At 44.3% G+C, this 62,711-nt stretch overlaps 1 protein-coding gene across 1 annotated transcript; it reads left to right on the top strand.

Moving 5' to 3' along the window:
- Positions 1 to 2,034: 2,034 nt before the first annotated feature.
- Positions 2,035 to 54,192, top strand: CYYR1 (cysteine/tyrosine-rich 1; the record flags this gene model as incomplete). The annotated part of the gene is made up of 3 exons (XM_010188628.1): positions 2,035 to 2,140; positions 51,362 to 51,519; positions 54,059 to 54,192. Coding segments are annotated over 3 exons (398 nt in total), but the record flags the coding sequence as incomplete, so codon positions are not given.
- Positions 54,193 to 62,711: the final 8,519 nt, after the last annotated feature.

Here is a 62,711-nt window from a genome sequence, read left to right as displayed (position 1 = left end):
GGGGAGCCGCGAAGCCGCAGGCAGCGGGTACGACCGGGGCTGGGAGAGCTGCGAGGGCCGGAGCCCAGCGGGAGCCCCCGCTCTGCCCCCTGCCGCCGCGGGGAGCGGGCCTCGGCGATGTAAAGCAACCACAGGGGCTTTTCCTTGTTGCTGGTGATTGAATGTGCAGCCGCTTCTCGGAGTGTCTTGGCAGACCCTTCGGGCAGGGTGGGAAGTGTGTGAGTCCCTCTCGGGCTGCCGCGCTTTTCGGGAGAGGGCCGGCGGAGGGCCCTGGGCAGGGCGAGTGCACCCCTGGGTGTGCCGGGTTTGGTGAGCAAGAGACCGTGGGGCTGCCCCACTCACTTGTGGTGAAAAAACTGCGCTGGGTGGTTGCCTTAGGGACACAGATGGAGACTGGTGTCAGAAATGGGTGACAGATCAGAAGCCTGAAGCTGCTGCTGTGGGGAGTCCTGCAAGGGTAATGGGGTAAAGCCTTGCCGTGGGGAGTCCTGTGCTTGGGCACAGTGATCGTCTCCTGTTGCTGCTCCTTCACAGCAAGGCCCATGCCAGTTGTGGGCCTCCGCTTTCCTGGAGATTGCCATACCCCTGGCTGCGCTATGCACTTGTTGAGGGGCTGGTCTTCTACTGCTGGGTCGCTTGTTCTGCTTTTTTGTGCATGTGTGTTTGCTTATTATGAGAGTAATTGCGCAGGTTTAGGACGCAGCCGCATGAGCTGACCCACGTGCTATGTCGCACAGCCCTCTCTGGCCCTCACCCTCACTTGGTGCTTGTTCAGCAGAGACCAAGCGTGAGCAGGTTCAGAGAGCTCAGCTGATGAAGTCTCATGAGCATGATTAAGGTTTGGGGGATGGACCATCAATGGCAGCATCAGCCATTAGTGAATGGTCAGAGCCTTGGTGCGAGGTGGGAGCAGGAACAGGAGTGTGGCAGCAGCTGAAATGAGGTAGGGTTGTCCCAGATCCTGGCACGCCAAAAGTTGGGCTAGCACAGATGAGAGGCAGTAATGCGAACAGGAGATTGGGAAGCCCTTAGCGCAATCTGCTGCCCGGGGAATGGGAGCCACAGCAGATGGGGAATGCAGAAGGATAGTTTGTCATCTTTGCTTTCAAGTCTCCACTGTGGCAGCGTGCATTTGTGTGACCGAAGAGGTGTCCAAGTGTGATGGTGTGTGGTGCAGGGAGTCCCTTTGGGTTCATCCAAGGCTGCAGCTGAGGTCCTGGCGGTGGGGAAGGAGAGACCAGGATGAGACTCAGGAGGAGTGGGACTTGAGAGGATGCTTTGGCAGTACCCAGAGAGGAAGTCCATAGCTTTAAAATAGCTTCTCATGGCAATAAAATTATGCATGTTCTTCCATGTTTATTAACTGTAGAGAGCTCTTTTAGTGTTGTTTCAGAATCTGCGTTGTTGCTCAGTCTGGCAGAGCATCGCTGCTGGAAACATTCGTGTCTATGGCTGGGCAGGACAGGGCAGTGGGGCAAAGAGGGCAATGCTGGCCCCCTTCCTGGCAGTGTGGTGCCACACTAGCCATCCCTGCGGAGCAGGGGGAGCTGCTGCCAGCTGGCAGGGGATGAGAAAGACTCAGGCAGCTCTAATTTACACTGAGGGCTGGAGCTGGGCAGGGACTGGGAGAGGCAGCCAGTTCCCAGCCAGCTTCCTTCTCTGCTCTTGCAGCTCAGTGATACAGGCAGCTCGGCCTCAGGTTTCCCTCTGGACTCCTTGCTGGAATGGAAAAAGGTCATCCATGGTGTCTTGATATTTCAAAATGCTCTTTCTAAAATTTTAAATAATTAAATATGAGCAGGAGCTGATATGGCCAGCTACAAAATACCCGTACACAAACACCTAGCTCTGAACTTCCTACTGAAATGCAGAATGAGTGGGAATGTGCTGCCATTAGGATTACAGGGTCAGGTCGCACCTCGAGTGAGGTCCTGTGATTGTATAAAACTGTTAGATTGCATTTTCTTTAGAGCTGTGCAGTACAGCATTTTGTTCTTGCTGCTGTTTGACCACATGAATGTTATTTTTATCCAGCAGAAGATTGCCTGGCTCAGTGCGATAATGACTGCAAAGCTTACTGCTGTGATGGGACTACTCCCTACTGCTGTTCCTATTATGCCTACATTGGGAATGTCCTTTCGTAAGTATATTTGTGCTTTAGAAAAAAGCTGATGTGCTGTGTTCATGGACTTGGTGTGAAATTGGGTTGTGGGGCAGCTGTGTTTTGGCCATAAACAGTGGTGGGGTTCGGGCTCTTGTAGTTTTAGTTTGGTTTGGGTTTTGGCTTGCTGGTAACAAACATCGGTATTCCTCTAAAGTCTCATGTTGCAGATATTTTTGAAGCATACCAGAAAGCTTGCTAAAATTGAGGGTTATGTCCTTAGCTTGTGGATGTAAGCTTATATAATTTGTGGATGTAAGCTTTAGAGGTGATGAGAACTTTGTTTCAAGCTCTTCGGTTGAAAAGGAATGTGAACAGAAATCTTGTAGGCTTTGTTGAAATGCTTTCTTACAGTATCTGAGTCAAACCACTATTCAGATAACTTGGATTTGAGATTCTTTTTGCTTTAAGTACTTTTTTTTTTCCTTTTTTTACTGACTTGTTTTTGTCAAATGGTATTTTGGTTTTTGGTGGAATTTATTGAATAGATTCTAGGTGAAGATGATCTGACTCTGCAATGCGAATAGTATGTTTCATGGTGCTTGAAAAAAACCCACAGCAGGTGAAATGGGATGGTTATGAATATTTTTTATCTAGAGAAAAACGAGGAGTAAACTGTTGATTAAAAGCGTAGGCTCCAGGGCAGCTGTTACCTCTACATTGGTGAGGAAGAAGGGAAGCTTGCATGCTAGTGGACCTCAGTAGGTTCTGGGCTTAATTGTAGTGGCAACCCGTAACTATTACATTTGTGTTGGAGGACAAACTCGGGCAAAACATAAAATGTTGTTCTTCAGGATAGGGCATCTTAGCTTCTGTTTCCTCAACCCCATTAGTAATTTCCTTAACATTTAGCATGCGTTCTGTGACATATTTTTGGTTTATATTCTTGACTAAAACCAGAAAAGAAAAAAGAAGTGTGTCATGCAGCCTGCTCAGTGCTTGGGGAGGAGTGAGTGGGAAGGTGGTAGTTACTTTTTCTGAAAAGGCTCTTCTGTTGCAGGTTTTGTTTTACCTGGGGAACAAGCCAGTGTTCCCTTCAGCATATTTTATAGCACTTTGAAGGAGTAGAAAGAGTGATGGTATTTTAATACAAATTGATCCACAGTTTTTAAAGCAGATCAGACACTTCCTGGGCTAAAGTAAATAAAATTATGATAGAGCACCAGAATCCTTCATTCTTCTGGAAAAAAAAGATGCATGTACTTAAGATTGATTACTGTTGGAGAATGACAAGTGATTTTTTTCCCTGCTCACCTAGGGAATATCTGCTTTGATTTTTTTCCTCATTCCAAACTTGCTTTCCCATTTACATGCATGGAAGGAGCTGCAGTTTTTGAATACCTTATTCCAGCTCACATGTGGTTAGGAATGATGGACACAGTAGCATAGGATATCACATTATAGGAAGGAGGTGTACATAGAGCAACAAAGTGAGTGGATTTTATGTCCTGCTTCTGCATGACCATCACTGGCATTTGTCTTTCTAATGCCAGAGCTCTGCTTTGGAAAGGATCCAGGGGATTCTTTAGAGCGACCACTGAAATGTTCAGACCATGCCTTCAGTGCCAGGTTGACACCCAGCCTTTTGTGTGTTTATTTAACAAATGTAAACAGCTATGGAAGTAGAGCTGAGCGCGAGGCGCTCTGACACATTGGAAGGGTTTCTGTGTATCCGGATGTTTCTGAATACTGGAGGGGCCTTTACAAGTGCTGTTTGCCACAAGTCTCGAAGGAGGCATTCAATTCCTCTGATTTTTTATGGTTAAGTGCTCCACTTCATAGACTCAAGGACCAGTCAGGAGTCATTATGGTGCTCTGACCTGACATTTTGCGTGATTGAGCCATAGATTTATTTTTTTATCCCCTAAAAGCTGTTTTGAGCATGTTTTCTTTAAACATGTGTAATCTCATTTCGAAAACTTCAGTCACTAATGGGTTGACCATCTGTCCTGGTAAACCATCCTGTGGTTCATTTACGAACATTGCTGGGAAAATTTGCTGGGAAACAAAGGTTGAAAATCCTACTGTCAGCTCTTAACTTATCTGTGAGTTTGAAATGTGGTCCTAAATAGTCATCACGACAGCGCTCAACCTTATCGCTGAGCTGGGTGAACTCTGTCAGCCTCACATGTAAGACTTGCTTTGTTTTGCTTTGCCTTACCCAGGGGTCAATTTTTTGGCCTTCCTTTGAGCTCCCTCTAATATTTTCACTTCCTTCTTGAAGTGTGGCTAGCAGGGCTAAGCAGAGGGTTTTGACAGAAGCCTTGCTAGGATTATTTTTTCCTGTGTCTTTCTTTGAGTACCTATTTTGAAGCAGCTCTCTGTGATGACCACAGAAGGCATAAATGAAGTTAGCAATTTGTTACAGCTCTAAGTCCTTAAGTCACGGTCTTCAAAGCATGTCTACTGCTTTAAGCCTGCAAACCGTTCTTTGCTAGGGTTACTACCTTGCATTTGGTTGTATTGCAAAAGATGTTATTGTGACTTTAACTATGGTCCATAAGAATAACTTTCCTTTTTCATTATTTGGCACTGTATTGGTCTCTTTCTTTTTTAATGTGCAAGCTTTTCCTGCAGAGTTCCATGTTGCCTCACCCCCAAAGGACAAGCCGATTAAATTGCTTTAGATGGAGACATGATCCCTGGAATTTGGAAATGGCCATTAGCCTATCTGCTTATGTCTTTCTCTTAACAACTGTGTATTGAAATCTTTAACAGAACCATTTTTAACCCAACAAACTATGTCTCCTGATAATTCCATGTAATGCTGTTCTTTAAATATCCTTCCTTCACTGTGCCATCGTTTTTGATCCTGCTGTGTGGGTGCTTTCAGAAGTGCCTTTTTACTGTCCTAAACACCATTAGTAGTCCTACGTGTTGTATTGGCTCCTCTGCTTCTTTAGAGGTTGCCTGTGCTGCTTCGTTTGTTTGCCACTAATTTCTCTGCTCTCTCCATCCTTTATAAATCTGCATGTCTTTCTGAAGTTCCTGCTCTCTGTCTTCTCTGGGATATATATATATATATATAATGTTTTTTTCCACAAGCGTAACTCTTTGTTGCAGTTTTGGAAAAGCCTTTTGACACACAGTAGGTTCTTTCTAAACAATTCTCTGTGTTGTTTCGCGCCTCTTACTCTTTTCTTTCTAGACCCATATGCCAGCAATTGTGCAAACAGACTATAAACACCAGGCAAAAATGTATATACTGATTTTAAAACAAAGTCAGCGTGACTAGATCATGAGCATTGATCCTGAAGTTGCTTGTAGCTTTTAGTTGATTAATTATCTCTCTACTCATTAAAATGAGATTCAACATTGAGATATTCCACGTAGGGTTTTAGAATTTTCTGTTTTAAGAAATCATCATCTTCTTAGGACGCTGGGGAATTGTTTTTCTTGAGTCAGATGAGGTTTTCAGCAAACATCCTCCGGGCTGTGTGCATCTGTGATTAGCCTGTTTTTCTTTCCACACATGAAGAACAGATGCAGAGTTACTGGCTCACTCTAGTATTAGGATTTCAGGGCCTGTAAGAGATGTTCCAGCAACTCCATCTTTAGTTGGACTACAGGTCTGATCTGTAAGCATTCAAGGTCTGTGATTGAGTCATCTTGTAATCCATGAGCATCTCTAATGTAAAGTAACCCATCCTTCCTCCTCTTCCCCCCCCATGATACCATTTCAGAGCAAGTTGTTACAGCATTAATATTCCAGCTATATTTTCCTTCCTACTAGTTTTCAATAGCTACAGCTTGTCATTATTTCCTCTGATGCATATGCATTTCCTCCTGTTTATTTGCTCAGCGTCTAGTGGTTGATAGTTAGGCCTTCTAAAAACTTCTTTTTTTCTTGGACAAATTACAAATTTATGTTTGGACATGTGCAGTGTAACAGAGCTGTGTCTGTGGGATGAAGGAAAAGGTGTAGGGATGCTTGAGTGCTCAGTGTGTTCCTCCCGCCCATCAGAAGAAGGCTTGGAGGCTCCCTTCCCAGCCTTCAGCATCATCCCAGCCCTTTGTGTCAATAATTCAAACTGCCCTTCTCCTCAGAAGCAAGTTTCTGAGCTATTGAATCGTTTGTGACTGACCTTTTCTCAGTTGCCCTGTGCTGCTCCTGCAGCTTGCTTTCAGGCTAGGCCTGTGAGGACTGCAGCGTCTCTTCTCCATGACAGATGCTCCAGGTTTGCCCACAACAGTGGTATCTCCCTCACTAACCACCCGGCAGCGTTTTGCCTTCTGGCACTCGGAGGAATTGGAGACATCTGGTTATTGCCTTCAGCTCCTCAGACTCCAAAGCTCCTCAGAGGTGACCGTCGATACAAAAGGGGTTTCTTCTGCAGAACCCAAATTTGTATATGTGAGTGTTTCTGACGGTACTCTTTGTGTTTGCTTATGTGCTTATGTGCTCCAAATTGTTTGTCCCTCATACTTATCCTGGTGGATTTTCTGTGGGGTAATTTCCAGTTCAGTCTTTCCCACCACACCATGCCTTGTGTTTGTGACCCAGAGGTAACTCTGGAGCCATGGGGAGCTCTCTGGGCAGAGTTGTCCATAACCGTGTGCTGTCAGGGACAGTTCGGGATGCTGCCTTTGCTCTTTGACATCACTTCACAGCCAGCAGCTGTGAGTTGATGTGAAATAATCCTAGATTCCAGGTAAATAATGGAGCAAAGAGGACAAATAGTCCAGCTGTTCTTTCAAATGGATACTTCTGGGTGGTTGAATATTCAGCAGAAATGAAGGGACTTGCACCCAGATTTGGCCCTCAGTATTTAAGAAAACACACTGATAAAATAGACAGCCCTGGTGACTGATCCGTATTTTCCTAGATAAGCCTTTAAGGGTAGTAAACTGGAATATTGGTTTAAGCAGAAGAAGAAAGTGAAGAATCGATGCTACACTACATTGCAAAATTTGTGAAGTTTTTTGGTAAATGTCTTCAGAATTACTCACTGTGAGGTAATTTGTATTTATTAAAACAAAACACGTGATTCCAAGGACTTCAAAAGTAACTGGAGGGAAAAGTAAATAAAAACTTCAGAGAACTGTGATGTCATTGAAGGTAGTGAATGGTAATTTGCAAGAGTGGGTAGAAAAATCTTACCAGAGCTAATGAGGAAGCAACAGCTTGTTCAGTGGCTGCTGAAATACCAGTTATTTACATGAACTTAATGTATGTTGGAGAGGGTGAGTTTTTTGGGTGGGTTTTAAGCCTAGAGATTGCACAATGTGGCCAGGAAGGAAGGAAGGAAGGAAGGCAGACAGAGAGAATGGGAGGAAAAGAGACAGAGAATACATTGAGCATAAAAATCATGCGCATGCCTCGGCCTGCAAAACTGAAGAAAAGGCTGTGTGTAGTGTATCTAAGTGTGACATTTGATGCGAGGTCCTTTATATCCAGTAGCACTTTTGAGAAAAGCAGCTGACCTCAGAGAGTGCCTTTTTTTCATGAAAGGAAAAGTGTCCCTTAAGCTGATTCACTTGATACGAGAATATGGGATGGAGGGTAAGTATGGAGGAGGAGTGCACCAAAGGACAGAATTAACATTTTAAGAGTTAGGAATACAGAGATGTAGCCTCTGGAGTTCATAGTGAATAAAAACAAAAATCAGGAATCTTGGCATTAGCTGTAGATTCCAAGTAATTAAAATTAGACACTTTCAGGCGTCCCACAGTAAATATGTGAAGCAGCATATGGGCTGGGGATGGTTCTGTGTCTGCACTAGAGTTGTATGGTGCTCTGCCTAAAATAAAGTTGTGTTCCACTTCATCAACATAATGTTCAAAATTTCCCATGATTGAAGCACTGTGGGACAATATCTAAAACTGCCGTTTACCTGGCAGTTGCCATTTCGTGTCTCTGGCTCCGTGACTTCTGATGTGATGCCAGAGGTGTGCCAAAGGCCTGCTTCAAAAAATTATTTTTTCCATTTGGCTTGATTTGTGGCTTCTGACCAGGAGATTCTCCCTAAATGAGCAAGCGGAACAGAGCCTGTGGATGCTTGTGCTGAGTGCTGGGGGCTGGCTATAAACACGTTATCAGCAAGGGCAAGACTGTGTTAATTAGAGTAAAACCGTTTCCCTCTCATTCTGAGATGAGCAGCAGTTCAGCATTTTAATCCCCAGTCTTCAGCAGCTGGTGTACCTGAGGAAGCACGCTTCAGCCTGGGAAAACCTCTGCGAGAGAGGTATCCAAGTCTGTCTGTGCAGGGGGTTGATTAACCACAGCTCAGAGAAAGATCTAGGACCGCGTTTTCATTTCAAGATCTGCTGGAGAGAGAACTGGTATTCGAAACATGACCTTTACGAAGTGCGTGAACCTTCCAGCTGTTTTCTGTCCCATGCTTATTGTCCCAGTTCATATCCTTCAGCGGAGAATTTACGATCAGATTTACGACCAGAGCAGTATCTGCTCCTGATGACGTCTGCAGAGGAAACCCTTGCCAGCACCAGAATTAAAACACAGCGTGCCTCTTCTTAAGCCCTTTGTGCTTTCATTTCTGACCCTGTGTTGTTACAAGCAGCAAAAAAATGGGAAGAAAACTGTTTTGCTTGCCAAACAGCAGCTCTCAAAAGATAGCTCCTTCTGCAAGTCCCCCACCTCTTTTATTGGGGTGTCTGACGAACTGTTTTGAAATGTTTGGGACTGATGGGACTGGGTTCTTTTGTTTGGTTGATCTTTTTGGAAGTTCAGGTTTTTTTGTTTTAGTAGGTAGCCATAAGAACTAGAATGCTTTTCTTAGTGAAAACTGGAAGTCTTTGTAAACTTGCAAGTTCAGTTGTTCATAAGAAAAAAGGGTAGCATGGTTTTGTGCTAAAACTTGAGTTGTTGACATCCCTGTGGATCATCTGGTTTTCATCATTTAGAAGATTGTTAGAATTTGGCCTGGAAATGGAAGCATTAAGGTGTAAATCACTGAAATGCTCTCTGTGGCTTACAGAAAACTAAGGGAAGGGAAATAAACATTCGTAAGGAATTCAGTGAAATTAGCTTGCTTATACTGCACTGCTTATTTTGAAAAGATTTTTCAGTGAGGAGGAGAGGTAATTTTGTGTTTATCATTTGCAGTGGTCTGTTTTGGAAGCCTGTAGGATTTTCCCATAAGGTTCAGTCGTGTAAAAGATAAATGTTTTCTTAACACTTAGTAAGACTGACAGAAAGTCTGAGCCTGGGGGTTACGTTAGTCACAAGAGGACTGTCCATTCTTCATAAGAATTTTACCTTCAGTCTGTTATTTTATACTTTAACATGCACTTCTCCCTTTTTCAAGTGGGGGGAAGGTCCACCTCTGAATTTGGTAAGAATCTATAACTTTCTTCAGTCATCTGTGCATCCAGAGCTTTTGAGAGAATTCAGACAGTCTGGTGAGGCACCGGTTCAGTAAAGTAGTTAAATGCATTTGTAACTTCAAGGCAGTGAGTAGGTGCCATGAATAGAGTCCTCATCCTGTTGAAATCAATAAGCTAATTACCTCAGTGGGGGTTTCATGCACTTGGCTTTAGTGGGACAAGTTGTAAGCTCAAGTACCTTGCTTGTTGAATCTCAGTGTTAGAAAAAAATGGGGTTTTTTCTTTCCTTTTTTTTTAATCACCATGGTACCTTCTGCATTGACTGCCACTTCATGCTCCCTTGCTCCCAGTTCAAGCGCTGGTCACTCCTAGAGGGTCAGGAGGTGCACAGGCCAAATCCCACCTCAGCAGGCTCATCCACTCCCCGCACATGCAATGTATACACGCCTCCTCTACCCCCAGCTGGAGAATTTCTGGTTTATTGGCTAATTCTGAGATTTCACTGAGCTCGTGGGATTCTCAGAGGATTAGTCTGATGTGTTTTGTACTGGTTGCTCTGTAGTAAGTAATACCACACTTACTCAGAGCAAGGTTATTAATGAAGATACTTCTGGGTCCAGAGCTGTGAAAGAGGGCCATTTGGTGCTGCGCACAGTGTAATTGCAGCCAATCCAAATAAAACTTGTAGCACTAATTCAATATTTGAACAATATGGTCCTAGAAAGATAAACTCTCATTCTAATCTTAATGTGGCTCTTTAAGGGACAGAAACAAAGTTTGGCATATGTGAGTTATTAAAAATTAAAGGAAATGAGCTATTAATTCTCAGGGCAGCCGCAAGTTCCTTTGAGATTTATAACCACAACTAGATAGAAAATCCACAGTTAATATAATCTTTAAAAATTCAATGAAGTTTTCTCGATGATTTTTCTCTAATAAGGAAAGAAAAAGGTTCTGATGTTTACTTTCAGAATCACTTCCGCTATCATAAAAACCTTCCCCCTTCCCTCCCCCCATCTATTATTTTTGTAAAATATAAGATTTCTCCTGGGACTTAGTCCATATGTATTTAATACAGGATGGAGAGGCACTAATACCACAAACTGGGGAGGCATGTTTCATCATCGTGTCTGCCTCTGTTGGCTCATCCACACAGATAAGAGATTTTTACTGCTATCATTAAATGGAGTTATTCCTTTTGCTCGCAAGGGAGGCTTGGTTTAATGCTGAATGTTCCAGCTTCTCTCACTTTATTGATGCCCATGGTACGGTTTGTCACAAGCACAAGAGATACTAAGGATCTACAGCTATTGTTGGAACATCTGTTCATCAGCCAAGATGCAGTGAACCTTATTTATTGGTGCCGTGTGGACTTGATACACTGCCACTGAAGTGTTAAAGGGACTGTGCAAACTCCTTCTACTCCAGTCCTTCATACAATCCATGGTCAAGGTTACCTACTGAAGGTATAAGCAGGGAACTGCTGCTCTGTACCTGTTTCCAGCTGCTGAGCAGCCCGTAGGGCACCACTGTTAGTAAACTAGGAATAACATCGAAAATGCAGTCCTAAATGTGTGTGCTTATGCTACCACATTAACTGCAGTTTTGGTCTCCGATACTGTACTATGTAAGCAGTGTCCCTTCCTTCCTTTTCTTCCTACCACCCTGTAAAAAGAACAGGATAGAAATAATCATTTGGGACAAGAGGGAAGCAGTTAGCCTTGGAGAGTGGCATGTCCCACCACAGAAGGAGAGGTACCAGATTTGCCAGCAGATGCCCTGCATTTCAGAGGGCAGAGCCCTTCAGGAGCAGTTTGCAGCCCACTGGATAAGGTAACATAAACTGGAGAGAAATCATCTTATAATCAGTTGGGTTTGTTTTTTTAGTTCTACTTTGCCATTTTCCTACAACACTAAACCCATCTAGAGTACCAGCTGGCATTACAGTCCCGTTCTGGTATCTGTATCGTCGAAGCACCACATTGGTGGTACCTGTCAGCAGTGCTCGGCATTTGGAGTTCGAGGAGCTGTGGAGTCCCTGATTCCCCCTTGCCAGGAGCACTCCGGGCCAGCAGCCTCTGCGACTTTGGCTGGAGTGGTGAATGGGGAGGAGGGAGGAGCGCTGTGGAGTGCTTGTTCCCAAATCACCGTGCCTCTGCAATAGACCTGTGGAGAAAGAGAAGCAGAAATATTCTGAGAGTAGACTAAGGAGAATTCAGAAACAGAAGGCAAGCATTGGACAGACCCAAAATTAATTACTTGCGTATAAGTAGCACTTATAATATGATGATGTTTAAATGGTACATGACAGCAGCTCTTAAGTCTTTTGTTTGGATCAAATCCTTCAAGTCTCTGAGCTTTTGGGCCGCTCCTCATCTGCTGCTTTGGAAATGTAAACCAAGAGGAGAGAAAATAAGCAGCCGGCATAAATTTAACACTTAACTTCTCATTGCTGGGACTAAAACAAGTCTAATAGTATTTTGTACAAGATGTTGTTGAAATACATTTCTCAGAATTTTGAGCTTTTCCTGGAAAAGTAACAAGGATTTTGTTAGTGCGGTATTTTGTATAAAGAATACAGCTTCTTTGTCATCATCTTTGCTTGCCACTTGTGTAGGATATTATCTTCCAAGGGTTTCAAAACACTTCCTGTTGTCAGTTGTTTCAGTCTTATGCTCAAGATATCTCATCAGGCAAGGCAAGAGTGTCTGGGCATCATGGCCCGTCTGCCATCAGTCCACGTAGCATGTACTCATGCTTGGTGATGGCTTCTCACTTCTAAAAACAGTATAAACTACCACAAATAAAGATGAATTACTTGGATTATGGGCAGAATTTTGACTACTTTGCGCCAAAGTTCAATGTCTGAATATGGGCATTGAATATGCCATGGATAAGCATATTCAGATGAAAACCTCTTGGGGTGGAGAATGGCCTTGGATGTGAGGAGTCCCTGTGTGCCATGTCCAGCACAAAACACAGAGTTGTGAGTGAGAAGCCTTAGTGTTAATCTAAGTAATTAGTAACCTTCCCACAAACCTATTTTGTCAGAGCATCTCATATGCAAACGTTTTATTCTTTTAAGACAAGAGTTATTTTTGTCTGCCTTTCTGTCTGCGACGTCCCTGCTCTGGGGCACAGCTTTTCCCGCACTGCAGTGAGCCAACTGCTTGCTATGCTGTGTGGTCCTAGTCCCCAAAGACCTCAATGAGGCTGTGTCTGATGATAGCTAATATATTTACATGGCTGAAAGCTAATATTGTTTGTTCAGTCCACGGTGGTAACCCTGTGTTTGGCTTGGAAATAGATGGCCTATTTACATAAACTGAAATTATGAAAATGGATGACAGGATCGCCAATCTGCTTACCTCGCGTTGCTTTCCTCCAGTGGCTCCTTGCAGGGATAATTTGATATTAAATTTTAGTGGAGAGAGAAAGAATAGAGCTTCTAGGGGTGGGGGATGGATGAAAAGTTATGGCTCTCATTCTCCATTTTCAACAACATTTAAAATTGTCTGAAGTAAAGCACAATACCTCTTTGTTCCTGAGCCTTCACGACTGTTGAACAAAACTTAATGATTGAATTAGCATATTTCTAGAAATGTAATAAAATGTCAGCTTGACAATAATACTTTCAAATTTGCTATATGACAGTGGTCCTGTAAACATAGTGGCATGTCTGCTGTATGTTTCTAATAGCATGCTACATTAAGATAATGTGTTGAGATTAGGAGGGGGCTATGTTATTCAATGGCTGTATTTAGTAAGCTTACTTTGTTGCTGTCTTCTAACATAATTTATTTTGATCGGCTCCAGAAATGGCCTCGTGGTGCAGCTGCCTCTGCTAGCAGGGGATGGATTTGATGACCTACGAAGGTCCTTTGACGTTAAGAAAGAAGTAAGAATTTGTTCTGGTTTGGACCTGGGCTGTTCAAACACTTTGAAGCTCTTGGCAAGCTGGTAGGTACGGAGTCTCTCTCCCATATTCCTCTGCAGTCACTGTCACAGCAGGTACTTACAGACTGACCTCCAGGCTGGCGTTTGTGCAGCAGACGGTGTTCAGGATTGTTTATCCCTTGGGGACAGTCACCTCTGCGTGTGAACTGGCCCGTGCACTGCTAGGGAAACTGCCCTGGTTTACATCACTCCAATTTGGCAGGTTGCAAAGCAGCTTTGGGGTTTTGAGCCATGCATCCTTGTTTAAAGGAGGGAGGGTTTTTTACCTCCTGCAAGGCAGCTTTTGTTCTGTATATCTGTGAGTAGTTACCCAGAAGGATGCCCCAGTAGGCACTTAAAGAGCCCAGTGATCACCTCCAAAGGACTGGGAAGCCTTGCTGGGAGATCCCACTTGGGTGGTGGGAGGCTGCAGGAAGGCTGTGGTGATTGCCAGCTCAGAGCTTCCCCCTGGGCTCTGTGGTAAGTGTCCACTAGACCATCAGATATTTGTAGGAGTCCAGAAAAATAACACCAGTAGTTTATGCCCATGTCCCTGCTGCCTGTTCTTGGTGGACACTTGTGTTTTGTCCTCCCTGTCCTGCCCCTGGTGCTGTGCTCCAAGGAGGGTGCAGTTTCAGGTGCGTTGGTCCAGCCTGGTGCTCAGCCTATGCCTGGTGAGTTGGGGGTGGCCGCAGGGGCCCCCTGGGAGAGGCTGGCACCTGGACAAGGAGGACACAGAGGTCTTGTGGGTGGTGAGGATGTGATCTGGCTGCATGGGTGCCCTCTTGCACCTTCTCAATAGGCTCCCAAGGCCACATCGGGATACAGCCCTTGTGTTGAGCGAAAATGCAGTACCTCTTTTGACTATAATATAAAAGTAATTACTGCTCTGTGAGACTGGTAGCTGGAAAACAAGTTACCAGTTAGCAACAGCTGTTTAAATCTGAAAGAGCTATCCCTGAAGTGAGGGTTTTCACTTTGACTTCATTATGTGTCAATAATTTAATGTGTGTTGCAGTTGCTGATAGGGCTTTGTAATGAGATGCTGTTGTTTTTCCAGGCTGAATACTTGCTGTGCTCACAAAAAAACCTGGATGTGTGGATATGTGAAACAAGTCAGCTGATTTATTACTCTTATCTGTCACTTGCATTGAATGGTTTTAATAACTGCCAGAACTAACAGCTCCTTCATAACTACCAGAAGCACTGCTGTGGCTGTTGCTGTATTTTTATCACTCTTATTTTTAATTCAACTTGTGTCATGAGATACAAACTGTCAATTAACTGGGCAAAATCCAGTCACTTGATTTATACTGACATGCACTGGCTGAAAAGATGGTCCAGCATGAGAAAAGTCAGGTAGATGTGCCATTTAGGAACATATTTTAGTGGTGGACTTGGCAGTGTTAGGTTAAAGGTTGGACTTCATGATCTTAAAGCTCCCTTCCAACCAAAATGTTTCTATGATAAGAGCTATGAGATTTTCCTTCAACATTGGCAAACAGAATCTTTCAGTCTGTCTTTGGCCCATCCAGAAGAGCATTGCAGCAGCTCCACCACCATAAGGATTCCCTGCACTCCTCTGGCTGTGCTCATAGATGTGAGAAGTACCTTTTTCCTTGATAGTGTCAACAAAATCCTCATACTGGCTTTGCAGGAGCAACACAAACCTTTCTGTCCAGGTGCCTGTGCCATGAAACAAGGATGAGAGGTTCTTCCCCTGTGAGTTCAAATCATCAGCTTTGGGTTTTGTGCTCTGACCTACTTAAGAAGTTGCTTGAGGCTGAACTTCAAACCGGCCCTTGTTTTGTAGCCAAGTGTTTCCAGTCCTGTTTTTTAGCTGCTGCTTCCTCAGAAAATAGCAGGCTGATTTTACTTCTTGTCTCTGTCCCACCTGCCTGGCCTGCTGGTGGACTTGAAAGGCCTTCATGATGGCTGCAGCAACACAAAAGCCTCAGCCTCAAGCACACCACTTGGAAGAGCTCCCCTTGCCAAGCGCTTGCCCTGTAGCAGGTCCAGACAGGCCCAGGACCCAAAAGAAAAGCAGTTTGGGCTCCAGGACCGTAAGGGTTTGGAGGAAAAATTCTCCTTTCTGTTCTTTGCATTGTCTCTGTGCCATCGCTGCAGTTCCCCAGGGGGACGGTGCTGTGCCTCTCATGCTGTAGGGACACGTAGAGGCACGGATCAGCCGTCCCAAGGCAGATTGGGCAGCAGCCCCTGGCTGTAAGCTGTCATTGCCTCTGCTCAGGGAGCCGAGCTGCAAGCAGCACATCTCTTCAGAGGAAATCGTGCACTGCAGCGATGTTACTCCGCAGCCCTGCGTGCCTGCTGCTGCTCCTCCCAGGCTGGGAGCCGCATCCACCCAGAAGGTGTGTGTCCCCAGCACTGTCCGTCCCTGCCAGCAGGATCCCAGCCCTTTTCTCCATGCCATGTGCCAGGGAGGCACTCTCAAGGGGCAGATCGGTGACCTTCCACGGGATGCTGCTGTTGTGTAACTACTCTTTCATTAAGAAGTTAAAAGGATTAAGAACTGGCTGACATGTCAAAAAGTGGAGGCAGTAAAGAATTATCGTGTAATGAGGGTTGTTTGCAGTGAAGTTCTTCAGGGATTAGTGCTAGCACTGAAAATTTTCCAATGCCAGTCAGGTCCTGGGATGTAAATGCAGAATCTCTGGTCCTAAATGTGCATGTATGAGAAAGATACATTTTAAATGAATGCACTTTGAAGTTCTCAGATGACAGATTTAAGGGGGTTTCTGTGACCTTAACTTGTTCCTCTTTTGTGTACTTTGTGGTGCAGCCTTCAATTACATGGTTATCATAGAGCAGTGGGATTGTTAACATTTATATATGTCTTCCAGGGAGATGTTTTCAATGTGTAAAGCATATATATCTCTATGCAGATTTAAACCTTGCCCCTTAATGCATATTGCATGCAGTAGTGCAAAAGATCCCCTTGCTATGGGAGGTTTCAGACCTGTAAGAGGCTTGGGCCTTTGATGGCCAAAATTCTTTACCAGCTCGTATGAAATATGTTGCTGGTCTTATTCCAGCTGTTGCTGATTCATCATAGCTGATGCCAGGCAAAATATTGGTTGGATGGCTCAAACCAGAAGCACAAAGGCCAGGGAATTGAGTGGGCCCTCTTCTTGCAGCGGCAGTACCTCCTAGCCAGGACAAACAACAACTGGCAAAGCAGTGCAGGGATAAGTTTTTCTTGTTTTCTGTGGCATAGCTTTTCAGAACACAAACAAAATGTGTTCTCCTGTGATGTTAGCACGTTAAGAAAAGGCAATAAAAATTTCAGCATTCTAATTGTCATTTTCCCTGTGGTGTTTCAGGAATTCAGTGACAATACAATGAGAAATGATCTACCCGGCCTAATTAAAAACATAACAAAGTGCTTTCCAGCCCCTATGCTCAAAAGTGTTAAGGGATCCCAGATCCCGTTTTCATGTAACCAGCAAGGGGCTTGCTTCCAGAAGAAAGGCTCTGGGGGGCCTAAAATCAGACTGAGACATTCAGCAGCTGGTCTCCTATGGAGTCACCCCTGGCTTTTGGGACACTTGCTTTCCATGACCAGAGTTTTACCTCCCATACTGGAAAAGTGCGTGTCTTTGTGTATGTTCGCTTTAGTGCGCATACTTCCTGACTTTTTAGCCTTGGCACCATGGCTCTTTCCTGTTCCTTTTATTTTATTTTTTTAAAGGAAAAAAAAAGAAAACACACATGCACACCCCCAAAAGCCCTTGCGTTCTCTGCTTGCTCAGTTACTCTGATTCTTGATCCCGCGGTACTTTCTACTAACAATGTTACATTATTTCTGCTAAACCATGAAATATAATAAATAAACTCTTAATCAGATATGACTGCATTCCTACTTCTGAAAGCTCTCAAAGATAGTGAATTAAATGAGGGAGGGAAGAGAAGGTTGGATTGCGCTGTAATCTCTGATAGCTGAATGTATGTCAAACTCCTTTGAATTAGTGCCATCAGATGTAATAGAAAATACCTAGAGTTTCAGGGCATCTTCTCAAATAAAGGTCAAGAAGAGAGTGAGAATAAGCTCTGTCCTGTTTGAAATAGATTTCAAAAACAATATATTCATCCTCTTAAGCTACTTAGCATATTCTTCATAGCAGTGTTATATTTAAGCCATGAATCAAGATTTTTGTAGTTGTATTTTTAGCAAGATATTTTCAAAACTGTCTTTAAAAAAAAAATCTGCCTTTATATGTTTGTCTCGGGCTTAATTTCTGCAGTCTCAGAACAGATTTCCAATGGTAATGAAAATGCCAACTTGATTTATCTTGAAGTCAATAAGAATCTTGTTGAGGCTGTAGAACTGGACTGGCAATAAATGCTTCTGCTCCACGTGCACTGCCATAGTTGATGCATGGTTCATGTGTGCCGTTTTAATCTCTGAAATAAAATGTGTTACACCATCGTGTAAACGATGGTTGGAGCCTGATCATCATAGCAATGCGTTATCAGTGTAGTATCTTTGTGGCATTCTTCCGTCTCCTTGTGAACCAGGATGTTGTACCATCCAACTGTACAGTAAATGGGCTCTAGAAATTTGTCTGGAGACTGCTGAAGGGTCACACCTTCACTGTGGTTTGCTGCATGGATCTGGCAGCTTTAAGAAGACATCTTGATTTAAAGCCTCTCCCACCCAAAGTCAAGGTGAATTTACTGTTTTTAATTCTTTCTGAGTTTTCAAAGTGTTTGATTATTCCCTGGCAAAACAGTTGTTGCCTGCATCTTGCCACTTAATAACTCTGTCAAGTGATTGATTTGGTTTACTTTACGTAATTGTATTAGTTCATGGTAAGCTGTCTGTCTGATAGAGCTCACAAAAGTGACGGCAGGGCTCGGCAGGCAGACATGAGAAATGAGGGGTGATGTGGAGCATATCTGCCCCCTCCAGGGGTGCTTCTTGTTCAAGGAGAGGCAGGAAAGGGGTAGCAGAGATTGTCATCCTCAAAATATAGTGCCAGTTTCCGTGGATGTTTCTGCTCTCTTGCAGAGTGTGGGAGCTGAAAAGCGTCGTGGAGGAACATCAGCCCCCTAATCCCTCTCTGTCTGGAAGTGAGGAGGAAGATGAGGAGAAGGGGGCATTTTACTCCTGTAGGGTCAGCAAGGCAGGAGGGGATGTGCTTTCAGATATCCACCTGGGCTGTTCCTCTCAAGGAACAGGACATAAGAAGCACCTACTGTGAAATACACAGTGGTGTCTGAACCTAAGTGACCTTCCTGACACTGGTACAAGTTTCTGAAAGCCTTCGTGTTCAGTGGGAACCAGAGCACTTTTATGCTAAGGCGTGTTGTAACGTTTCTTGAACTGTTTTGCAAGGGACAAAGTGTTGCTTAAAATAGTGTTTACTCTGTAAGGGCAAGTGACTGTGCTGGGAGTGTATGGATTTGCTGTAACCCATGTAGGTGGTTTCTTGGTTTTTTGTTTCATTTGCAATGAAACAACTTTTAGAATCTGCTCGCTTTGTAACCTGGTCGCAGTTCGGCTCCTAGGGAATCCGTAGAAAGTTTCACACTGTGTTTCGTGGGCTGTGGTGAAGGAGACTGACACCATCTTAGCAGTAATGCTGTCCTCTCCTCCTCCTGAGAAGAAATGCCATTTGCTTTCCAGTCCTACTGCTGAGTTGATCAGTCAGCATCATGACTGGTACTGGTTATGGTGGCTTAATAGCCAGTTATGGCTGTTGGGAGCTGGATCCCTTTCAGTTCAAGAAGTGGACTGAAGCTATCAAATAATTTCACTACTGATCTTACAGCAGTATTTTTGAACTGGTCACATGGATATAAATTTTATTACAGCTCCCTTGGTTGTCTGACGCTCTCAAGCAGTCCACTTAAAAATCAGTGTAATCTCCTTTTAGCACCTGAAGCAAAGTCATATACTAAACACAAGGCTGCGGAGTTTGGCTCCAAGAGTGGTAATTTGATGTAAAGGTGATATATTTTGCATCTGTTCATTTAATGCCAGGAAGCAGGACAGTGAATATTGCAATGTATAGTCCATGTCTGGCGGTTTCCCGTGGATTAGTTATATTGCCGCAAAGAAGGCGGTGTGTAACAGAGAGAATGCCTGCAAAAATAGCTAATGTGCTGTCAGCTTTAGGGCTCCATTTAAAAGTCAGGGTGATAATGGCAGCACATAATGTTGCTCAGACGTGAACATCTACTGCCATGGTCTGCAGGTCATGCTGTAACCACTCTCTAAATTTAAGTAGGTACTTACTGTGTGCATCTGCACTAGATGGCATAGGTTTAGCACAGCCTGCGCTGCACTGAGTGAAATAGAGCCTTCTTTGTAAGGTGGTAAGGATTATGTCCAGCAAGGTAGAAACAGATTACGTGCAGACTTTTGTTCCCCACATACTACCTTTCACTGCAGTATCTGTCAGTCAAGCAGCCGATGCTCTGTAGAAATGAATGACCAAAGGGGAGTGATGACCCCAGGTGTGGAAAAGAAGTTATCAACTTGAGCAAATGCTTGATTTCCTGGAAGATTCCTTGTACTGAGTTAAGTGGTTAAAGGCAGACCAGCTACACTTAATAAAGTAAAAGCATAATCTTTTTAGCAATTCACTGTAGTACTCTCCTGTTATCATTTTAGTAAGGGGGTGCAAATGTCTTGTCTCCAAGCAGTTTGCATCTGCTAATTTAGCTGTGGTGGTGCATCTGTCTTGATGTTTAAACAGTGTAGTAGTTACCAAACCAGGTATTTAAAATTCCACAGATAATCCAGGTTATAACTAAATTTTAGCATTCGGTCACTGGATTTCAGCTGTTTTTGTGGTCTGTTTAAGCCAGGATGCTTAGGAATTGCCCATTCCCTCTGAAAGCTGTGCTCCCCTTAGCCAGCAGAGGCTGTGTGGTGTGCTCCATTGCTCAGCTCCACACCCGTCTCTTGGCTCCCTGGGATGGATTCACAGTGGTTCTGGCATTTTTAAGTATCTCTGTAGAAGTCTGTTTACAGTGCAGGCTTGAAGGAAATATAAATTAAGCGTACGCTAGCAGGTGACAGAGATAGGACAGGTTTTAGTGCTGAGTGGAAGGCAAGTCAGTTAACCTTGCTTTTGCCAAAGAGGAAATGCAAAAAATATACACGAAATCACTCCGTGTTTCATGAAAAACAAAAGTAAATAGTTATTCTGTAATCAAATGACTCCAGAAATGCTAGGTAGTAACAACTGCTGTATTCTTGCTTGTGGGATGCTATGCATCTGGAATTATTTTCCTGACGTTTCAAAGGAAGTAAAATTGGGTTTGCTCTCCTGAGACTCAATTAGTTTTCTGCTGGCAAATATTTCTAAATCTGTAGGTAAATAAAAAGAGTAAGGCTCTATGAGTGCTACAGAGAACAGGTCAATTGTGTAACTGCTCCTACAGAATTTGGTGGCAGAGTAACGTGTCAAAGCAGAAGGTTAATTTGCAGAGATTTGTGCTCTTCAGCCCCAAGTCCTCCAAGCTATGAGACTGCTGTACTCGCTGAGGACCCTGCTGCCCACTGGGGACCAATTTACCTGCAGCTTTTTTGAAGTCCCACCTTCTGGGTGCCAACTAAAAGAGGAGTAACATTTTACAGGTGTCATCTGGCAGAGCGAGGGAGTCTGCCTCTCAGTGGCTTTTTCCACCAACTGCTTTGTATTATGGGAATACTGGTTTGGCCTTTAAGTTGTCAGATTTGCTGCCACCAGTCCCCCGTGGGTTTCCAAGGACCGGTTTTGTGACAACGTGTCACTGTAGACTATGACCACCATTTTAATTACAGATTACAAACTGCTTCCAGGAGAGAGGTAATTATGATACAAACACTGTTATTTTTTCTTTTCTACAAAACAATGTGTGGGTGTGGTGGTGAGAGCTAATGTAAAGAAAAACGAAATTGGCCCTCAGGTGTAAAAATGCCTGCTTAGTCTATGTTTGATTTTTAAAGAAAAATTGTTACAAGCTGAAATCTCAGCTCCTTCTGTATGGATGAGGAGCAAGGACTGAGCTATTAAACCCAGGATGTCAAACAAGTTGCAGATTCTTACAAGTTGCGCTCATACATTTAAAAAAAAATGCATTACACTTTGTCAAGAAGGAGCCTGCCCCTGTTCTCCAGTTTATAAATATTTCATGCTGAAATAATGCATGAGGTAGCAGAGCTCATACCACGCTGCAGGGCTGGAATCGCTCTTTTTGGATTCTGATTGAAGTGGATCACTGGGGAGTTGTGCGTATGATGAAGCCAGCGTACCCAAATCTGCCACTGCAGGGCTTGCTTCCCAGCAGAAGCCTATGACGGAAACCATTTGGCTAGCAGGGACTGAGTGCGCTCTGCATTACTTGCTCCCTAGGTTGGTCCAGAGATTGAGCTTTAAGAAAATGGGAAAAAAAAGTAATGTCTCATGTTATTCTGTAATGCAATTAAAATTGCATTGCACTTTTCATCAGGTAGCGAGTAAGTGTAATCAGAGCATGACTCGTTAAGGAAAAAGCTGCCTTTTTTTCTCCCTTCTTTTTATGGTTTTTTTCCTTTTCTGGCCCGGAGGTTTAGATTTTGCGCTGCTCATGGTTAAGTAGCGTAATTAAAGAGGTAGTCTCAGGAGACAGTTATGGGAAAGAAGGAGAAAACCTCCTTTCCTTTTTGTGGCTTTGGGGAGGAAAGGTAGATTCCCTGAGCATCGAGTCAGGAGTGCTTCATGGAAATGGGGTTTGGCTGCAGCAGCGAGTGGCGGTGGAAACCACGGGCGAGTTGAGCTTCCCTCACCCTGAGCATCAAGACAGTGGGGAGAGCTGCCCCCAGACCCCGGGGAAGCAGCAGCTGCCAGCCCTTAAGAAGGACGTGGGGAGAGGCGAAATGAAGTCCTGGGGATGCTGTGCAAGGAATGCGTGAATGCCCATTACAGCTCGTCATTTATCATGGAAATTAGGTGTATGGGGCAGACTATATGGTGTAATTTAGTACTATTTGTATTCCCCAAGTCAGCTCATTTTATCTACATAAAACATTTAATTTCCTGTGCTCTATCTCTCCTAATACTCGATTTTGTCATGAGCCCCACAGAACATGGGGATTCCTGGAGGTCATCTGTTTCTAGTTATCTGAGAGGAAAGCTGTAAAAAAGAACTGGAGCTGAAATAAACACTCTGTCAATTAAAATATGATATCCTTCCTTTTCTGAATCACTAGTAATTTGCATGATCTGGTGAGAACTACTGGGAAAAAGCCCTCAGAGAAATATTACTAAATGCCCAGATGATTTGCATATTTAAACAATTTATTCAGCAATCTCTTAAATCTTAAAGGATCTGTTGAAGCAGAAAATATAAATCACCCAATATTTTACTACAAATGAGGTTTCGTCGTCGAAAGATATAAATTAATTGTACATTGTGCTGTTCTGTTAGCAGGATTTTTTTATCATGTTAAACCTTTGTAAGGTCAGTAATTAATAGTTTTACCAAGTCAGTGGTTTGTTGGGGATTGTCTGCATCATCCCTGTTTCTGATGCTTGGGAGAGAAAGACGTATTCCAGCCATGCTCTAGTTTTTGTGTTTCATCAGAATTATCTCAGCTAATACCAGGATTTCCTCCCTCTTTGTTCATTTTGGGAAAGTATCAAGGAGAGAATTCAGATTGCAGTGCTGGATTAGAACTAATAAAAGTCACAGGTAAATTCTTGGCTCCGTCACTCATGTCCTGGGCAGCCTTGGGCAAGCTGTCATCAGCTCGTCCTATAAACGCATGTAAGGAATCAAGTCTTCCCAAATCTGTGAGCATGTGTGTAGTCTTTTTTATTTCCTTTTTTTCCTGGCTGAGTAGGTTCATAGTCTTGGTTGAAACTCTGTGGTACTGTTAGTCATAATAAAGAATATTCCCTGTTTACTGGATACGCTTTGACAGAATTTAAGAGTGAAATTAAATCAGAATTACCTCCACATTTTATACTGCCCACAGTCCCAAAGCTGCTAGGAACCAGATACTGCTTTACAGCTCCTTTTGGAAGTAGCAGAAAATCATTTCTTTTCCCCCCCCCGCCCCCGTGTTTGTAGCGAGGCACCATGAGATGAAGTGAGTTGTCTAAACATTTTAAATGAGCAAAGGATGGAATTATATCACCACTCAAACCCCATCTCTCCTGATATCTGGTCCTTTGCTCCACTGACTGCATCTCTATGCAAATCTTCCCCAGATGCAGATTGGCAGGGCCTGGCATAGCTGATAGACTCAGTCCCTGATCTTACTCTGCAGACAGTTGGCTCTAAAGTTGGAATTTGGTTTCTGTAAAAGTAATTTTCATTGTTTGAAAAGAAACAGGCCGTTCTAGCTTCTGAGAAACTGATCGGCAAATTTGAATGCAGAAAACAGACTTTGGTTAAAATCCAGGTGTGATGCTGGTTGTTTTTAACATTACAGTAATCAACTAATTTCTTGTGGATAATTAAGTACTTGGAATTCTTTTGTCTTGCATTAGCTGCTCCAAACATCAAGAACAGGGTGGTTGTTGTTTTTCTCTGGAATGTAAACTCAGATTAACAAGTAAAAATACTGGCAGAGTGGCAAAGAAGAGTTACAAAATGTGAAACTTTAGTCACGGAAAAAGGATATCACGTGTGCTGCTACCTCAGCAGCCTGAATTGTGCCAGCATCTCTTGTGTTTCTGTGGTGGGCTGGCCTTGACCAGCTGCCAGATGCCCACCCAGCCGCTCTCCCACTCCCTCTTTTCAGCAGGTGAACAGGTAGAAGAAAATAAGATGAAAAAGCTCATGGGTTGACATGAGGACAGGGAGATCAGTTACCAATTACTGTCATGGACAAAACAGACTTGATCTGGGGAAAATTAATTTAATTTATTGCCAGAGTAGAGTAGGATGGTGATGACAAACAAGGACAAAAACTAAACCACTTTACCCTGCCACCCCACTTTTACCAGGCTCAACTTTGCTTCTTCATGCCCAACTCCTCTGCCTTTCCCCCTACTCCAAGCAGCACAGGCTGATTTTGGGGAACGGGGGGTTGCAGTCGGTCCATAGCAGCTTGTCTCTGCCAACTCTTCCTCCACACTCTTTTCCCCTGCTCCAGTGTGGGCATTCCATGGGTTGCAGTCCTTTAGGACAAACCTACACCAGCGTGGGTCCTTCTTCCCATAGCCTGCAGGTTCCTTCAGGGCATATTCTGTTCCAGCATGAGGTCCTCCATGGCAACAGTATGGATGCCTGCTCTGTTGTGGTCTCTCCCAAGGCTCCAGAGGATCCCTTTTTGGGTGCCTGGAGCACCTCTTCCATTTCATCTTCCTCTCCCTTCAGTGCTCGCAAGGCTGCTTTTCACACTTTCCCCTCACCCCTCACTATTGGGCAGCGTTTTGCCCTTCCTTACCCATGCTTTTCCCAGCCCTCGCCATCATGGCTGCAGGGCTCAGCCATGCCCTGAGTGGGGCCATTGGAGCCAGCTGGAACCAGCTGTGTCAGGCACAGGGCAGCCCCAGCGTCTCCTCACAGAGGCCACCCTGCAGCCCCTGTCAGCCCCTGGGCACCTGAGTCCAGTAGAGTTTCAAAATCTAAGTCTGTTTAGGATTTCAGTCAGTTTAGATCCTCAAAATAAGCCTTGCAGAGGTAGTGCAGCATACCTTCTCCAGCTTGGGAAGGCGTGGATTTCAAGGGTTAGCAGAGTCTGGATCTTGGTCTCTTGGGTAGCAGTAAGCTTGATGGCAGCATCCTTGCTGAAGCACAAGCTTCTCTGGTGTGAAGATGTGTGGTGGGAAGCAGTGCTGCAGCCTCTCTGAGCTGAGCTGTCACTCTGCACGTTTGGGGGTGCCCTGACCCAAACAGGGATAGATACAGAAGAGAAGTCCACCAGAGGCAAAGCGTCAAGAGGTATCATCGGGTTCGCCAGCATGGAGACAGCTATAATCCTCAGACAGTTGTCCCAAACTGTGCGTTGATCACCCACCAGACCCTTTCCTTCCCTTATGTTTGCTGCCCTGGATGAGCTGGTAGAGGGGATGCAGCTGGATCCGGAGGAGGAGGAGGAGGTGGTCTCCCATCAGCCTCTCTGGGGCTAAGAGCCCTGGCTGTTTCCCTGCTGTGGCTGAGGGGAGGTGGTGATGAGCAAGTAAAGAAAGTATTGGAAAAAAAGTTGAAGACCTCTGTGCCATCAGTGTTTCTTCTGTTCCAGTGCCCATCAGACTGGAAGCTGTGCTCCTTGTCTCCCTTGTCTCTATGGTAGGCAGCTGAGGCTTTTCTAGACAACCTTGCTCAATGACAGGGTATCCTTACTATTCCAGCAGCTCTCACTGAGGAAGATGTGACTTAATTAGAGATTTAGGGGGCAGGGTTGCCTGATTTTTAATCGTGACATTAAAATTACATTAATTGGATTTACCACACAAAAATCCTCAAAAGCTTTTTTAAGTGAGAAATTAGATTTACAAATCCTTCCATTCCTTTATAGTACAAATCCTGCCAATAAATCCTAAATATGCTTTCAAATATAAATCCTTTCTCTACCCTTGGGATGGAAATCACTGATTTATGAATCAGAACAGTAAAAATCATTAGTTGGTATCAGGCGTACAAATCCTGGCATAATTTTTAAATGGAAAATTCTGGTCTTGAATTTCTGGGTTTTGTGTCACTTTATCCCTGGAAGAACAGTGCGTGGTTTGCATCTGCTTCTGCATGTGCTGGCATAGGTCCTGGTGTTTTATTTCAGCCTGGCTCTGCAGTAAGAAATGTCCTAGTGGATGTGGTCGGAAGGAGAGGTCTTTTCTTTCTCTGGAGACTTTAAATGGTCACATGTGAGAGACAATGGAGCATGATTTGTTGCTGGACCTTCTTGGCACATTGCGCCCTTTGGCTGGTGCATTTAGTGGTCTGCTTCTCCCAGGGCTGGCTGTCCAGGCCACCTTTTGCTTCTGATCCCAAGATGAGAAGCAGGACTGGTAGAGGTCCTGTGAGGATTGGAGGTGTGGGGAGCTCAGCAGCAGCTCTTGGCAGGAGATCAGCCTGGCCAAATGCGGAAACCAGCAGGATGTAAATAATTCCGAAAATCTGCTCAGAAGGAAAAGTCACTTTTGCCAAAAGGTAGGGAAGACTGTCACGTATTCAGAGTGATTTCTGATACAAGACTAAATTTACTTCTGAAGAGAATGGAAAATAATTTCTGCATCTAAGAGAAGTTCTTCTTTCCTCTTCTGGCAATCATGTTTGTGTCTTCCTGCAGACTGCCCCGGTCTCCATCTTCTCTACTGTTTTCCTTCATCCTTGTTCCCCAAGGCAGGTTATTTAGGTCCTGTCAAAAAGAGGAGAAAACATAACTGTGCCAGGTAGCTACAACTGTGTGTTCACTCTATAATGATGCAAGGTGTTGCTCAGGGTTGTATGGCTGGCCTTCTCCACGCATCCATCACACTTGACTGTTTTCCTTTAAAAAGCTTGCTCCCTGCAGCCGAGGGCACAGCCGCAGATCGGGTAACGTGACTGGGGCCACTGGCTTGGCAGTAGCTTTGCTGTATCTCACTTTGAAAAACTGAGTAACTTTCTGGAACAGCTCCAGAGGCTCTCCGCATGAAACTGCCTTTTCAGAGGCATTGCAGAGGTGGCAGGCACCTCAGTCGCAGTGGCTTTTGTTGTGGCCCATCCCTGTATGGGAACAGATGCTTGCAGATGCTGGCTGCCTTCCTGTCCTCTTTAACCTCATTACCCCAGGATCCTCACAATACTGAGCACAGGAGCTTCCAGGGCATGCAGCACTGCTGTAGCCTGCAAACTCACCACATGTGCTGCTGCTTTGCTGCGGACGTGGCCCTCCACTGCTGTGATTCGCAGAGCCAAGATCGCCCTCACTGAGCAGCTCCCATGACACAGCCGTATCATCTTTCTGTCTTAGGCTTTAACTAAGCAAACGCCTATGCACAGGGGTATAAACCGGGAGGAAGGAGGTGTAGTGAAATCAAGGAGAACTTAAACACGACAACAAGGAAATCTTTGAGCACTGTCGATTGAGATTCTAAAGTGAAAGCAGACTGGATTTTGACAATTGCTCTGTTTAAAAAAAATCACAATGGTGACATGGGAAAACCAATTACTTCCCCGCATCAGTGGATATATTGTCACTACTGGAAAACTACCCTAAAGACCTCCTAGTTCTATTTCCTCATTTTGAAACTGCCAAGAATTTGTGCCGTGCTATTTTGCATAGTTTGCTAGTACAAATGTCATTCTGCTCCTTGTACTATCATTGTACTCCATATAATCCCTGAAAGAAATATTGATTCAGATGTGATTAACACTGAGGGGAGAACCCAGTACACCTGGGTCAGAGGCTTGAATGTTTGGTAGGTCTATGCCAGCAGCCATTGCCAGCTTGACTTCTGCTCCACAATTCAGTTCTGTGTATTTCTCATGCTCGCTGTACTATTATCTAATACAAAACGAAGAGTTTAAATCATACTGACTTCCTCAAAAACACCTTCTTGGAAACACCTTAAAAGTAACTTTGATCAGGTGAATAGTCACACTCCTAAGTGGCCAGTGGGATGACTTTGAAGAACATTGTTACAGTCTGTCTTCATCTCAGAGGCTGAGTTTCTTTTATATTTGACCCACTACTAGCCCCTAGAAATTACTTGAATGATTTTAAACCAAAGGAGGGTAGATTCAGACTAGATATAAAGAAGAAATCTTTTATGAGAAGGGGGTGAATCACTGGAACAGGTTGCTTAGATTGGTGGTAGAGGCCCCATCCCTGAAAACATTCAAGGCCAGGTTGGACAGGGCTCTGAGCACCCAGATCTAGTTGAAGATGCCCCTGCTCATTGCAGTGATGTTGGACTGGATGGCCTTTAAAGGTCCCTTCCAACCCAAACCATTCTAAGATTCTAGGAGCTGTCATAGCCATCTTTGGCCATTATTCTGTCATGCTAATGGAGATCAAGGCTGAGGATGGGCAATCTTAGTGCAGGTCTGATGCCAGGTCCTGGGACTTCCCATAACCAGGAGGATTTCCATTGCAAACACCCCATGAATCAAGCACCCATTAGCTGTGCCCATAGGTAAGAACTGCACACAGTAATGCTAGAATTTCCCTAGTATGCAAACCTTATGAGCAGGCACTGTACCATTGACATAGAGACAGCCTGGCATGGTCTGAAGTTGTTCTTCCTGAATGCTTGCAGTCCTGTTGTGTCCAGGATGCGCTGCCCTTGCCACATGCGTGTCACGCAGCACCTATGCACGTATTTCTTCCTGGGATCAAATATTTGTTTTCAGGGTGGTTAATGAGAAGCTTAGGTTCAAAAAGATGACAAAGCAAAGCTCAAATGTGACACCGCGTTGCCTTATAAAAGTGTGAAGAATATTAGCAGAATGTAGACTTAAGGCTTTCAGAGGAAAATTACAGGCTTACCTCAGAGTTGCTTCATTTTTTATTTTGTTACAGCTAGAATTACCCCAAGAATGGCTGATACACACTTTCTTTATAACACATGCTGTTGCTTGCACTGTGGTTGTGCTTGTTGTAGAGCACGCTCGCTCTTCATGTCATTTTGAAGGTAGTTTATGAACAACGCAAACAAATTCAAAACTTTATCAAAAGGAAGAACAGGAGTAACTCATTTTGAGTCAGTGCTCAGAAATGGTAAATAAAAACATAGTTGAGAGGTTTTTCTTTATTGGAGATGTAAGATATTTTTTTTTCTGTTTGCCAGGAATGCAGAGCTTCCACGACAAAGGAAATAGGGAGTAATATAATGTCAGTAATCTTGTGTCCAACTCCAAAATATGTATTATGCATGAATAGTTTTGCCTGGCAGGCAATGAATTTCAAAAAAGGTTGGATTTACACCGCATAGATAACATTGAAAGAATTATGTTGCCAATGCCATTGTGGCTTCCAAGGCATTTTATGTTCATACAGACTCAATGCTGAGGCAAAATAACTGGTTCCAATCACCAAGTGTTGAGCCAAGAGCCTGCCTGGTTCCTGAAATGAAAGAAAGGGTATTAATAGTTCCTGTTTTATTTGAAACGTGGGAAAGCTGACATAAAGATTAAAAGAACTGAAATGTTGAAGGGGGGGAACACATTGGCAAGGATTTTGATAAGACTTGTTCTACAAAAGCTCGCTTATATTTTATTACGTACTTTCTTGACTTTTCTGCCTGGTTCAAAAGTGCATGGCAGTGCCATTAAGATTCCCAGGAGAGGGGGTATTGCCTTCCTGTGTTACGTTTGTGCCACCATTTCACTCCTGGTTTTTAAGGTCTGAGCATGTAATAATGATGGGAGAAATGCGCATTGCTTGTCAAATAACTCCCCCTCTGCTACAGCATGAGTTGTGTGAAAGAAGGAGCACCACAGAGATTGGCAGGGGCTTAGAGCCAGCCATAGCCCCTAGAGCATGATGGGGTCCCGGCATAGCAAGGTCTCAGTGCTGTGCTTGAAAGGCTTTTCTGCAATCAGCTGTGAGGATTTCACAGCAGCATTACGATCTCCTTTCTCCTGCCACTTCTACCATCAGGGCCCGATTTGTTTTCCTCCCCTCCACTGCTTTTCGTCTTGTGTTTTTATACTGGAGTAAAGTGGGTGTAAACTCCTACCCTTATAATTTGAAAACTTTTTCACTGTCATTTTGCATGAATTTGAATGGCCACACTAAAGTGCAGAACACTATGAAGGATGGGATGCGCTGCCAGATTTTCTTCCTGTTTATTAACAGATAGATTTTGTGTCTTTTCTCCTAGGGATTGACTCCATTCCACCCAATTTCTTGCCCCATAAGCAAGTAAAAGAAGATGCCTTTCCTCCCCATCTACACAAGAAGCAAACCTACAAAACTCTTTGCCTTGCATTCACTCGTTCCATTCATCCCCAGTCAAAGCAGGGGGAAAAGCCTAAAGGTTACTGTACAAAAAAAAATTATTACTTCCATCAGCTGTGCACAGCTTATCTGCAGCCCTCACTGCTTAGGTATTGAGCACATCAAGGATGAGTGTTCCAGTAAGTGCCCTGTTTGCCACAGAGCCTGAGGCAGAAGTACCCAATAAACCCAAAGTCTGTTTTTGAGTTGAGATGCCTGCATGAGATTGAAACTACCTGTAGTATGTTCTGGTGCTGAACTTCTCAATTTATTGCCAGTCTTGCTTATACATCAGTGCCCTGACCTGTAACTTCTTGAACCCCTGTTCATATTTAGCCCAGATCCAAACTAACAGATCATGGAAATTTGCTGGTAGCTGCAAACCACTGTACATTTATTTATGACTGCCAGCCTCTTCAGGTGAGAACTCCCTGTGAATAGTGAAGTAAATTCAACCCTGGAGTCAGATTGAATCACTGAAGGGCTCTTCAGCTCAGCACCAATTTCTTGGAGTCGAGTATGGATGCTAAAGGAAAGGAAAGGATCCTACTGCCTGCATTGAACTCTGCATTTCTGTACAGATCTTTCTGCTCTGACTGTTGAGGAAGCCTCTAGCACTGCTTTTTGCTATCTCCACATCAATGCAGTAAAACACTTGGAAATTATAAAGCTTTATTTTGTGATAGGGAGATGGATGCCTGTGGGAAGCACCTTATATGTATGAGGATTGGAATTCCTGGGTTCTTTTTCAGCAGCTGCTGCAGTTCAACCTCTTGTGCCTCCTCTTCTTTCATGAAATGGGTGGCTGTTTACTTATCTCACAGGAGTGCTTTTATAAAGCTAATTTGCTGTCCTAAACAAGATTTGTAAAACCCAGTTAGGAACACCAGCATCAACTTGCATTACTTAAAAAATGTGATTTCTAGTGTTTATCTCGGCAAAGCAAACCCGCTACATAGGAGTGAATGTATAAAGGATCCATTTGTCTTTTCAGATAGTGAAGATAGGCACTGGAGGCAAAATCCAGCCTGTGACCTCTAGTTTGTCCATGCTATCCCTTCCAGCATGACATCTCCATTTTATTTGATTGCTTCAGTCAAACTCACTCAGGTCCTGTCCCCAGCAGTGGAGACTGGGAGTATGAGAGGGGACTAAATATTATCCACTTCTCCCCGTTAGCCCCAGGACACCAGCAAATCTTCTTTCTGCCACCACTGTAACTTCTAGGCTATGATTTTCTTGGCTGCGTTTCCTAGCTCTGCCCTTCTAGCGCTGACTAGTTTCTTTGCAGCTCTACATAACAGAATGCTGCACATATCCTAAAAAAAGCACCTAAGGTTTCTCTGTGCAAGGTTAGTAGGGTGGGCACAGGTATTTGTGAGAGGTGTGATCTAGCCTTATTTTCATAAATTTAGATGGTAGCATGTGTTTCTTTTGTACTACATGGATTGTCTTTCTTTTTTCTTTCTATATTAAATCATGGAGATTTTTGTTTTTCTGGAAAAGATGGTTAACCAGCTACTAGCAAGTCTTTTTAAATGTTATAAGACTGCTAAATAGGGAATTTTCCCCCCCTTGTTCTATTTTTGCTTTCTATTTAAACTATTGTCACTTATCTCCAGTTTTTCAGTATGACATTTTAATGAATGGCCTGTTCCCTCCGCTCAGTTCACAAAAACTGTTCTACCTCTGATTTTATGTCATGTCAGCTTGAGACCAGAATAGGTGAGCTTAACCTCTGAGCACCTGTGTGTTACATTTTAAATACAATGCATTCTTTGCCAGTCTGCACCAGTTCTGATATCTCTATAGTGAATTGCTTTGTATTTGCTCTCACCAAGCAGAAAATTTTGGAAGAGGCAGAACTTTCTGCTGCCCTGAATTGGAGGTCACATTAAACATCACCAAAAAAAAAAAAGAAAATCCCAGACATTCACTGAAAAGCTGTGACCCCTGCCCTAAAATGGCAGTCAAGCTTTCTGCAGTTCAGGTAAACTCTCTGCAGTTTTGTGTTTTCGCAGCACAGCAGACTGTAGTTTGTGGCAGTTGAATAAATAACCACCAGAAACCTGAACGGTCCCTGTAGTGTGGATGGGACTCTCTGGGGAGGAGGTGGAGTGGGCAGGTAAGAGCCAGTCCTGAGGGTTTCTGAGATAGATCCTCCCTTCTAATCAGCTAAAAAATCTGACTCCTCCTGCCACAGGATATCTTGGAACATCTCTCTCTGAGAGCTGGAATCACTGAAGAAAATTAGATTTAGGGCTCTAGATCATTTCTCTGCTGGTGGTGTTTTGACCTTGGGTGGCTGCCAGAGGCCTACCCAGCTGCTCTTTCACTCCTTCTCCTCAACAGGGCAGGTGGAAGAAAATGAGATTTAAAAGCTTATGGGTTGAGATAGGGACAGAGGGATCTCTTATCATTCAGCATCATGGGCAAAACAGACTCGTCGAGGGGAAGATTAATTTAATTTTTTATTAAATATAGAGTTGGATGATGAGAAACGAAGACAAAAACTCAAACACCTTCCCCTTACCTTACCTCACCTCTCAACCCAGGCTTCATCCTGGGCTCAACTTCACTCTTCATCCCCAACTCCTCTGCATCCCTATCCTGAATGGCACAGGAGGGATAGAGAATGGGGATGTGCTGTGCCCATGGCAGCTCCTCTCTGCCGCTCCTTTCTCATCACACTTTTCCCCTGCTCTGGTGTGTGCTCCTCAGCAGGCTGCAGTGTGGATACCTGCTCGGGACAGGGCTGTAGGAGTTGGAGAAAGTACAGTAAGGGTCATTTGAATGCTACTCAGGAGAAATTATTCTAAAACCCTCTGAGCTAGGTCCTTGGCTGGTGAATATCTGCATTAATATTTGTCAGCTTCCATAGACCTACATCCTCTCAAGCCAGCTGGGGATCTGAAACAACTTTTTGTCCTCTGGAAGGACAGGAGAAGCTGTTTTCTGTATTGTGAATACTGTCACACATGCATGGTGTCAATTCATTAAAAATAGGTGACACTTTTAGGAAGCTGGGAAGGAGATCTCTCTCCCCACCTCCTGCTTTCCCTCACCCTGAGGTGGCTTCTTCACCTGAGGTTGAGGGATGAGTAGTGGGACCAGAAGTGCGGTGCACAATGCCAGTGAAAGGCGGTCAAAACCCCTATCTTGGTGTGCCCGTCTGGAAATCCAGGACAGGTGTAAGGCTAGGAAAAGCAGAGTATTTGATCATGACTTCTGAATCAAGTACGCATTTCAGCTCTCTTCAAATCAGACCTAGCTGCTTGCCAGTTTTCTAAACTGTCAATGATTGAGGATGATTTACATTTTGTTTTTGTAGAGTTTAATTCTGTAAGGAACTAGATAAGCTAAATGAAATAGCTTTCTATGCAATTAGTAAATGAGGAATAGGCAAAATTAAAACATGACTGTTCACTTTGACAATTAAATAGGAAGAAAGGAACACCATGGATTAAATCATACAAGCTTTCAGCTAAGCCTCTCATTAGTGGTGAAAACCTTTTTCTCTGAAATCTCCTGAACCCTGTTTCTGAGGGGTATGGGGGAGGGAATTAGGAAAAAGCACTTTATCAAATTGCTGTTTTGAAATGGAAGGATATAATTTGTCTGTTTCTCTGCTTCCCAAAAGTTTGTGTTTACAACGGGGGCTCCAGACCACAGGTAATCTGGTAATGGGTCTCGAATAATCTTGAGTCTCTAAACAGCTGTTTATCTGAGCATTATCAGATTCCCTTGTGGTGGGAGGGTCTGTTCATAATCCCCAAACCCATTAAAGAAATGAGGGGGTTGTAAAAATATTTTGAAATGGATGAAACACCTTTCAAGAGAAGTTGCTGATAAAGGAAAGCAAAAGTAGAGTGGGACTGAAATGATTCCTTGGATACTTTGTGCTACTTCTTTGGCAGTTGCAATATTTGTATCTTACTGTGGTGACTGTACTATGAGGCATGCACTGAACAGTAGTTCCAAAATAAATATCTTGGATGTTAGAAATACAAAGAGACTACTTTTTAGTTTACTTTCTTAAAACATGCAAGCTGCTTCTTAAAAATAATGGTGGTTTGTCATTGACACAGTCCTGTTAGAAGCATTGTCATATTTGCTGAGTGCAGGCATGAAGGCTGAAAATCAAGTGATGTCCCAATGTTGGAAATGAAGGTCTTACAAAACATCCAAGCATGCATGTTACTTTATCCACATAGGTTCTCCAGTCAGAAAAAAAGCAGCTGTAAATCTCTTCCATTGCAATTATCTATGTGATAAAGCAGGGTAGAAGTACAATGTGGAAAAAAGGATTATTAAATAATTCTGAAGCAAAAACAAACTACTGAAACATTACAATAATTAAGTAGCTAGAAGATCACATACTTCATTAGTCACAAGCTGGCAGGTCATAAGAAAGGCAAAAGTGCATTTTTATGGCAGGAAATACATCCATTAAATTACACCATTAAGCCATACACAATAGTCATTGTATTCACTTACTTTATGGGTTTCATATCGACTTTTCCTTCTATTCAGTGCTGTAGGCAAGAGGGTAGCATTAAGGACAGGTGGATAAAAATGCATTTACCTGATTGTTAAGTCGTGGGGTTTGTTCAGGCAAATGTACTGAGCTGAAGTTTGAAATAGTGGAACTGCAGAAAAGCCATTCAGAGTGCAAGCCGTCCATTGCACAAGCCTGAAAATGAGAACGGTATGATAAAAGACCTTCATATTTCCCTGCTTTTCCCAGTTCCTTCATTATACCCAGTAATGTTTCTCTTTCCTCCTTTTTGTTAAAGTCTTACAATGTTTCCTTAGTGTTCCTGGTGGTGCTCTGCTTTTGTGCAGTGATTAGATTTCCTCAAATATGAGTGTGGTAATTTGCTAATTAATGCAGCTGACACCGTGCTCAACTGCTGGTAGCATTCGCCGTGGTCTTTGCTGCCATTGATGGCTGGATGTATCTTAATTGTGGGACCAAAATATAGTGGCTCCTCATGACGAGATCTTATTCTGTGATGTGAGTATGTGCGTGCCAGGTGATACAGCCCCAGGTTTCTGATGCATTTCGTGTGCTTCTGGATGCTTTCATGTCAGGAGACCGGAATTTGGACACTCCATCGCCCCCACCCTCGCTCACTCCCACGAGCTGCATGTGCCATTGCAGTCCTGTTCCTAAAGCATGCCTGTCCCAAACCTTCAGTCTGGTTGAGATGTTTGTTTTTTTTTTTGTGAAGATTGAGAAGCGCCAAGGCTGTTGTTTGAAAAGTGAGGCGCAATCCAAAGGTAGAGCACCACCACACATAAAACTGCTCCATTTTAGAGAAATCAGTGTGCCTCATTAGCTTCACTTAACTTGAGGATTAGACCTGCTCAGCCACTATGTCATCGAGGCTCTTGGTCCTTAAAACCTTGTTACTTCTTCGCTCTGTTCCCAGCCTCCTCCCATTTCAGCTCATGTCACGTATGAGACGCAGCACATTCTGCTGCTTCTGCCACTTATTTTTCTGTTCCTGCTTCCCTCGTTCCCCTGAAGCGCTGCAGTCCCAGTGCAACAAAGCATTTAAGCGTATGTTCGGTGCCAAGTGATGAAGTGTTTTGTTGAGTCAGGACCTTTGCATTCAGCTCGCCCTGTTTGAGCGCGAGTAGCCTTTGAAGTTTGAAAGGCACAAGGAGACATCCTCAGTGGCACAGAGAGGACCAATTAATTCTCTCTTTTATTACTCTCTTTGGTTCTTCAATGTAGTTGCTCTCAGATTCCCATTTTTTACTTTCTTTGCCTTACTGTACCATCTGCCTTTTTGCTTCGCATCACTCCATTCTTTCATTTACCACTTGTCTTCCCCACAGTTGGGAAGCATAATTCTACCTCATACCTCAGAAAATTGGCTGTACAGGACAATTAGTTTAATTGAACTGGCAGTTCAGATTGGCTGGTCTGTGACATGCTTCTGGTGCTATCAGGAAAGTGACCGAGAATGCCACTCCCATGCCATGATGAGACCTGTCCGGGGGTATAGTCTTACCTCCATTTGTCCTGAGAGGATAAAAATACCTGTGCTGAAATAAATGTTTGCTTAATATGAGAGTGTTCCTGTGTTTTGTATGGGAACAGCTGATGTCTGCAGATGCTTCAGGAAGAAAAGAATTGAAAATTGGGAGAAGTTGGGAATGGAGGCTGCTAATTAGATACCGCTTTCAGTCTTTGAGCCCCGAGCTTTCCCAGAGCTTTGGTGACTTAGCACTGACTCAGAGAGACGTGAGTCCTTTTGATGTCTTTGCATATTTTTTTAAAAACCTACTGGAGCTTAGCTTTGAATTCAAAACTTTTGCTTGCGTTGCACTCCTGGGTCACTGCGCCCGGGCTCCCGCTACCATAGGCAACCCATCACGTGATTGCTCTCCGAAATGTGCCAAGCTCAATATTCGCACCCCTCAAGCAGCTGACCCCTGCTGCATCTTCTGGAAAGCTGTCCCAGAGTCATACTCCTTCTGATTGCTGAAAATCTTTTCTGTTGCAAGCTTCCTCTACAAGTGTGTTAATTCTGGTGATACGTTTCTAAATTGACCCTGCCTATGCCAATTTGATATAAAACTGTGAAATAGCTTTTTTAATCCCTTCTTAAGTGATGGTGTTTCCAGACTGGAGTTATTTTGGCTAGGTGCTGAGTAGCAGAGTATATGTCCTTGGATGTATCACAGCATTCCTGTCAACTGTGTAGGCTGAAGTGCATTTCTTGATTAAAGACTATAATTCTTCTTTAATCAGTGGGTGCGTGGCTTGTTTACACCAAGGGACAGAATTTGGTGCATTTTCCTGGGGAAACATTTTCCGGTGTTCCTTCACCGTGCTGTTGTCTGACCTATCTGCTCTTTCCAACAGTTGCACGTCTGTCTGAAATGACTGTAATGGACTGTGGCACGTGGGGGAAAAAAGCGATCCTGAGAGCATGGATCTTAATGAAAACTGTGCTAGTATGTAGTTTAGTGGTTGCGGATGCTTTTTGCTGTTGAATGGTTTGCAAGCCATGTAACTGTCTTCAGTCACTTCCTTCACACTGTTACAAAACGGTGCAAGGTTTAGATTAGTAACAGGTCGTGACATAACAGCAGTACCTAAAGCCTCGAGGAAAACTTCGCAAAATGCTCTGTTTACAGATGGTTCTGTCAAAATAGCTCAGAACATCGCTGCATCTCTGTTTTTGCTGCCAGAGAGATTTGCATGGATATGAGCCCTTCTGGCTTGCGGATGCCGCTGCTGTTTCGCAGAGCCACGGCGAGCGCTCAACCCTGTGAAGGAGCAGGGGCTCAGTAGAGCGTGCAGCATGGCAAAGGACACCTGAAGGTTGGCTGCGCTTTGGCGTTCCCGGTTGTGTTTAACTGCTGTCAGACGTGATACTCGCAGCATGGGAGAGCCTTCTGCCAGGCGTCCTCGCCTTTCCGAGAGGAGGGAGCAGAGCGTTGGTTTTCAAATAGTCGAGCGAGCGTCGAAGCTGTTACCTTAGGCAAAACTGAATGGAAGGGTAACGTTTTAATTGTCTGATAGAGGGTGGATTTAGGCTTTTATCAGCAAAGTGCATGGAGTCTGTTGCCTTCATTGGGAGTGTGATACTTAAGCCTAGGCATATGTTTAAGTTCATTCCTGAGGTTTCCAAGCGAGGCCCTTGGGGGAAGCGCGTCTCACCTTCCCTGCACAGGAGGGGAAAAGGCATTGGGCTCTGTGCCGAGAGAAATCAAAGCAGTTAATTTGCTACATCTCATTAGCATGAAAAGCAAGGCAGAGCGGCGCCAAAAACTGCGAGGAAGGGACTGGGGCAAAGGGGTGTCTCTTCTGCACAGCTCTACAGGATTAAGGGGTGTCCCATCTCCTGGGAAAGGGGAGGAGGGATCTGAGTCCTTGATCTGCTCTCCCTCGGTGGGGTTTTCCTGTCCTTTGTCTGGGCCAATGCAGGCAGATCAGCCAGGATTTTGTGCGCTTGCAAGGGAAGTTATTGCTGATTCATCAGTATCTGGCTCTTCTCCAGCCCCCAAAGAGCTCCTGAGGTGGGAGAGGTCAAATCTAGCTCAACGTTACTTAATGTAGCGTGTGCACGTTTTTATCGTGCGGTGACTTCTGCATCCTCAGCAGAGCTGCCTTCAGATAAAGTGACTTCCATCACTTTATGGGATCTGTAAAAGCCACGGCATGTTTTTGTAACTACAGTTTAATTTTCAGGCTTTTTTCGTTTTCTGACTCATAGTCCTTTTCTCCAGAAACATAAAATGATTCATATATCCAAGCACTTAACTGCTTTTACATTTGTAAATGGCACTTCATGCATGCTTAACGAGGGTATGCCAAACCACAGAAACCATAATTTGCTTATGCTGCATAATAAGGTTTGACTCCTGCGAAGACTTATGTAGATACTTTCAGGTTCATTGTAGGGTTTTGCAAATGGTGACTTCGAGCCAGAACGTCCACTGGCTTAGGCTCAGTGGGTCACGGTGGTCCTCATAAGCTCTGACACAGCACCTGGGAAGGGAGAGTGAGAAAGAAAAATGGAATTGGTGCTATAAATCTCATGCAGAAAATAATGCAGAAGAGCCTCTTTTATTGCTTTCACAGGGATAAGAGTTGAATATTAAAGTACATTAGAAAAAGGAGATGGAAAGAGAAGATGAAAAACATTTTTTTTTCTTTCACTCTGCTCCAGAATTGCTAAAATTAAACCCTCAGTGTCTGATGATTTTTATTGGAAGATGTGAGGGAAAAATCCCTATCCTGGATAATTCAAAGCCCAGATAGATTTATTTAGACTCAAAATATACAGCCCTAGCTAGCACTGCCTTTTTTAAAAGCCGCTGCACTGTTACTCAGGCAATGCACATAATTTATTATTTTCTTTTTAAAATGGAATGAAATAATTTATGACTCTGGGTTTTTAATCTCTTAATCCAGACTTTTTCTCCCAGATCTTCCAGGAACCACTTGACGTTATTCAGTGTCGAAAAAAATCCTACATCTTTTTCATTTGTTGGCCTAACAGACAGAATTCTAAAAGCAGTAAAATCTTCCCATTTGAGTTGAAATGTAATAAATCATAAATGCATTTTGGGGCCACAGTTTATGTTCTGAGAATCAGATTTCTTAAAAAGTCAAAACCCCTTTTTTCAGGTTCATAAAGTAGTGTTATTTGCAGGCACCTGTTCCTTTTCAGGTGTTTTATTGCTTTATCTTATTCTATGTTAGGTTCACTTTGTTGCTGTTGTGAAAAAGGACTTGGGGTTACAGTCTTCCTCTTTATTGCATAGAAAGGCAAAATTCTCTCCTTCTTCCTTCAGTCTCCAAGAAGAAAAAAGAGAAAAAAAGAGTGAGTTCCTGCTCAGACAGTAATGTAGAGCTGACTAATGTCAACCAAAGAGTACAAACGAGACAACACTGTTAGCAAAGGAGCATGGATTGTACAACACGTGTAATTGAGCTTTGCAAGAGCTGGACAGGGCTTGGCTTTTCATCACCATTGCTGTTTCCCAGTTGCAGATGGAGTCACCGGGTAAGTGGCACCAGCCCGGGCACTGCTTCAGCAAGTGGGTCCTGGTGCTCCCTCGCTCTTGGTGCTGGTGACCATGCGACTTTCCCTGAAAATCAGCAGGGTCAGTGCTGGTCTGTCCAGGAGGTGCAGACAGGAGCCAAAGCCTCCAGTTTGTTTATACTTTTCGGATGCTTTTCCAGTGATGTTGTGGGTAAATATGGTTCACATTCCTGGCAATGTTGCGTTCAGGTGTCTGCTGATCTCTCCCAAGACACTGCTTATTTCAGGGAGAGGCAGTTTCTGAAGAAACAGTGTGTTCCTGAAAAGAAGTTACTCTGGATGATCTGAGGTCCCATGCAACTTTTAAATAGGTGATGAGGATATATCTTTGGATGCCAGAAGGAGATCTGTGATCCCTGCTGCAGGAGAATGATGAATTCCTGAAAAATGGGCTGAATGAGCAGGGAGCATTTCAGAGATGAGGATCTCTATGATGCTCTTCCAGCTCAGTTTGCTCAAGAAAGAGCTGCAGTCGGTTTTGTAATATCTGGTTTGTGACATTTGCTTGGTGGCTTCTCCCTCTGCACTCTGTGGTCTTCATTCCTCTGAAAGCTCATATTTGGCTTGTGCTGTCTTTGTTGGGAGCTAATAGTGCACTTCTTTGCGATGATTCACCAAGTGTTTATTTAGGGGCTGTGTTGCATCTAGGCAGAAATCTTTCAATATTAAAAATATATCTAACTTAGCAATTTACATAAGCTACTGTATTGGCATCTAGGCTGCTTTTGTCTCCAGAGCTGACCACCAAGAAGGAAAAAAATGTTTCTGTTGGCCTCAGCTTTTCCACAATTGGGAAGGAGATCTAGAGTCAGCAACATGCAATTTTATATGAAGCACGGACTGAATGCAAGATTCCAAATTTGGGCTTTTGCCTCCGTTTGAGTATTTTAAGACTGAATGCCTGAACCATGGCCTTCTTTGGGAGCCCCTGAGGGGTACCTAGGAAGTCCAGGGTCGAAGCCTAGAAGAGCCCCATTTACGTAATACAAACAGGTTTCTCGTTAGCAAACCAAATAATAACATTGTCTTATATTCAGTGGCATTTTACTTCTCAGAAGACAACCCTGTTGTGGAGTTTCCTTGTAACTGGCAGGGAAATAACATGTTACTCCCTTGACTCACTCAGCCATTGAGTTTCAGCCAGAGATACATGGTCAGTTGAATTTGGTACGGGTTTGTCCCAGGAATGAACAGGGGAAGCCCTTTCCAGTGCCGCCCTCCTGAGCCACCCAGCCCTGGTCTCTGCTGTGCCAGCGCGAGCACTCGTGGGGAAGCCTGGAGGATGCCTCGTCCAGGAATCAGGTCCCAGCTCTCGACAGCTGAGCGAAGTCACCCAGGTGCCTGTCCTCTTCCACCCCGCCACCCAAATGAAACACAGAGAGGAGAGTGCTGCTACTATTTTTGTTGTTGTTTTGTTGCTGTTGTTCAGAAACGACAATAAAAAGATGTGGTTGTCACGGTAAGGGGTAGACTTTTCTGCCAACAACCAGCTGGTTCTCTTTCACTGGTTTATTTGTTTCAGGCAGAGGAGATGTGGCAGCAGAGGAGGGTTAGCTCGTCGCTCTGGCAGCATTTGCAGCTCGGACCGCAGTGCTCGGGGTAGTGGCTAGATGGCACACACAGCGCTGTGGAGAAGGAGACAGTCTGTTACATGGTGAAAATTAAACACAGTGAGGACCAGCCTTCCCTGAGCACAACTTTGCAAGTGAAGTTGATTAGAATAGGCAGGATGGTGTGAAACTATGAAGACAGACATCAAGACCAACAATAAGAAAATTAAGAGAGGATGCAGAAGACATCCTGGAGTGTGGCAGAGCTCTCCTTTGGTTTCCACATGTAACATTTACTTCTGTTTAGCGAGTTGCCTTGGAAATAATGAGAAACTGCTCTTTTTAATTACAACCATCACAGTTCTTTCTCTTTTAAAATGCAGTAATCTGTGGGTCACCTCCATCCTGCCTTGGTGCTCCTCTGCCTCACGAAGCAAGAGTTAAGAGTCCTGTCTTTTGACCCTTTCCCTTCATTCATGCTCGCTTCTTTCACTGACCAAAAACCAGCCGCATGCAGGCTGTTCCCTGGCACATCACCGTCCCACCTCGCGTGGATGGCATCGGGATTTGTTACAGGCGCAGAGCGGGCAGTGGGCATGCCGAACTATCAACCTTTCTGGCAACCGTGACTCTACAGGCTTCAGGCCAGGGAAAAATACACTCTAGATGAAAGCCTGGATAAAACTAGGCATGTTTGACTGTCGTCACTCACAGATTTCAGAATCTGACAGGCAAGAGGTTCTGAAGTGGGAGCAGTAATTCAGGCTCCTACAGCAAGAGCCTCCCAGGAGGGGAGCTGCAGGGTTCTCCTGCGCTGAGCTCATGGAGCATGCGAAGTCAAGCACTTGCAGAAGCTGGTGTACAATAACATCACTGTCAGTATGTTAAGGATTACCAGAAAGATAATATTCCTGGGATTTTCCTAAGTGTTTATACCCAGGAACCTGGCTGCCAAAAGTGAGCTATTTATTACTGAGAGTTACTAACGTTGTGGTTTTCTTGGAAGCCCACCATATTGTCCTGACTTCTTGCACTTTGGTGCTCAAGGGGCTGAAAGTTGGGCAGCAATTTCAGCCTCTCACGTTGCTGTTGATTCAGAAAGTGTTTTAAATGGCAGGCTCAGCCAGCAATGCAAACTGCAGGCATAAAGAGTAAAAATCCCTAAATTGAAACAAAGGCTGCATGAGGTACAATTGTGCCATAATTTTCTATTTAAGCCAACGTCAGGTCAGGCCTTGGATTCATGAGCACAATGAGGAACGTTTTGGAAAGTGGAAATTGCATTATGGCTTCTGTTTCCTTTCCAGGGAAGCATGTGAAGCACATTACAGAGCAAGGGAAGGTCATGGCTGCAGGGAGCACAGGATGTCTGAGAGGGAAAGGTGGGGTGCAAGGAGCTGGTGCAAAACAAGGACAGAGAAACAGCTGGAGAGCATGGGGTGAAAAGAAGTAGCTGGAAACCTTGCAATATCTTAATCAGAATTCCTTCTCATAAAAGGTCAAAAAAACAGCTTCCCCTCTTCCCCCCTCAATTACTTCTGACATTTCGGACATTTTTAATCTCTTGTTTTACTTTACATATTCACTGTTGGGTTTTTTTCCCATATTTTGGCAACGTTCTGAAATTTTTGAACTGCCAGACAGTCTCTCAAAACCAGCATCTGCATGTGTGCACGTATTAGCCTGATGAAAATGCTGGGCAGGCTGGGACTGATCAAGATGTATTTGCTTAGCCGTGATCAGTTACCACCACCACTGTGTATTAGGTATTGTGCTTGCTATATTGCGGCATGCACCTCCCAGCTATATTTCATGCATCATTCCCTTTGTCCATAAAATTTCTTCTGAGCCAGCCCTGCACTGAGTCTTAAGCAGGGTGGAAGCGATGCCACCCCTCCCTCCACTGCCTCTGTTTAGGGCAGCGGGAGGACCTCAGGCCTGTCGTACACAGGGAGGGGAAGCGACTTGGGAGCCAGCTAGAGGAAGAGCTCACTTTCTGTACTCTCCCTTCACTGTAGCAGCTACGCTGGTCTTTCCAGGATCACTCACTTGAAGCACTCTGCGGCACGACTGGCCAAGCAGCACCTCCGACAGTGTGCTGGGGAGCAAAGCGTATAGGTTGGAATAAAGGAAGTAAGCATAAAATGTCTGTGTTTCTCAAAAGGCAAATTGTCTGAAAAGTCTGTCCAATGCTAGCTGAAACCAGAACAAGCTGTAATTACATATGCTTTTGGTTTGCAGTTAATATTCTTTTCTCTCTGGTTTTGCAAGTGTGCCACAGTTATGCTTCAGTGGCTCAGCAGCCTTTTAACAAGCTGTGGAAGGTACTTCAATGCTCAGGCACTGGCACTGCTGAAAGACAGAACGTACCATCCTGTAACCCTTGGCAAGGTTATGCAGCTTAACAACATGAAGCAGTCTCAAAGTGATGACCTGTCCTCAAGGAGCAGGGAGGACGGAGGTCAAGAATTGGGATGATTACCTGCTACCTTTTCACTGTACAGCTGCTACTGAGTGTATTATGGTGCTGGAGTTATTAATCTTGCAAATATAGCAAGGTAGAGAGGGAACAGCACAGCAGAAACTGCGTGGAAGGAATTAAACATTAACAACACACGTTAAATACAACAGAGTAGGAGCAAAAGAAGGGAGATACTGTCCAAGTACAGTCTGTACCCAGTGTTAACAGGCAGGCAGGATTTGTTTACGGAAGCAGACAGTCAGCTCCTTCCTCCCTGTGGTAAAAGTGATATTTAAAGGAAGTACTAGTAGGAATTTTGTCTAAGTGCAACTTGCAAAGTAAACCCTCAAAGACAAGCTTGGTCCAATTCAGATGCTACTCTGTAAACTAATGATTTATTTTAAACCAGGAGGCAGCAGCTAGCTGACTGTTTAACTGATTCCTAAGTTGGATGGCTTTTCAGTCCATGCTGCCCTGGTGTTTGCATTCCGGGGCTGTAAAATTTTGTGGTGAGAAGGCTGCTGGCTCAGGCATGGTGTGCCCTGGCTGATTCAGTCGCTCCTCCATCAGCTTTTGTAATGGGGTTCTCAAGGTACCCCAGCTGTAAAGCTGAAATGCCTGGGACAGCAGAGCCAGTCTCTTAGAGGTTCACTCGCTACGTGGTTTTGTCCTTATGAAAACAAAGGGATGGCCATGGAGAGGGTCAGACCCCCAGAAAGGGTCTGTCTGCTCCAGCAGAGGCAGGAGAAAACTGTGCGACCTCACTGCACTTCTGCTGTTGGTTCCAGTAACACAGGGTTTGCCAACCAAATTAAGTAAATAGCCCAACACCCCCTCCCTTCAAGTAACATAAAGTCTGATTATGAGTCTAAAGAGTACATTTTTCAGAATGAATCAGAAGATCAAAGACCATTGATTTTTTTAAATTTTATTTTATCTCAGAGAATGAGTTTTTAAAAACCCCTTATCAGCTTCTTTTTGAATGCCTGAAAGGGGAAAAAATTAAAGGGTGTTTATTAGTATTAGCAGTAATATTCCAAAATGTATTGCATCCATTCTTATTAATATTATTCTAGAGATGCAGTGCCAGCAAATCATAGATATGGAGAGTTGCAATAAATTAATTGGAGAACTCACAAAGTACTGGAAATTAGAAAAGATGATGAGATGGAAGAGATCAGTTGAGCAAAGTGAATACTTGAGAATGGCACATCTTTCTTGAACAAATATAGTAATGAACTACAGCAAAGGCAGAGTGGGAATACTGATCTACACAAGCTTCTAACAACTTCTTGCTATACTTGGTCAAATTACTGTAAAATTGCTAATGTGAGATATTACAGCATGAAAACAACTTTATGCCAATATAAATGCATCTCTGGCGCAGAGCTCTGTCCCTTCTGCAGTGGTGGTTTCTAAATGGAGATGGTACTACAGAGCAAGCTGGACTTTGGAAAAACTGGTGGCTGGAGTTCACCTCTGCTATAGCTTTAGCCTGCATCCTCTGGTAGAGGGCACAAGTCCAGGCAGGAGATCTGGGGCTCATGGACACTATGTAATGTGTACAGGGAAAAACAACCCAAATTCCCACACAAATTGATGGGCTCCGAACTGACATTACCTCTCAGAAATGAGACTTGGTGTTATGGTAGATAATGACATAAAATACTAGTACCCAACTGTTTGGCCGTCAAAAAAAACCCAGATCTAATATTTAAGAAGAAAATAGAGAAGAAAACTGCAAACGTTACTGTGCCTCTGCGTTATGCCTGTTTTCTCTCAGAAAACAACAAAGGAGGATGAGGAAAAGTGCAAAGATGAGTGGCCGAGGTGACCAAAGGCACAAAGCCGTCCCTGGATGCAGAACGGCCAAGTAGGACAGCGCTCCTGCAGGGTGGGGAAGCATTGGGTGCCGGTCTGCGAAACCACAGGCAGTGCAGAAGAGGCCGCCTGCATCTGAGAGCTGAGAGCGAGGAGGCTTGGGTGAAACTGCTGTGCGTTCAGTTCAGACTGGACCGGGGAGACAGTTCTTCAGGTACATCATTAAGCTGGGGAGCTCTTTGCCACATGGGGCTGGGGATGCTAAAATTTACATGAGCTCTGGATGAGGCTGGGCCAGGTTTGCAGAGGAGAAATCCACCGAGTGATACAGTTGAAAAACAAACCAACCTGTCTGGATCAGAAGGTTGGTGAGCTGCAAATCACTGAAGGAGGTTAGGAGAGAAAGTTTTCTCCCTTTTCTTATGCTCTTCCTGAGGCTTCTTTTTGGCTACTTACCCCTAGTGGCTTCTCTATTTTTAAGAAAACCTCTAAAGGTGTTCCAGGGAGGGGAAGGGCTAAAGGAAAACAGGAATCAAGAGAAACCATCTGCTTGTGAAGGACAACAAATACAAAAAAGAGCAGGGGTGTGAGGGTCACACCACCCAAAGTTGAAGAGTAAGGGGCATGGGGACAGCCAGCAGAATGCCAAGCAGCACCCGCTCCTTCCAAGGCACCCAGGAGACAGGGGGTGCTGCCAGGTGGGGACAGTGGAAGAACATGCAAGTGCAAATCAGCCCTGTGGCATCCTCGGAGGAGAATATGGCACCAGTGGCTGGGGCTGTCCCGGCACATGGAGAAGGTGCAGGTGTGGGGCATGAGTGCTAGTGTGAGTAGAGGAGGGCAGCTCAGGCCTCGGGGGAAGGGGTTCAGGAGGTGGCTGAAGCAGCATTGAGATGCAAGGACGTGTCTGGTGCAGCGAGACCGGGCTGGCAGACATCTCTTCCCCTGCCTGGTTTGCGCTGACCCCTACCTGGAGCCCAACCTCTCCGTGCTCCCCTGGTTAGGATGCCTCAGAAGCAGGAGATGGCCAGGGAGAGACGCTGTGCAGCGTCCTGCAGCTGCAGTGATGTGCAGAGTTTGGGGGTGTACACTTTGCTGGGGGTCCCTGTGTGGGAAGCAGGGTTGGAGGGGGCAGTCTCAAGAGGAACTGTCTCAGGGCCAGTGAAATTAAGACTTTCTGCATTGCAGGCTGTGGGCTTTCTGAAGGCTGACTGAAAGGTTTTTTTCTTTTCTTTGTGGTTCTGTGCTAATAAACCAGGGTTCTCAGCAAAGTTTATGCTCCATACTATACCATGTGTGAAGGTAGGGCAGAACCTAAGAGGGAAAAACAGGCAATATAAGGATGTCAATGGACTACCAAGTCCCAGCCATATAGCAGTACAGGCCACGGAGACTTAGCTCCCAGATTTTGGCAATGCATTTAAAAATGGATGCCTATTCAGTAATCATTCTTCCTTAAGGAAACACTATGAACCTATTGAGCCATGAGATTTTTAGGCCTCCGAGATCCACTGGGCCCAAAACGGAGATCACCGTGGAGGCAGTACTCATCTTGAGCAAGTTTGGCATCTATTTTGCTTGCCTAACTCCCAAATTAGTAGTCTTCTGGAGGGGGAAAGGGTGCTAAATGAACTCCATTCTCACTTGTCGAGGCCTGAAAGAGCAGGGCTGGTCTTCAGGCTCGCTCTCTCCCCCCAGTTGCCTCAACGCTAGCAATCACGAGCTGGAGCAACCACTGGTGGCACCTCTGCCACTTGTGTAAAACACCCAAATTACCACTTCCCCAGGCTTCCACAGGCTGCCCAGAGAGGTTGTGGAGTCTCCTTCTCTGGAGACATTCAAAACCCGCCTGGACGTGTTCCTGTGTGACCTAGTCTAGGTGATCGTGCTCTGGCAGGGGGATTGGACTAGATGATCTTTTGAGGTCCCTTCCAATCCCTAACATTCTGTGATTATGTGATTCCCCAAGGGACAGGTTCTCTGACCCCAGGCACCTCAGCCACGACATCTGCAACAGCGGTGAGAGCCTTTCCTGGCTCCAGCACTGCCAAGGTGTTGGTGCCACCCAGCAAAAGGTCTGGTGCCCTGCACAGGGCTGTGCTGGGCCAGAAGTGTTAAGCAGTGAATGAGATTTGTATTCTTTTCAGTGGGATGCAGCTAAAAGCAGTTGGAAAGCTGCTGCTTTGAATACCTGATTTTTACCTTGACTATTTCTCTTGACATTTCCATGGCTTTAACATTGTTTTTCCTTCTCCTTCCTTACTTTTCTTGCATTGTTTTTCTGAGGCAGATGCTTTCTCTTCATTGGCTTTGCTTCTGTAAAGGACTTTGCATAATGTTTTCCTTCAGATTGTTCAATTCCAAAGTTTTCCCTTTATTTCAAACTTCCTAGTTGCTCTGTGACTCTGCTGTGTGGTTTCTAGGTCTTTTACTTTGCGGTGTCCTTTTTCTCTTAGGCACTTTCCCTTGAACAGTTTTACGGTGGTGTTAGCATGAAAAATCTCTGCATCCCTCTGTGTCTCTATACAGAAGTTTAAAATATCAGTGAGAGGTAGAGAGACAAAGCAAGCATTTTTTGAATTATAAAATAAGGGCTATTAATTTATAGGTTATTTATTTTTGAAAATTCCCTAATAGCATGATGAGAAACGTTGCCATTTTATAAAAAATATATGCTTATTTTTTGTCATACATTCTAGTCATACCACAGGCTTTCCACAGAATGAACAAGTGTTTATTTTTGTGCTGTGTGTCCAGGACAGCTCTTGCACGACCATCGTCCTGCCAGGATTTGGTGATGAGAAGGCGCAGCCTGATGTTCAAAGGCAGAGTGCTCCTAGTTTTGCTGGGGGCTGTGGTGAGTGGCAGGGGCTGCAGGTCTCTGAATCAGGAGGGCTTTGCGCTTTGACTCCCCATCAGGAGTGGTACAGCATTGTATATGTTCTGTTACAGGTATGTGGGAGAGTGCATCTCCTGAAGTCCTCTCAAACAGATCCCTTTCAACTCAAACACTTGATTCCTGGAACAGCTTCACATGGGTGGCAGTGGGTCTGATCTGAAACCCACCAAGACCAGTGTGTGCCTTTCTGCTGCTACTCAGTCAGGCTGTAACTGGATTTCAAAAGTGACCTACATCTTTTGCTCCGCATCTCAGGCTCTCTTTGCGTAACCATCCATAGGTGGTCTAAATTTACCACTGCAGTGTGAAAACCTGAATCCACGAGCAGCAGTGGGCCTAGCTATTTAAACTGCTTTTTGTCCTGATTTCAAAACCATGAGTAAGACTTGCACTTACCAGTTTTGTCAGCAGAGCTAAGCTGGTGAATGTTCTTGTAGGTGGCCATTTTTGTTTCTGGTTCATGGCTATACCAATAAGAGCTGTGGTGTGGACCAGCAAAATAATGCTTTAGTGGATATTCCTTATTTTGCTTACTGACACGAGTTCACAGAACTTTTAATTTAGCAGTGGGAAGGTAACTTGTGCAGTGCGTTACCCACTTCTGCCAGCCTTGAGGATGGAGGTTGGGTTTTCCTCAGAGTGCAGCTGGTTAGAAGTGAAAAAACATGAACGAAGAAAGAAACTGTTGTGGTTTCTGGGATTTGAGCAGGTCAGCCGGGCAGAGCAGAGCGTCCCTGGGATGCAGGAGCTGGGCAGCAGTAGACTGTGTACAAAGCAGAAGTGCGATGCAGGACCAGAGGCCAGCAGTCAGCCGTGGCTGGTTCTGCTTCGTCCACTTGGGAGAGGGATTATTTCAGCGTAACAGAGCTCCCTGCGACACAGCACCCCAGCGAAGGGCACAGCATTTCATCCACTAAGGGAACGTAGCAAAAGCAATACCAGTTCACTGTTGTTTGTAAGAGGGGTACCTTGCGTTACGCCTGATTCTTTAATTGTGATATGAGAAAACTTTCTGGAATTAAGAGGATGTTGTGTTCAAGTGTCTCCTGCATCAAACTGTTTTCTCTTATGGCAGTTTCTCTCAAGGTAGAGATAATGTTCCTAGAGTGAGAGGGATGGGAAAACCGGAGGTCACATCTTTCAAGAGCACCAGACTGTGTTAGATGCAAACTGTCGGGGATCCAGGGGGATGGAAGGGGTTGTTTCGCAGTTACTCATGGTGGTTAATAGCAAAGCACTTGATCACATCAGGGTTTCAAGCTACTGGTTTTACAGCCAGGTGCTTGCTGCCATCAGTTAAGGTTTCTTAAATTAGCCCTTTATATATTCTGCAAAATATTAACAGGTTTACTCTCCCTGCATACTCTTCATTCATTGCTACATAACAGCAGAGAGCAATTTAGCTCCCTGGCAGTCTATTTTAGTAACACAGCAAATCGTCTGTGTTTACTTGCGCTATACAGTTCAGTAATTGTCCTGCAAATCTTGGCCAAGTTCCTGAATAGTTGGGACCTAAAACCAAGCTCTTAAATTCTCATTTAGCTTCCTAAATAAAAGGTCTGATTTTTTCAAGTACTGAGTCCATCCTGAGTCTTGTTGACTTTTTGGAAGCTAATAGGTTATCAGGCTTTTGAAAATCAGGCCTGCTACTTATTCAGACTCTTGTATGGGGAAGCCAAACTATGTTTTAGACTCCTTTTAATATTTGTAGTATTGCAGTGCCTGTTTTATTCCCTGCACTGCAATAAGTTCTGGTGGAGCTTATTCATGTTGACAAACTATCATTTTGGATTGATTAAAATGTCCAGTAAAAGTTGCCAGCAAGGTTGCTGCTTGAAGTCTTTGCTGGAAGATGAAGAGATGCACAGAGTCAGAATATTTCTGGCAAGTCACTGGGTTTGTTTTGTTTTTTTAAAAGGGCAAGCTATAAATACCATCTTCCGTATAACATATGCTTCCCTGTTGGTGCCTGACAACAATCCTGAGTGAACTAGGGTTCATCAGAAAGGCTGATTTTGCTCTCAACAGTATTGGGAGCTCTTCAGTGCCCCTTGGTGAGATTTGTATTCCTGTGTGTCAGAGCAATAAGGCTTCCTTTTCTTTCTCTATATAATTTCAAGGGAAGTCTGATTCATTACTTCAGGGCTGAGCTAAATTCTTTCTTTTGGACCGTTTTAAAAGAATTTGTCTACACCTCCAATGCTTGTGCTGGCTGCAGCAGCAGTGTGAAAGAGTGGGCATTTGCTTTGCCACTTGCTGCTCATCCTCAAGAAGAGGAGGCTCTCCTTAGTCTGTGGGCTCAGAAGCACAGCAGAAGGACTTTCTGACCTAAGATAAAACAATGGCAAAACCATTCCTGTGGAACCACAGCAAGCAGGCGCTTCAGGATGCTTCTGGAATATATCACCGGGGATCACTTACTCTTTCTTTTCAAAAGAAAATCATACCAATGCTTTTAGGAGAAAAAAAAAAAAAGGCTTGTGTGATGAGGGGAAAGGGAAGAAATTATTCTTGGTAATATTTAAAAGTTGTTAAATTCAGAAGGCCCTGGAATTGGAAGGTTTCGTATAGGGTAAATCAGCAGAGTGATCTGACATGATTGCAATGGCGCCTTCAAGAAAGTTTATTTTGGTCCTGCAGGTCTTTCATTTCTTCCATTCAGATGGCCTGACAGATCAAAATTTGCTGCACTTTCAGTAATTAATACACACTTTTTTCCTCAAATGAGGGTTGCTCCTGAGAAAATGTTGTTTTGTAAACATTATTTGGCTGAGACTGACTGCATGTTTCCATTCGCCTTGCAGAGGCACAGCGATAGCTGGAATTGTTTTCGGTATAGTATTTATAATGGGAGTAATTGCCGGGATTGCCATCTGTATCTGCATGTGCATGAAGAGCAACCGTGGGACTCGAGTAGGGGTCATCCGAACGACGCACATCAACGCTATCAGCACGTTCCCAGGTAAGGAAGCACAATGACACCCCTGGAAGAACACACATGTTGATGGTAGAAGTGTATCTTTGCCTAGTTACTGCTCCACAGCAAGTAGGGGCTGTGAATACAGCAGGGGCCTCTTCTCAGTCCAGAGGGGACCAGCACGACTCCCTGCTGGGAAGCGCAAGACAGATCAGCCTGCGCAGTGTTCATCAGTGCAGCGCTCCTCTAATTTATTCCGCTGCTCGGCGGGCTAATGAGGTCTGGCGAGGCAGCATACGCACACAGCTGTATGGCTCGCGGTGTCCACAGCAGCCTGTTGAGACCTTGCTCGGGGCAGTGCTGCATTGTGCAGGACAGACCTTCTCCCGGTGCCAGAGGCTCTCTGGCAGCAGATCAGTTGTTCTCTTTTTGTGTTCTGGTTCATGTATTTGCTCCTGTTCACGTGCAGTCGGCTCCCTTTCATTGTCTGATATAACAGGGGTCAGGCATACCACAGAGAGGGGGAAACCTGGACAATAAGGTCTGTGGATTATAGTGCAAAGGCTTTGAGTGGTGCCATGCAGGGTCTAATGCAGCCCGAGCTGGTTGGTGCTCAGCCAGAGCTCACAAGCCCTGCTGGGTGCTGCAGGATCCCAGATGACATCTACAAAGGCACACGGGCATCTCTGCAGGGTGCTCTTTGCTGCATGTCCCAGGAGGGACTCCTGGATCCGTGCTAGCTCTTTGCATCTGCCTGGCCCCACACCTGAGCTGACAGGAGCTTGGTGCAGAGATGTCCGCTGTGTGTTGGTCAAAGCTGGCTGAGAGCTGGTGGTGCTTGTCAGCTCCAGCTTAGAGGTGAACATGCTCAATGCAGGTTTGCGGGTTTACGTTGTTTTGGTGTAGTGGTTTTTCAGATGCAGGGCAGCACCAGTGGAGGCTCAAAGCCTAAGTCAGACCTGGCACTGAGTTAATAAGCTGTCACAGGCTCTGGGGCACACCAGGGTACAGTTGGGTCTGCTCCAGTGCACTTGTGCCCACAGTGAGTGGAGACTGGTACATCAGGTGGTACCTGAGCTAGCTCTGAGCAGAGCTACTCTGTGTACCACACTTGTCAACTCACATCAGTCTAGGATTGGGGTACAGGAGCACCAAAAGTGGATCTTCACCAAGCCCGCTGAGGTCTGCAAGGTACATTTGTCTGGGCTCCCCACCAGGTCAAAGTGGCTATGTTGTTGAAGAGCAAAGCTGACCCTGGAAGCAGCATCCTGGAGTTCATGCAGTGTAGCTATGTCTCTGCTTCAGTGACACTGTTAATTGCAAATCCAGGAGCGATTGCCTTGGGATGACTGGGGAGTTCACTGAAATAAAAGGCAGTAGTGTTTCATGGATGAAGTCCCCTCATCCCACTCTTAGAGATCCCCCTAGCTTTATATTCCCTCCTGTTGCAGAGGTTGCAGCAAACCCCAGGTGCATTATGTATACTTACAGGCATGTTTATTATGTGTTCCTTTATCAAGTTCAATGCTCCCAGCGTCTGTTGTTTCCCTCATGTTCTTACTTTCCAGTTAAACTAAAACTGTTTATAATCATCCTTAACATTGCAACATTGTTTTGCATAGAGAGATGAGCAATGAAAGAAGAATATTCTCAACCGTGAATTGCTGAAGGGCTACTTCAGAATCTAATAGTCACTGCTGTAAAAGCAAGAGCAAAATAAAGACTCTGGGGCTGTAGCCTTTTCCTCCCCAAGTGTGCACCTGCAATGACTCACCTCTGCCTCTTCACCTCCGGGCAGTTTGACTCTGCACGCTCCCCGTTCCTGTTGCAAACATCAGTTTGAGCACTTCTTCCTCTCAGCAGCAGCAGTTTTTTGGAGGATGGGGAAGCTCTGAAATTATTTCTGTGTTTCCCGCTGTCATGAACACTTCTGGAGTAATGACTGACCTGGCTTTGGCTGCAGCCCTCTCCCCTGCCATTACCTGTTTTGGACAGTGAGGAGATGCCCTTCCTTTGGCCTCAGCCACAGTGGCAGCCAGGTTTTTCAGAGAACAGGGAGTGCTTTTCATGGCATGCTGGGATTTGAGTCTCTTCCCCCTGTCACTAACATCCTAGGCTTGTGTTTCTTCTCTTCAAGTGCTATCTCACTGCCAGTCTGCTTGAGACATCTAGGGAGGGGATAGGAAAGCAGCCTCTGGACCTTAAAATTTGTAGAGGCTACTCTAATGAGATCTTGATATGGAGCCTTTGGTTCCTACCATGCTGTCATTCTGCAGCATTTACTGTCTTTAAGATGACTGAATTAATCCTTCTTCTCTAAGGTTAGCAGAAGTAGTTGAGAAAATATTTTCAGCTGTTTCTGAATATTTTTGTTTCATAAATGCCCGACACAGTTAAAAATGCAGTGCTCTCCTCAGATGTCTCCATTGGGGTGAACAAGGCAAAAGTTTTGTTATTCCTTATCCTCAGCCCTTGGAACATCCTGGTAAGGTATCTGATGTTTGCCTTGGGAGGAGGGACACTGCTGTACAGCGAGGAGATTTAAAAGATTTTCAACTATGTCTTCTGTTTTCTCCCATTGCAGTGGCTCCACCACCATACAGTTACGAATATGAAATGGAGTACCCAGCTGACCTACCTCCACCTTACACGCCAACTCCACAGACTTCAATACAGTATCCCCCACCCCCTCCATACCCGGGATATTCAGGAAAATAAAGTACATGGCTTCACATGGATATTAACTGCCTGTTGAAACAGCCAGCACCACTGGGACAAATATTACCAGCTCAGGGACAAATGGGATGGGGTCTGCATCAACACAATGTGGCCAAGTGTTGAAATAACCTGGGAAGGTTGCCATGGCTCAGGATGAAGAAAAATACTGTCCACTCCAGACCAACCTGTTTCGTTACTAAACAACGCGTGACCAAAGAAGCAGTTTTTGTAAGTTAGTGCCTGACGAGTAGCGCTTAGCATTAGTGCTTAGCTTCGGCTGCAGCCCTTCACAGCATGTGGGAGCGGGGGTCTCCCTGTGTAAGAATGTGCAAGTGGTGCCCATCAGGCTGTTTGGAAAGCACAAGAGGCAGCTGCTGGGGCTTCTTCTGGGGAAAGCTCCAACTGTTGTCTTCAGGTGTGTGTATGCCATGCCTTGAAAGGAAGGGAATAAGGAAGAACAAGAAAGGCTGAAGCTATTTGCAGTCTCTACTTCAGGCTGGTAATACCCAGTGATCAGCTCTGTGTGTTGGTCTGATGAGCGTATTACAAAGAGAAGTGCTGTTGGAGTTACTCAGTAACCAAAAAATTGGCCAAGTGCAGGTTGTTTAAGTGCCTCCTTTAAACAGTTTGAGACTGGTTTGTGTCCTAAAATGTAAACACGAAGAACAGTTTTATATGTGAATTACACTAATTTATAGCTGATTTACCTGGACTTAAATTCTGTATACGTTAGACATATGCTGCAATGCCTTTTTATCAGCAAATGATACTTTGATTTTTATTTTTTTTTAATACTGAATTGGGAAAACTCACAAGTGGGAAAAGAAATGCAAATCAAATATTAAAACATCATATATTTGTCTTTCAATTTAATTGTGTAAAGACCTTTTGTAAAAAAAAAACAAAACTCCTATTTTTTTTCCAGTAATAATGATATTCATCCTAACCAAAGAGATGAGCAGAGAGACTGCAAGCATCAGATTACTTTTGAATGTTGTCTTGGTCATTTTAAATCTGTAAGTCACCAAATAATACTTTTCACATTGTTCAGAATTACTTAATCCATGAAGTGTGGAGCTTTATGACTTAAAATGTTCTGTATACTTACGGGGTTGCCTATAATTCAGCAGCAGCTATTCAACGTCAGAATAGAGCATCTGGTTACCTAAAGCATCATCCTTCAGTGCTAAGACTGGTATTTTTCCTGGTTTTATATGCAAACCATGAAGACAGTGGTTCTCTTTGGGGATTTAGAAGTGCTGAGCACCCTTAGTTTGAGTTCGGTGGCTGGGCGCTTTGAGAATGCTACCTCCAAAATAGTGGAAGATTACAAAAATAGAGCACCTAGAGTTGAGGACAGCTGTGGCATCAGGTCCATTTCAGAGGGAGAGACTGCAGGTTACTGCTGATCCCCAGAGATGGGAACGCTTGTAAACATTTTCCAGTGTAGCCATCATCTTCTTTTCAGGTGTTTTGGTGTATCAATGAATAAAAAAATAGCTTGCAAGAGATGGTACTATATCCCAGTGAAGCAACTGACAACCTCTCATCACCCCCTGAGTCTGATATTTTTGGCATTTAGTCCTGATACAGGGAAGAGCTCAAGCAACCTTTTAACTTTGAGCACAAAAGTTATTCAGAAGCTTTCTCGTAAACAAGACTTTATTGGCTGTTCTTGCTCAGATGTTGTAATTGTATTTGTCCTTTCCAGGTTGACTAAACTTACTCTCTTGAAACACCACTCGAAAGTGCAAATGGCCTCAGTCCTTGCCACTGCAGGTTCAGAAGTCCTTGAGTCTCAGGCCCATTAGCTACCTAGGCATTTGTAACCCAGTCAGAGGAAAACTGAGCTGTGTCACAGGTTTTGGTTGCTGCTGGTTCCTTGAAGCCTTCTGTAAGGAAGGAAAGTTGTATTCTCATTTCTGCTGTGAACATGTTCTCTTCACAATTACTTCTGCTCTGGGCTGGGCCCTGCGACATTTCAGCTGGTACCATGGCCTCTCAAGAGATGGATGTTCCTCAGTTGAAATCCTCCCATGAAGAGCGACTTTCTGCCTGTGGTGTTTTGGCAGTCCCTACCCTAAACCATCTGCTGGGGTATTGATGTGCCTGCCAACGTGGTGGCCAGTGTGAAGAACAGAAAAAGCACAGTTTTCTCTGCAGGAAATCCTGTTTCTGCCGCAGCATTCTACTCGAGTGCCTCAGCACTTTGCAATGGATCACACGGGCTGATACTTCTGTGCCAGAAAGCTACCTGTACATAAAGAGTGTTGTCATTTTCCCCATTCTTGTATTTCATTTCTTTGTGCTGAACATGCAGACACACAAATCAAAGAGCAGTTTGTATTTGATGAATCCAGTCTCCTGAAAAACACAGAGAAAGAAAACTATTCTATAGATTGTAGATCTTCCCTTAGAGGAAGAATTTCGCCAGCGTGACATTTGTCTGAGCAAGTTATAAAGCAGATTTCTTAAATAAAAAGGCATTTCTATAAAATAACTGGAAGTCTTTGATCACACAGTCCTCTGGTTTTCATCTTTGTGGTTGTGTGTTGTCTCTGATGATACTGCATAAAGGTCATAGTGACTGAAGTACCTGCAATGTATACATGGCTTATTCCAGGGGAAAATTATGGAAATAGGAAATTGAGAATTTCATAGTGACAGCCATTTCTTTACTGTGAAAACACTAGTGAGGATGTTGATTTTAGTGTGTTAATTAATGTTCTGCAGATCCACCTGTATTGGGCCGTATCAGACAATGATTTTAGTCTCAGAGGACACCTCATCTCTTGTCCTTGCTAAGGGCATAACACGTAAAGATGTTGCCCTTCCACCAACCAGGTAAAAGCAGTGCAGAGTAGCCCCTTTTCAGAAAGAGGTGATGGTTCCATTGAAAAGAAGTGAAACTGAGAGAGCCAGAGAGGAGGAGTCTGAAAGATTGATGAAAGTAAAAGAATAGGACAAAGAAGTTTCTGCATAAACAAATGGGAGCATTTGCTAGTATTAAAGTTTTATTAGTTGAATGTAATTGAAAAAGTTGGTGTGTTGTTATACCTTAAATGTTATTTTCTTTGTGTGGGCACATGTAACTTGTTCAGTGCCTCCATATCCAAAGTTCCTGCAGTGCAGATGTTGCCAGCCAGTAGTTACTGTTTCACATGAATATCTCGGAGATGAATGGGTTTGTACTAAGAACTTTTACTTAGTCACACTGACTTATTTCAGTCTCATGCCCTACATCACATTGTAAAGTAAGAAAAAATTATGGAAATATAATCTATGGCTGGGAAAGGCCAAAGGATCTTTTGCTTTTCTGGCTTGGCAGTGGACAATACCACTAATTTGGTCAGCGAGTGTTGCATTGCCCTGGGCAGTTCATATACTTGGACCAAATGCTACTGATTTTTTGCAGTTTTGGGTTGCTCTGCCTTTGGCTTATGATTTCTAGGCTGAGCTGGGGAGGCAGAGAGGGATGGTCACCGTGTCAGGAGCACGGGACGTGGTCCCAGGAGCCTTTCTCCTTGGTTTCGTAGTTTAGCACATTAGAGGACTGCCTGGTTGCACGAGTGCCGTTATGGACTGGAAGCAGCAGGAGTTGCAGGTGCTTGCAAGGGCACATATGCCTGCACACGCGCTGATGCCAGTCCTCCTTTGTGGAAAAGAAAAGGATTATTCTGTGTGATGTCTTAGTTAATCATGTATTGGGGATGTTTCAAGCCATGATTCATTTCACAAATTGAATTTCATCTGGCATTTCTTTAACTTTCTTTTTCCCCAGAAAGAGCTACTTCCAAACCAGTTATCTCTCTGACAGCCTACTGTTTTTAGGGTATGTGCCACACAGCAGGAGAAATGTATTTAAGCGCTAATGACCCATTTGGGAGACTTTACAAATTAGGTAATGATCAGTTGGAGGAGTTAAAAGGCCAAGGCAAAGCCAGGGGAAGTTAATGTGCTAAGCTGCCATTACCTAAATGACACACTCCAATGAAAGGATCGTTAATGCTATTATAAGCCTTTTTTAATTAATGAAAAATGTAACGATTTCCTTTTTTAACGTTGGTAACTTTGAAAGATGCAGTTTTACCAGAATACTAGACCAGATTTTCAGTAGCACCACAGTGAAAAGATTGGATTGCTCCATGGAGCACCTGGATCGATGTTAACGGTGTTCTTGGTATTAGAGAAATAGAGTCTTTCCGTTTAAAATGAATGTTCTCAAAGCCCTTTGTGAAACCACAGTGATATTTTTTGAATGTAGTGGGATAGTTCATAAAGCACCGATGGCTATCTGTTAGAATAGTAAATGTTTGGCGTTTCTGTACTCACTTTCATCCTGGAAGCTCTCCAAATGCTTTAGCAACTAGAAAAATAATTATTTTAGTCACCTTGGAATTAAACACAAGTATTTAACAGCATACAGTAATAGTATGTAACACCCTGAGATAGAAATTGCACAAAAGAATTAAGGGAAATTCATTCTATTTCTTTATTGTCACTCAGACATCAGTGCTTGGACAAAACACCTTGAGGAAATAACGATCAGGACCTTTTATCAAGTAGTCCCTATAATTTTTTTTTTCCCCAGTGGGTGCACCCAGTCTGGTGGTGGGTTTTATATTGCACCAATGTCTGAGGTCCAAAAAGCAGAGCTCTGGACCAAGCCCAGATGGCAGTGCACCTGTTCTAAAAACACCCCTCCCGCTCTGCCGTTATCCTGGTGTGCAGCTGAAAGAGATGAACAGGGGGCTAAAGAAAGGAGGGGTGATGATCCCTAACTTCATAAAACTGGAAAGAGAAATGGGGAAAAGCAAAGCAGTCAAGACGTTTTGTTTTTATATGACCTCCAGAGGACAGCTCGCTGGTGCTGGGGAGCATTGCTGTACGGAGAGCAAAAGCTATGAGCACGGAGTCTGCCGCATAGCTGCTGAAGAGCTGTGGAGCTGCTGAAGAGCTGCTGAAGAGCTGCTGCGCAATCAGAGAACAGCCCAGAGAAGGATCCAGGCAGCTCCGGCTCAGGGACTGTGTAACTCAAGGTGCTGGAGGCAGTAACTAGAGCAGTAACATTTGTCTGCCCGATTTGCTGTGAAGATTAGATGGTCAATATTTGCACAGCACTGGAAATGGAAAATGTTTCTTTTTCGTACGCCCTGCACCATTAGTATTTTGCATCCTTGGTGGAGACAAGGAAAGGGCAGCTTTGGGATGCCAGTGCTGTCACAGTGATGACTAAGAATGGACTAAAGCCAACAGAAACAAAAGGAAAGCCAAGGACTTAGGTGTTTCTGAAGAAAGTGGTGGTTTTTTGTCAGCATAGCATATGGAGCCAGTTCCACATGGAGGCAAGCTGGCCTGCTGCCAGCGAAGGCAGCTGATTTTAGACAGCTGAAGCCTGCAGGAGAGAGACTGAACTGGGAACTGAGTAGTGCTGGTTTTCCCCAGGCCTGAGCCCTCACCTGAGCCCTCAGCTCACTCGTGGGAAACCTGCTGGGTGGGAGGCTTCCAGGCAGTCCCCCTGCCTTGCAGTCATGCCAGGCTGGTTATCTTAGCCCATAACCTTCACAACTCAGCTATGATGTGTTCATTTTCAGGAACAAGGGCAAAACCATTTTTTCATGGCCAGAAAGCAATCCCCAGCTTTATTTCAATAGATCCCATGTTGTATTGATGAGGAGTCCTCCATTACAGGAACTGGTCTGGAAGCTGGTCCATCCTTTCACCAGCTTATCCAAATTGCCCAGTCTTTTTTATGTTACAGCATATTTACCAGTGACTCATCTCATTGCCCTTATTTTTCATGGTCTCTCAGGATCCCTCAGGGCTGCGTCCTTATTTTTGCAAAGAACTTTTCCAAAGAGCACTAATTGCAGGAAAACCTTTCCCAATCAGACTCTTCCCCTGCCCTCCTGCATCACCTCTGGGAGCTGCCTGGGGAGGCCGGGCTCTGCAGGAGTCGTCTGTACCCTGGTTTTAAACATTGCCTCCTCTGCAGGGGGAGGAAGACCAGCTGCTCAGCAGCTATCCTGAGATCACCCTCAGCCCCAGCCTTGCTTGTGGTGAAACTCCACTCTCCAAGTAAAGAGGAAAGGGAAATGGAAAAAGAAGCTGTGCCCACATCTGCTTTCTGGTTTAGCTCAGCTCCGAGAGATGTCTTTTTTATCATGTGTATTGCCAGCTCTCAGGTTGATAGCATGGCTCCTCTTTTCTGAAAGGTGCTGTTTTCCTTCACTGCAGAGCATCTTTAAGAGGAGGGGAGGGTCTGTTCTGGGCATCTGTGCAACTGCAAAGCCCAAACATTCCCTGGGGCTGCCTTGTGATTTCAGTACCTATACCCCCCTGCTTTGTGGCTGGACCTTTGTGAACAGTCGCTCAACTGGGAAATAGTTTTTACCCTTTTTGTTGAAGTATAGTACACTTCCTGGCTTAATTTTTAGATATCTAATGTCCCTTGGTCTTATACAGGCAGTAACTTGTTGGTGACTAGGCTGTGCTTAATTAAACAAAATGTTAATCAGCGGCTGGGAATCACACAATGGTCAAGGTTGGAAGGGACCTCTGAAGATCATCTGGTCCAACCCCTTTGCTACAGAACCAGTGAACCCATGTAGTGGGACACAAACTCTTTCATTATACCCTGATAACTCAGCAACTACAGATTATATAGATTATATGGCAGAGTACACAGAACATACACATGGAATAAATCTGTATACTTGCAACCAGCATAGCATCGAGCTGCTTTGTTATGGTAATGGGCTTGGGGTGGTTGATTACTTGTCAAGGCATAAAGGGTTACCAGAGTACCTGCTGTTTATTGACAGCTAAGAGACAAGGTTGCTTCTGTACCTGCTACCTCACATAGCAAGAATTTATTAAATCATCTGAGGCTGCCCTTGTCAATTATCATCATCATTATTTCTGTGTTTAATAAACAAGGCAGAGTTCTTGTGGGCATTCATCAAAGAAGTGCAGTGGTAGTGCAGTCTCCACTACTGTGCCTCAGCTGAGATTCATCAGGTAAATTCTTGAGATTTAGGAATGAAAATAAATACGTATGTGCTGCATTACTGTTCCTCATTTGGTGGTGCTTTTCCTCTGAGGTGGAAGGTGGGGATCAGCCGTCTGATTCAAGATTGGGAAATCAGCTGATAGATCTGTGTGCACATAGTGATAGACTTGGGGATAAACGATCCCAGCTGGGTGATAGATTTGGGTTCCTTACCGACAAACTGCGAACTTAATGTTTAAGAGGTCTGCCACAGCCCGTGCTATGCTGTCACTGTATATCTGTCTTCATAATCTAGAAGGGACTATAGCGAGGTGTAAGTGATCCCTGTCACATCTGAGAGACTGGTAGAGTAATTTAAGAGTTTCCACCAGCTCTCACCATGTGATTACAATCAAACTAGGGCAGTTTAGTGAGCCTTTCCTACCAGGGAGGGCTCCCTCTCCCCAGCCGTGAGTCCTCACACCTCACTGTACAAGTGCCTGCTCCCTGGTTCTGCAGAGTTTGGTGTGCAGCACCCACAGAATGGCAAAACAAATGGAGGACACGGCAGTAAGTCAGCTTGGCAAGAGCCAGTGCTTCATTGAAAGATCCATCATTAAAATGCTTCTGGTTGCTGGTTTTTATTGCTGATTATAATTTCTGGTCAGCCTCAGTGACTGAAAGTGAGGACAAGCTGTGAGCAGTGATGTGGTGCAGAGAGGGAATGCTGTATGTCTCAAGGATTGAAGTCCTGCAGAAAGGTAAGCTTGAGCTCATCATCAAGAAGCCCGGGAACAGTCACAACATAAACATGTAGGTTTATTGATGCTTGTCTTTGAAGCCAGAAGAATAGCATCCTGATGTTCCTAGCCCTTCCACACCTGTCATATTCACTTAGAAAAAAAGATCAGGAGCCCAACATATGTTCTGTGCAGAGAATTCCCTTTTTAAGCCTGGTCTGCTCACTGATAAGCTTGGACAATGATCTTTCTGACACTAGTAAGGACAATAAAAGGGATTGATCCAGATCTTAGATCTTGGCTTGTGGGAAGTGAGGGAAAACAAAGCATCCCACTAGCTGGAGCTCAAGATTCACCGAAGTTTTAAAGCACTTCTTCGTCCATGGATAATAGACTTATTTTGATCATGAGAGTCAAGCTATCTGATAAGATTTTTCATAAATGAAATGGGACTACAGTAAGGGGTTCTGCCTACGATGGAAGAATAATTCTGGTCTAGACAGAGTGAAGTGTCTGGTTCCATAGGTGCCCTGTGCACCATGACCCTCACGTAAGACTTGCATGCTGAAGTTGGATTAAGCAAAGTGGGATCTACATCCAGAAATACGCTTACTCATTTTATACCAATTTGAGGAGCAGGTATTTTTGACCTTTGCAATTGAAAAGGGCAATTAGGTCTCTGCCAATTGCTTCTTCTATGCCTCAGGAGTAAGAAAGCAGAGGACAGGCTGACCTCTGGCAGCAGCTCTGCCTGTCCGTGCCCTCCTGTGGACCCCAGTGACAGCGCG

Source organism: Mesitornis unicolor, unplaced genomic scaffold, assembly GCF_000695765.1.
Source record: "Mesitornis unicolor isolate BGI_N332 unplaced genomic scaffold, ASM69576v1 scaffold2580, whole genome shotgun sequence".
NCBI lineage: Eukaryota > Metazoa > Chordata > Aves > Mesitornithiformes > Mesitornithidae > Mesitornis > Mesitornis unicolor.
The sequence above is the reverse complement of the archived record's forward strand: the minus strand, read 5'-3'. Positions and strand labels throughout refer to the sequence as shown.